This window comes from Choloepus didactylus, chromosome 9 (assembly GCF_015220235.1).
Source record: "Choloepus didactylus isolate mChoDid1 chromosome 9, mChoDid1.pri, whole genome shotgun sequence".
Lineage (NCBI taxonomy): Eukaryota > Metazoa > Chordata > Mammalia > Pilosa > Megalonychidae > Choloepus > Choloepus didactylus.
The window spans coordinates 120784741-120856829 of record NC_051315.1 but is presented as its reverse complement, the minus strand read 5'-3'; the positions used below and the strand labels follow the sequence as shown (position 1 = coordinate 120856829).

The 72089-nt window shown below is 40.6% G+C and overlaps 1 protein-coding gene and 2 pseudogenes across 2 annotated transcripts; 2 read left to right on the top strand and 1 right to left on the bottom strand.

The window, feature by feature from the left end:
* Positions 1-31981: 31981 nt before the first annotated feature.
* On the top strand, positions 31982-40676 carry LOC119543851 (annotated as a pseudogene).
* Positions 40677-45161: 4485 nt separating this feature from the next.
* On the top strand, positions 45162-58576 carry LOC119544312 (thiamine transporter 2-like). Of its 2 annotated transcripts, XM_037849688.1 has the most exons (7): positions 45162-45797; positions 47510-47662; positions 51745-51896; positions 53466-54294; positions 55426-55618; positions 56921-57062; positions 57854-58576. In XM_037849688.1, exons 3-7 carry the CDS (start codon positions 51747-51749, stop codon positions 58019-58021), a joined length of 1482 nt encoding a protein of 493 aa, XP_037705616.1. In that variant the 5' UTR covers positions 45162-45797; positions 47510-47662; positions 51745-51746; the 3' UTR covers positions 58022-58576. The 2 variants fall into 2 exon arrangements, with proteins under 2 accessions (XP_037705616.1, XP_037705617.1); XM_037849689.1 differs by lacking the exon at positions 47510-47662.
* Positions 58577-65165: 6589 nt separating this feature from the next.
* Positions 65166-71504, bottom strand: LOC119543850 (annotated as a pseudogene).
* Positions 71505-72089: the final 585 nt, after the last annotated feature.

Sequence of the window (72089 nt, the reverse complement as noted above, 5' to 3'; positions counted from 1 at the left end):
TTGCTAGTAACTGGTCTTTGGGAAGAAAGCATCACCTGTTGATGCCTTGATTTGGACATTTTCATGGCCTCAGCACTGTAAACGTGTAAGTTAATAAATCCCCATTGTAAAAGCTAACCCATTTCTGGTATATTGCATTTCAGCAGCTTTCGCAAATGGAAACACTTTGTAACCTCAGGCTGCTAAGAAATTTAGAGATTGAATGTGTTCTTATCTGATGCTTTTGTGGTATGACTTGCGATTAAGATATCATCTACATACTGTAATAATAATACTTCTTGTAAGTGTAATTCTCTAGCTGAAGCGTCTTCAAATATTGTGGAAATATTTTTAAATCCTTATGGAAGAACAGTCCAACAATATTGTTTTGAATGGGGTCTTCCCATTCAAAAGCAAAAAGTTCTTGAGATTCTGAATCAAGGGGTAGGCAGTAAAAGGAATCTTTCAAATCTAAGATTGTGAAACCAACAGAGATCTCTAGATACTGTAGTGAATAAAGAATATGGATTTGTAACTACAGTGTGGATGGCTTCCCCGATTTGATTAATAGCTCAGAGATCTTGCACAAACTGGTATTCATTTAGGGTGCTTGATTTTCATACCAGCAATATTGGGGTGTTATATGGGGACTGACAGGGTCATGTTAGTTGATAACTTCAAAAATGTCTCTATGAATGGAGTCATTCCTTCTCTGGAATCTAGTATAAGGGGATGTTGTTCAACATGATGTACCGTACCCGGCTTTTGGAGTTTCTCTTGAACCGTTCTTACTGTTTTTGCACCTTTGGGTTTTCCATCAGCCTACACGTCCCGTTTTACAGCTTTGAAAATTTCTTCTGGGATGAGGGAATCTCCTTATCTCCCTAATGAACAGCACCGTAGCCTGAAATACACAAGCTTGTCCTGGAGGCACTTCTACTGACAAACAATCTGAATAAAAGGTTATCTGGGGATTTAACTTGGTAACAGGTGTCTTCCCAGCAAGGGAACTGGACATTCTGGTACATACGGAAAACTATGCTTTGCATTTTTTGTCCCAGTCAGGCCGTCTAGCAACTGCAGAAATGTTTTATTTGCTCTTTTACCAGATACTCCCACATAGTAACTGGTTGAAAATCATGGTAGGTTTTTTCATGTAATACTGAGTATGTGGCTTCTGTATCAACAAGAAAGTCAATGAATGGTTTTCCCATCAGTATTGTCACTTGAGGCTCCTGGTGGGAGGTTGGGAGAAGTGGTATTTCTTCTAACAGAGCCCTGAGCCCCTTTATTCCAAGTCACTGTTGGTTGCATTATCTAGCTGGGGCATCTGGAATTTGGGTTGCCCAGCTTCCCTCGGGGTTTTTCCCTGGGGGCAACTGGGGCAATCCCTCTTCCAGTGCCCGTCTTCCGTGCAGCAGGAACATTGGTTGGTTCTTAATTTCCTAGAAATTTCTCCCAACTCTGGAGGGGGTTCAGGGGTGTCACCTTCCTGCTGTTGTCTTGTCCTGAGGTTCATTAGAGCCCCAAAAAGTGCCACTTGCTCTTAAGGTAGATCCTCAAGTGCTGCTTGCTTTTGGAAGAACCAGCCTTCTTTAACTTGGTCCTTGTTATGAATTTTAAAAGCAATTTCAGCTGACCTTGATATAGGCCATTCTAGTCCTGCATAAATTTTCTCCATAAATTTTCTCCTCATATCAGGGAACTCTGAATAAAAAAGGTCATGTTTAAATTTCTGGCATTCTCTGAACTTTCCAGATCTATATTTGTTTCCTGCTGGTAGGTAGTATAAATTCTCTCAAGGAAAGCTGAGGCACTTTCCTTTGGTCCCGTTTTACTTCATTTATCTTTTGTAATTTTTTAGATTCAGACCCACAATGATACACTCATTATAATGATCTAATTTTGCCTGGTCACCTGCATCATTTGGATTCCATTCTGATTCCATTACTGGTGCTGCTAAATTTGCTCCAGCATACACTGGGTTGCCAGGATTTTCTTCTTGTTTCTTATCTCCTCCCTGCTTTGCCTTTTCTATTACTGTTCTCCCTTCTTCTTTTACCGTGGCATTTAACAAGGCCTGAATATCAGCCTAATTTGGGTTATAGGTTGTAAATAACAAAAGCAACTAAGCTTTCCCATTTTCTTTGGGTCCGATCTATTGAGTGGGGTATTATTTTTGCAGTTATCTGAATCTGATGTGGGGAGTGGAGCCTGCACATACACAAATCCTCTTGGGTCCCCCTGTTCGTCTATTCCTATTGAAGAAGGGGCATTTCCCAAATATGGGTCCATTGCTCGCTGCAACTAATAGAAATTACACTGAACCCGGCTGAAGAGGAAAAGATGGTTTAATTTATGCTGGCAGGAAAACAGGGGAAACTTTCCTAAATCTGCCTCCCCAAAGTGTCTCCCCAATTCAGTTTTATACCCAGGTTCAGAGACAAAGAGAGATAATCATTCAATTAACATGCAACAAGAGTGATAGACAAAAGGCCCATCTATATCTAGGAGGATTGGGGCAATCTCCCAATGATTCTTTAATTGGCTAAACCCATTAGAGACAAAGGGAGTCAATTATTTTAGTTAACATGTAACAAGTGTGGAGAACTTCATTGATTTGTTATCTCCTGTTCCCCTGTTTTCTTCAGGAGTTTGGTGACACCTTGAAAAGGGCAAACTTTATATTTACATATGTTTGCAGACCTTACATTTACAAATTGCTCCTTTGTGAGAATAAGAGCTGCCATTATAGCCTGTTTCCAGCTTTGGAGGTTATATTTTAAGGTTACTTTACAATTTCCTGCTTGTTTACAGTTTTAAAATTATATTTAAAAAAGTCACCGTGTCTAAAGTTGTATGTAATGGCGCCTAAGAGTCTCCCCCTGAGTACCTCTTTGTTACTCAGATGTGGCCCTCTCTCTCTCTAACTGAGCCATCTCGACAGGTGAACTCGCTGCCCTCCCCGCTACATGGGACCCGACTCCCAGGGGTGTAAATCTCCCTGGCAACGCAGAGTATGACTCCCGGGGATGAATGTGGACCCGGCATCGTGGGACTGAGAGTATCTTCTTGACCAAAAGGGGGATGCAAAATGAGACGAAATGGTTTCAGTGGCTGAGAGATTCCAAATGGAGTCGAGAGGTCACTCTGGTGGACATTCTTATGTACTATATAGATAACACCTCTTAGGCTTTAATGTATTGGAATAGCTAGAAGTAAATACCTGAAAGTACCAAACTCCAACCCAGCAGTCTGAACTCCTGAAGACAATTATATAATAATGTAGATTACAAGGGGTGACAGTGTGATTGTGAAGACCTTGTGGATCACACCCCCTTTATCTAGTGTATGGATGAGTGGAGGAATGGGGATAAAAACTAAAGGACAAATGGGGTGGGATGGGGGGATGATTTGGGTGTTCTTTTTTCACTTTTATTTTTTATTCTTGTTCTGGTTCTTTCTAATGTAAGGAAAATGTTCAGAGATAGATTGTGGTGATGAACGCATAACTATGTTATCATACTGTGGACAGTGGATTTATATCATGGATGATTGTATGGTGTGTGAATGTATTTCAATAAAACTGAATTTAATAAAAAAAATGATAGAAAATAATCTAAACAGCATCAAACACTCAAAAGTATTTTCCCCTTCAAAAGTTGTTGGATACATAATCAGAAGTCAAGTGTGCTTTCTGACAGTAATAAAATCCCCCTTTACTGGGAAAAAAAAAAAAAAAAGTCACCGTTACACTATAAGCACTTGCCTGAGGGGTACAAGTCTTGCCGATGCTTCAGCTGCTGGTTTTAGGGACCCTGAGGGGTAAGGGAGGGGGAGACCATTTCTATCTCAGGCACTTTACCACCAGAAAAGGGGGATACAGAGAGGAGGAGAGGGAGAAGATGGAGGAGATTCCTCCTTCCCCAATCTACTGGCCCCTCACTTATAAGGTTGAGATGGAGCAGATGAAGGAGTTAGTAAAAGCTCTATTGGATCCTCCACATTTGAGTCAGGGAGGACATTTTTATTTTCTCTGCCAGTCTTTACAGGTGACATTTTACATTTTCTTATCAACGTTGATTACTAAGAGAGACAAAGAAAGAATTGAACCTACATCATCTCATCCCATTTCTGCTCTTTTGCAGAACAGCTGTAATGGTTAATACACTGTTCTCTTCTATCGAGCCCCTCTCAGGCCATTTCTCTCCCAATTCTAAATCATATCAAGCCAGACTGTGTTACAGAAATAAACTATGTTTTTGTTTTTTCATAGGCTCATAGCAAAAATCTTACCAATTTTTCAAAATACAGCCCAAAGGCTACATTCAGGAATACTATGAGAATTAGAATTTTCCATTTTAAAGAATTTCAGTAATCAGTAACCAATCAGGAGCACTTAAATATAAACGCAGTAACACCAACTAACAATTTAAACAGGCACTTACGAATTGCTATATATTTAAGGAATACACCAATTAATAATTAAACAGACATTAGACACTTTATGTAACATACCAATTAACAATTAAAAAGACATTAAACTTTCACTTAATTTTATTAAATACCAATAAATAGCTGAATTACTTATTTTTCAGGAGAATACTCAACAGACTAACTCAGGTCAGGGCCTTGAACCCTGCACAGAATGGTAAATTAGAAAGGTGTAGAGGTCAGAGCAAGGGGGAACGTTCTGGAAGTGGGACCCAGGGTCTCCAACCCAGATCCAGGGGACTTGAACACCCATACGAGCTTCCCAATCCACTTCTACCTTTTTGACCTACTCACCTAACAGATGTCCGGACCTGGAATTCTGGAACTGTTGTCTTCCTTTGAAGCTTTATAGCACCGAGGAGCCTGGGGCACCCGCAGGGCAGAAGGAAACCTGGTTGCCAAGCCTCTAGACTAAAAGGTTCTTGCAGCTGCAAAAGACTCATTTACCGTGTTCATCTGTCCTGCAGCGGCTCTGGAACTTCAGGCAGTCAGACTCCTTACTCTTTATGGACATCCATGTCCCACCAGAGTCACCAAATTGATAACCAATCAAATGCGGAATTTTCTGCTGGATATACGTAACAGCCAATCTAGGGCACTGGAATTTCAAAAGGAGAAAGAGTTGATTGCAATAAGGCAAGGAGAACAGATATGGCCTACCAGGCTAAAATCTGTTGCTCAGAGTTTAATGAATTTTAGGGTTTTTCTAGATTCAGACAAGGGGAGATGGAGTTGTTACCATTACAATAACAAATATAAAGGACTACAATTTATAAATGTAGAGAAGCAGAGCTAAGCCAGAACTAAGCTGGCATAGCCATTACAATAAAAAGTAACTACAATTTACAAATGTAAAGAAGCAGAACTAAACTAGAATTAAGCCGGAAAACCATTATAATAACAATACTGAAGCCAGTGGTTAGTTCTGGGCTGTGAACTCAGCTTCCTTCATTAATATCAGAGGGTTGTCTTTGTGATTATAAGACTTTAAAGTAGGATAAGAGGGTACAAGCAGGGCCAGTCACAAGGTTTTTACAATTTGCAATTCAATGAGTTTCAGTAATTTCAGGTATTTCCTTTTGGCTATTCTACAATATACTAGAAAGTAAGAATAAGGCATCTATATTCAGTCATCATAATAATTTTTTAAATCTCAATTTCTAAGTTACATAAGGGTGAAGTCAGGAGTGGGTTTCATACAGAAAAAGGATGCTGGGAAGTTGTGAAGAGGGATCTCAAATTTAGTGTGAAATCTCCAGCAGCAATGCCGGCACAAACAAGCACAAAAACACCATGGAGCTGTGATTTGGATTTCTGAGGAAGATCATTACATGGGAAAGTGAAGCGATAGACAGTTAAACCACAGACAAAATCTCAGAACAAGGGATTGTAGTATGTCTTGGGAATTCAGCCAAACCATACTTCTCCACTAACTGAGTGGACCATAATCAAATCTTTTGTTAGCAAATAAGGCCCTTAAGGATGGTAAGGTGGAGCAAGAGGAGGATTCTAAAATATATGGAAAACATGTTTACAATGAAGAGGAATAATTTACATGGATCATCTAAAGCATTACTGTTCTGCATTTCACAAACAACTTGTGACTGATTGATCTACCTCTGGATGGGGGAAGGCTGGTAATTTATTACAGTGCCAATCTTTTCCTATCTAACCTACTTCTCTTGAGTATTGTGCACAATTTACCACTTTGAGGAATTATTTGGTCCATTTTTCACTGTGTGTCAAATTAGACGTGGGAGTTTGCAGAGAAATGGGCATAGAAAGAAAGGTTTTTCAAAAAGGTAGCCACTTGCTTTTCTCCTCCAGAAAGAAAACTGTTCAGGTGGATCAATAGGAACCAGTCAGAGAAGCTGAACTCTGATAAGCTCTAGCAAAGAAAAGTAATTACCCACATTTTTCTTAACTGAAGTACAGATCACTTTGTTTAATTATTTGCTTGCTTGCTTAATTATATTCCACCTCATTTCACAAAGGATTTCAAAAATTGGCTTTCAAAAAATATACAGAAAAGCTAGAGTTGAAAAAGTAATGGCCAAGAGAAATATTAAATAAAATAAAAGATGAGGAAAGAGTGATACAGAGACATATAAACCATGCAGTCCTATTCACCATCAGAGTGGACAGAAACTCTAAGCTTCTTCAAAATCAAAATTCAAGTGGGGAAAGTTATTAGACCCAATTGACATTGTATCCAAAGTCCACATGCAGAAAGTTTGTTCAGAAGATGACTTTAGCAGGAGGCACTAGGTTTTGCTCCCTTCCCAATAAACAGCCATCAATTGATTCCTTCCCAGACTGAAAGAAACGATGACAAAACTGGATGTCTTTTTCATTTTAAATATAAAATATCCATATCGATGTATAGTAATATATAGGAAGGTTCTGTATATTATTACAACTTACATAAATAGCATAATTCTCCCTCTTGCTTTGTTCACTTATTGTTTCTGAAATCTATATCCATGTTGATTCAGTGGGATCTAGTTCATTTAACTACTTCACTGCTGTAAAGTATTCCATCACATGAAAATACTACCATTTATTTAAGAACATTTTGCTATTCAAATTTTGCCATTGTAAACAATGTTGCAGTAAACATCCTTGTACATCTTTTATCTTTTCTTGTACAAATTAAAAAGTTACTCTGTATTATGAGTCTAAAAATATGCTTGCTGAGTTGGACTGCATGCACAAATGAAAAGATATTGCCAAATTGCTTTCCAAAGTGATTGTGCTAATTTATACTCCCAATAAAAGTTTATGATAGTAGCTTTTCCCTGAATCTATATGCTAACTCCTGGTATTCTCTCTCTCTATATATGTATATTTATCTCTGGGTCTAGCTCTAGCTCTGGCTCTATCACATACAGACACACACACACACACACACACACACACACACACACACACACACATCCCTTAATCTCTAATCTGAGAGGTAAAATATGGTATAACATTATAGCCCTACTTTTCATTTCCCTAAAATTGGACATTTTTAATACTTGGATTTCTGTTTTGTAAATGGCCTGTATGTATACTTTGCCCATTTTTCTGTTAAATTTTAGGCATTTTTATTGTTATTATTATTTTGGGGTGGTTTGTATATATTGTAGATAATACTATTTTGTTTTACATATCACAGATTTTTCTTCAATTTTTTGTTTGTCTTTTGACTTTATGGCTTTTTCTTATCAAAGTTTTTAATTATTATGAAATAAAATTTATCATTTACTTTAGGTTGGTGTTTGTGTCTAGTTAAGAAATATTCTCCAATCTTGACATCATAAAGATACTAGGTATTTTATAGTGTTTGAAGAGCATTTAAGTTTGCTAGTCACAGTTAAGTCTTTAATCATCTGGAATCCATTTTTATGGATAGTATAATGCAGGGATATTTTCATAAGTCAGAATAACCTGTAATTTTTTCTAGTGCCATCTTTGTCCAGTGTTGGAATCATGGTTATACCAGTCTTACATTCTGTCCTTCAAGTTCCTTAATTTCTCATTTGTGTTTGACATCTCTTCTTCTCTCTGTCCTGCATTCTGAATATTTTTCTGAGATTTATATCTTAATTCACTTTTGTTCTTCTCAGCCCTGTAAGTGTAATATATAGTATCTGTTCATTAATTTTTTTTTAATTTTAAGAACTCTATGGCTCACCTCTGTTTGATTATTTTTTTTTAACAATCTACTCACTCTTTTTCTTACTTTCCTTTTTTGCTTTATAATCACCATTTCTTCAATTATTTAAACAAATTTAATTAAAAGTCTCAGTTTTTTCGGTTAACTATTTCTCGGTTTTTCTATTCGTTGCTTCTCATTATACTTCTTCATGGTGATTTATTTCCTCCTTTTTTTTTTTTTTAATTATTATGAACCCATCTCAGTTGTGTGCCTGGCATTGTGGAAGCATCATTAGAGGATGGTTTTATGTTTATTTGGAGCCTACAGATTTCACTGGCTTCAGACCAGAATTTTTGTTCATTTCTTAGCTTGGATTCATACATCCTTTAGGTGTTTATAGATTTGGACTCTACAATCAAGTCACAGTTCGAATTACAGGTCATAGGATATAATTTCTAATGGGTAACTCTTTTTTTTTCTTTCCCTACCCAAGGTCCTGGGAGGACAGCAAGTTCCTTGCCACTTCTCCAGGCCTATATGCAGAGTTTTGCTTAATCAGGATAAACAAGGAAGTCCCTCTTGGCTCCTGGGATATGCAGGCACCTCATTCCAGCTTCCTTTCTTAGTAGACATCAAAGCTTGTCTCTGCTGGGAAATTAAGCACCAGCTTCCAGGCATTAAGGCCCATATTCAGTTTCCTTACTCCTCTGACTCTTTCATCTTCAGGTCACCAATCCCCTCCCTGACATTGTGTTTTTCTTTTGCTTCCAGAACTTGAGAATTTCTCTTTCTTGGTTTCAAGCCTGCTATATATTTAACAAAGTATTTGCTAATATTTCTGGATTCTTCATGTGCGTTTGTAGGAAATAGGAATCTATGTGCAATTTGCTCAAAAAATAAAATATTATTTATGGCCTTAAAAACTAAAAAGTCAAATGAGTTAACTGAGGCTTTGAGATCACATGACTTACTCAAGGTTATATGTCTTCTTTAAGGTCACACGGTCATCCATCGTCAGAGCTTGTACTAGTCCTTTGGACTGTAAGCCTAGCACTTTTTGCAGGACAACTTGCCATTTAGCTCTTTTCTGATGGGAGTTCTGCATGCCCCTCTCAGGGAAAGGACACGACCTACCCCTTCGTCCTTTTCAGTAGTTAAAAAGGGCAGCCCACTGGGAGACTGGAGAACTCTGTGTGAAGTGCCTTCTATGTGTTTATACTGTTGGGCTCTTTGCTTTGGCTGCCTAACATGAGAAAGACTGGAATCTCCCCATTTTGCAGGTGAAAAACTGCAATGCCAAGAAATTAACTCTTGTTGAGAAATCTTGCCCAAACTTAAAAATTGGCCATCAAGAGCGAGGATTTCAATCCAGGAATTCCTGACTCTAAGGGTGAAGTTCTTCCATTTGTCAGGGGATTTCAAACTTTGTTTTTACTGGAATATACCCAGGGGAAAATTGATGTTGACAAACTCCCATCACTAACAGATCTCTTTTCACTGGTCCAGTTCTTTACAGTGGCAGTGGTGGTGGAGTCAGGCTTCCAAGGGTGGGTGATGGGAGAATCCCTGAAGCAAGAGGGTGTCTGAGAATCTTAGGTGGGACCTGAATGTGTCATATGAAAAGTTTCTGGGTGACTTGATACATTATCCTCCATCCCATTTGAGAATTATAGCTAAACCCAGTTTCTTTCTCTGTGTTCTTGTTTGCTAATGCTGCCATAATACAAAACACCAGAGATGGATTGGCTTTTATGCAAAGGGGGGTTATTTGGTTACACAGTTACAGTCTTAAGGCCATAAAGTGTCCAAGGTAACACATCAGTAATCGGGTACCTTCACTGGAGGATGGCCAATGGTGTCCGGAAAACCTCTGTTAGCTGGGAAGGCACATGGCTGGCGTCTGCTCCAAAGTTCTGGTTTCAAAATGGCTTTCTCCCAGGACGTTCCTCTCTAGGCTGCAGTTCCTCAAAAATGTCACTCTTAGTTGCACTTGGGGTATTTGTCCTCTCAGCTTCTCTGGAGCAAGGGTCTGCTTCCAACAGCCATCTTCAAATGTCTCTCATCTGCAGCTCCCATGCTTTCTTCAAAGTGTCCCTCTTGGCTGTAGCAAGCTCACTCCTTCTGTCTGATCTTATATAGTGCTCCAGTAATTTAATTCAGACCTACTCAATGGGCAGGCCAACACCTCCATGGAAATTATCCAATCAGAGTCATCACCCACAGTTGGGTGGGGTGCATCTCCATGGAAACACTCAAAGAATTTCAATCTAATTAACACTGATAGGTCTGCCCGCACAAGATTACATCAAAGATAATGACATTTGGGGGACATAATACATTCAAACTGGCACACCCTGGAACCTGTGTTATGTTAGTAAGAGTGACATACATTTGTGTAGTACTTCTGCCTTTTACAAGTAGAATAGTCTACTTAATCCTCACAGGAAATTTTTAGGTGGAAAATCACTTAAATTTTACAAATGACAAAATGACACTGATCCCATAGACTTGAGAAGAAAATCGGTAAAAGTGCCCCTTAAAGCATTTATATATTATATAGCGATTCTGATCACTGCAGAATAAACATCCTAAGAGAATCATTTAGGCAAATAACATGGTACTATAAAAACAGAAAAGGACATGATGTTGAGGATGAAGCTAAATTCTGGACCCAAATCTCAATTCTGCCATTTATTAAGAGTCCTTTATACTCTCTGAGCCTGGTTTCTCAACCATGAAGTGGAGATATTAATAAATATTTAGCAGGATTTTTATTGACTTAAGGTGAAATATATATATATATATATATATATATATATATATATATGTTTTCCAAAATTGTTCCTCACACAATGACTGGCATATTCTTAATGACACATAGTAATATTCACAATTTCAAAGAAAACCATTCTTTTCGGCTGCTGGGAGAATCACAGTCCTTCTCTCTCCTTTGTGATGTGTCCACTATCTAGATATCTTTGCAAAGTTTGGATCAAGAAATTAGGAAGTACTCACCATTGCCCTGGATGTTATGACCAGATGAATATTTTTTTCAAACAACTACCTGATACGTGACTACCCAGAATTATCCTGAATCGAGACTTTCACTTCCACACTATCAGAACTCTAAGGTGAGCTCCTGGCTCCTTCATCCTGGATCCTTAAGAGCAGATGTTCCAGACTTCTTAATCACCTTCCCCAAACACCCCCCCCCACACACCCCCGCAAAGAAGCTGGTGAGCACATGGGAATGGGTGGGGTGGGGGGGGTAGGGTGAAAAGAGGGGCCAGCACTCATCTGAATGACCCTCCTTGGGTCCTCCCAGTGGAACAGTTCACCTTTGGTTAAGCAAAGTATTTAGCACATCTGAAGCCAGTTTCCTGGATGGTTCTGCTCTCTGGCTTCATTTATATAGTCCTGACACCAATCTGTACATCCCACTGCCTCTCCCACCAGTGTGCCTTGAACTTCTTTCTTAATGAACCAGAAGCTATGGAGGGTTTATAGACGACAAATCCACAATGAACACAGATGAGCTAAATACATATTTGTGACTATCTAATAAAAGCAGGTTTACCCTATTTTGATGGGGGCTATCCTGATAGGTTTTGATTAGGAGTGTTAAAAAATTAAAAGTTTAAAAGAGGAGAGCCAGATTTGCTTCTGTAGCAGCCAGCACACCCAAACACAGGCACTAAACTGCAGATGGCAGCATTTTGAAAGGGGCCCAGCCCACCCAGCTTTCCCACCATAATCCTGAACCCTAACCTCACAAGTTGGAACACCCCCTCCAGATATCTCTTTAAGGCAGTGCTCGGCGGTGTCCTTACGCTGAATTGAGAAGGGCTGATCCCACACTGGGAGCTGAGCCCCTTACTGCACTTACATTGTGCTTGGCTCTTCTCAGTACCTGCTGGGCACCGGGTGCTTTGCTCGGTGTTGTCCAGCTTCCTTCCCTAATAAGAGCCCTGGAGAAACTTTAGGAGCCAGAGAGTAACTCTCTGATTGGAAGAATTAAGGAAAACATGGGGAAACCTGAGGGGTTGCCTAGAGGCCTTTTGGAAGGTGATACTGTAGCCTGTGATACCCTGAGTTGTGGACGCCGCACAGGGTAAAATTAACACAAGCAGTGATGTCCCAGGAATCACAGATCAAGACAGGACAAGCACGAGGAGATGGAGACAAGGCTTAACAACAGAAACAATTGCTTTTGAGAACACAGTACCACACATGACTGTATTTTACAAATGAATGGAAGAAAAATATCATGTGTTGAGTCATAAATATCAGACTCTGGGCAGATACACATATGTACACACACATATGGACACATAGGTGTGCATGTACACACGTATGCAGGTGTGTGCATAGACTATATAACATATAACACACATATACATATAGGTGCATACGTACACAGATAGGTATGTGTGTATATATAGTATATAACATAACACACATATAACCTATGTATATATGTATATAAGAATAACATGCATATCCCATATATGTGAATGACATAAATATAAATAATATGAATAATATGTATAAACATACATAGCTTATATAGCTATATATATGAGGTTTTATGTATATTGTGTTTCTGTGTATGTATAGAGTGTGTGTATATATAGTGTATATATATATAGTGAGTATATAGTGTCCACTCATTCTACCAGTATTTATTGGCAAACTATAATTGGTGCCAAGCCCTGTTATCCATAAAGAATGTGTTTTTGGTCTACAATCTACAACAAAATACTCCTCTTAGAAATGAAAGTAAAAGATCAAGATTGGATAAACAGACCAAAAATGCAATTTTTTTGAGCCTAGATCTTCTTAGTTCAGGCCAACATAGCAAAAGAGCCATGCCAGGCTCATCTGCAATAGAATAAATACAGCATGAATAGGATCGGAGAGATTAATGAGGAAATTTAACTTGTACATTTATCTAGCACCTTTTATCAGTTATTGAATCCCCTTGCCTCTACACCTTATGGAATAAACAAACAACATTAGAGGAAATGGTCAGTTCCTCACCTGATTGTGAAACTGATCATATTTACAACTGTAGAATTTGCCATATCTAATATAAATAAAAACGGGGTAGCTTACACTGTATTCCAAATCTCCTGGAAAAGAAGAGGAGGCATCACGTGTCAGACCATCAATGTCATCATGCCCATTTTGTGGTCGCAGTTTGTTCTCACTGTTTGCCTTTTGAATTTTTCTTTTAACTCCCCCAAATGCACTTGCCATTGCTGCTGTGTCGTGTTTCAGGCCCTCATTGCACATCATTGGTATTCTGACCAGTTTAGTTCTCCCCATGAACCAATGAGTCCTACGTGTGGCTGCACAGTTCAGGGCCCGCTGGCAAAACCGTCACCAGCCCAGAGACGCATGTATCCCATATGTGCCCTGAGCTTTCCCATCCCTCAAATTTTTGTCCTTCTTCTTGGAATGTCTATCTGCTGCCATCATCTCCACTTGTCAAAACCTTACCTACTCTTTAAAATACACCCTAAAATACCACTGCCTTCACCAAGCTATTCCAGTTCTTTGTACCCATTCCCCTCCCCACGTCATGCTACAACCTTGTGCACCTTTTGATCTGTTTGATATTGTTGTACCTCATGTTCATGGTTATTTGTGTACGATTGGATTGTAAATCAAGCAGCACATAATTATTTGTGTATCCTTGATGGCCCCATCCCATGGAAGACTATAATTAATGCTTGTTAAATGAAAATAACTACAAGGATATAACTAAAGGAAACTCTTCAGAGTTTATTTTGGCATTTTATTAAGATATTTTTAGGAGAGTACCTGAAAATATTCCATAGCCATAGGAAAGTCAGAAGTATGAGAACCAAGGAGGAAAACACCATAGAGCCCAGGAGATGAGGGGACAGCAGAGAGCAGACAGAATGGGAGGCAGAAAAGCCTTAGCAGCAGAAACAAGCAGGCTCTCCAGCAGCACCTACAAGGCCAGGCCTACCTAGCAACAGCATTGCTTCTTGCAGCAGCACTTCTGCTGGCAGCTGCACTTCTGCTGGCAACAGCCCTTCCCGCAGCCACAGCCACACGAGCCACAGCCACATGAGCCGCAGCGGCGGGAGCGGCAGCAGCAGACGACCATGGGGGTGCTGCAGCAGCCCCCGCAGCAGCCGCAGCAGCAGGGGCAGCAGGCAGAGCAGCAGCCCACCCGGTAGCACCTGTAGGTGGTGCAGCTGCCGCAGCCACCACAGCCACCACCGCAGCCACCGCCGCAGGCACCACCGCAGCCACTGCCGCAGCCACCACCGCAGCCACCACTGCAGCCACTGCAGCCACTACAACTTCCACAGCCACAGCAACCCATGATGTCAGTAGAGAGGACTCAGGTGAGTGAGGGGAGAGGAGTCAGGAGGTGAGGGGGGTCTGATGCCTCCTTCTGCCGAGAGGCCCTTACGTAACTTGCTGGGTCCAGAATTCGCACCCAGTTCCTTGTTGTTTACCCAACATCCATAAAAGGTCTCATGAGGGTCTTGAGTCTTTCTTCCATGAGGACTTGACCAGTTAATATTGCTAATTTTAACCTTGACTTGTCTCTTAAATCTTTATTTGGATGAGAGCCCACTTCTAAAAGGTTTGTGTCCATGAGAACTTAAATGTGTCTATATACGTCTTGCAGAAGGGCCTAAGAATAGTGCCTGATGTGTTGTAAATATTCAACAGATATCTGTAGAGTTAAATGATGGCTTAAAATATTTATGAATAATCATGGACTATATTTAATAGCACATTTTTCTAAATGTGCATTTATCAATTGTAACAAATGTTCCACACCAACACAAGGTGTTACTAATAGGGTGGTATACAGGAATCCTGTATCTTATGCACGATTGTTCCCTAAACAACTTCTCTATTAAAAAATATTTATGAAGGGTCACTTTTTATTACCACGAGAGTCTGAGTCTAGAGCTGTGTAAAATTTTTGTGTTTCCTTTTATACTTCTTAGTCATCACAGGTTAGGAAAATGATTGTTCCTTTCTCTATAGCAATTCATCACACCCCTAAGTTATTAAAAAACCTCCTTAAATATTAAACAAAAAAACAGAATCAAAAGGGAAAGAGTAGGCATTCCTAAATGTATCACATTTCATGTTATATCTCACCTTAAACACAGATGTTCTTTTTAAGTTCCCTAGGAGCTTAATTCCTCACAAGAAGAATTGCTTTATGATTTAAGAATTACGAAAAATAACTGTGTGATGTCAGACACTAAAAGATACAATTTTGTACAGTCTATTCCTAAGTCATCTGCCCAGGGTGAGATTTCTGCTTCTTGTTTGTCAGATAATTGGGAAAATATAGTCAGAAGTTATGCTGGTTTGAATCTATTATGTACCCAGAAAAGCCTATGTTCTCCTAATCCATCCCTGTGGGAGCAGGCATACTGTGGGTGGGAACTTTTGATTAGATTGTTTCCATGGAGATGTGACCCAGCCCATTCAAGGTGGGTCTTAATTCCCTTGCTGGAGTTCTCTATGAGAGGATAAAAGACAGATGAAACTCAGAGAGCTGAGAGAAGCTGAGAAAGAAAATGCCCCAGGAGAAGCAAGAATGACCCACAGGAGCAGAGACACATTTTGGAGACAGCCATTGAAAGCAGAACCCAGAAGAGTAGGACCAGCAGACATCGCCATGTGCCTTCCCATGTGACAGAGGATCCCCAGATGCCAGCAGCCTTTCCTCAGAGAAGGTATCCTCTTGTTGATGCCTTAATTTGGACATTTTCATGGCCTTAGAATTGTACCTTGTAACTTAATAAATCCCCATTGTTAAAAGCCCATTTCTGGTATATTGCATTCTGGTAGCTTTAGCACATTGAAACAGAAGGTGTTTTCATTTCATAAGCTACTCAAAGCAAATACCATGAAATGGATTGAGATAAACAATGGGAAGTTATTCACTCACGCTTTTGCGGCCGAGACAATGTCCAAATCAAAGCATCATCCAGGCGATACTTTCTTCCCGAAATCTGGCTGCTCTGCCACATGACAAGGCACATGGCGGCATCTTTTGGTCCCTCCTTTCTCTTCCAGGTTTCATTGATGTTCAGCTTCTTGCTTCCATGGCTTCCTATCTCTCTGTCTGAATTCATTCTCTTATAAAGCACAGTAAGAGAATTAAGACCTATCCTGATAGAGGAGTGTCATGCCTTAACCAAAGTATCCTCATCAAAGATCCTACTTGCAACAGGGCCACACCGACAGGAATGGATTAGATTTAAGGACATGTTTTTCCAGGGCCAACACAGCTTCACACTGCCACGGAAGGGTTGCCTCGGTTGGCAGGCTTTTTTAAATCTCTCTCGTGTGAAGGCTTTGTGGCCGAGCCACCTCTCGGCCTGACCACGCGCCAGTAGAAAGTTTGCTTGAAATCATGTGTCTCAGTCCCCCTGTCTCTGCCTGCCAGGCCTCAACTTCCTGCCGCAGGTAGACTGTGGGTGTGATTAATAACTGTAGGGTTATGTTCTTGCTTGACAATCCTCAGAATTTCAGGCCTGCCCAGCAAATCCAGGTATCTCCAGACAAAGCAGAGAAGAAGCGTGTCTAGTTGCTGTGAAAATCCCTCCAACAAGCTCACCCTGAAGTTTCTGGATCAATACTACTTGGCTTCTGTGGGCTCAGCACTTGCCCCAGAATGTCGGGCTGTGTTTACAAGTGGAGCTGTTTTCATAAGCTTATCCTTTAAAAGCAGGAATAGCAAGTCTTCCTCGATGCACACTCCTTTGATATGCTCTTAGCAACCAGAAGGCTCTCAGGTCAGGATCCTTTTAGCTCTACATGTTGGCTGCCCAGAACCGGGGGAAGTTCTGCTGCATGCATAGGGCACTCAGGAAACTTCGATGATGGCCCATGTCTGAGATAAAAGCCTAGTTTTGAGGCCCTAGGACTACACCTTCCTACATTTGGCAATTGTTTTCCCTCTTCTGGACTAAAGATACAACACGTAATTACTGTATTCATAATAGAAAACTCAAAGGTTTTCTAAGGAGGCTGCTGGGCTAAAAATAGCAATTTTATCATGTCAGGGGTACCAGAAAGGAAGTAAATAAAAGGTCTTGTGCATTTCTTCCATGGAAATTGGGCCTAAAATAAGGAGGCAGGGGCAGTACATAAGGGCCTCCCTGCAGAAGGAGGCATCAGATCTCCCTCACCTCCTGACTCCTCTCCCCTCACTCACTCGAGTCCTCTCTACTCACACCATGGGTTGCTGTGGCTATGGAAGTTGTGGTGGCTGCAGCAGTGGCTGCGGTGGTGGCTGCGGCAGCTGCACCACCTGCAGGTGCTACCGGGTGGGCTGCTGCTCTGCCTGCTGCCCCTGCTGCTGCGGCTGCTGCGGGGGCTGCTGCAGCACCCCCATGGTCGCCTGCTGCCGCCACTCCCGTAGCTAGTGGCTCCTGTGGCTGCGGCTCATGTGGCTGCGGCTGCGGGAAGGGCTATTGCCAGCAGAAGGACTGCTGTAAGCAGCAATGCTGCTGCTAGGCGGGCCTGGCCCTGCAGGTGCTGCTGGGGACTTTGCTTGCTCCCATTGCTTACTTATCTTCCAACCCATCCTGATGCCTCCCTGCTGTCTCCCTGTCACCTGGATTTCTTGGGAATGTTCTCTTTGGTTATGTATCTTAAACTCTGATTCTTCACATGAGTAGTGTGGTAGGATGAGCATCTTGTACAAGGTCATCCATATAAAAAGACAGAGCATTTTGAGTATTGATCTGTGGCATGGTGAGTCTGGGGGCTAGAGCCCCTGCAGGTGCTGCTCATTCGTGCACAGCTGGAGGAGCCAGGCCCAGCCTCTCCCCCTGGGTAGCAGTGTTGGTAGGGGGGTCACACCCGCTCTGTCCATTGTTGTCTGCGGCTCCCTGACCTACCTGCTTCTGCTGTCTGATTGATCTCTTCCGGCCCTGTTTCAGGATCTGGATTTTGTGCTCTACTCTTTCTGCTCTGGGAGACTCAAGCCTTCAGGAATAATTAAATACAACATCAGCATCAGTCCAGGTGAGGAAGTCCAACACTTCCACATTTGCCCCCAGCTCCTCAGGGGGCTCTGCATATATATTTTTATTCTCTGCCCAAATTACTTTGGGATGTGTTGCTATTTCACTCTAATCTATACAAACCTACCATATCTCACTTCTTATTCAAAGTTGCATGTAATTATGGTATTTGAACAAACTGACTATAGAAGTTATATTGTTTAGAAAATATAGATTTTGCACCAAATAAATCTTTATTCCTTTGGTCTCACAGGGAAATTGAAGTTTTAAAACACAGTCAGTTTTGACCTTTACCTTTTGGCCTGATTTGCCCTAGTCTTAGCCAGATCTGCTTCACTTATGTCTCTAATTGAAGTCTGGGATCTTTCTCAGATTTTTTTTTTTTTTAACAATTGCTGTATGCATTAATACTGCCATTCATATCTGCTGAGCTCTAGCTCTGAGTTTCAGGTATCACACAGATACCCAATGTTCCAGAGACCAATCAGGTTATACACAAAGGGATCAGCATCTCCGAGTTTGGAGATAGGCATTACAATTCAGGAATAAATTTGACTGCTATAAGAGTTTACAATCTAGGGACCATTACAATAATCATTTCCCCTGATAGGCTGTGCTCTAAAATTCAATTCTGAGTTTCCACATTGTAGTTAGTCCACATTGTAGTCAGTCCATTAGTGTTTGCCTTTGTTTCTGGCATAGTTCACTCAAAATGCTGTCTACAGGATCCATTTACCTCATTGCGTGTCTCACCATTCTGTTCCTCAGTAAATGCACCCTTAGACCACCTCCACTCATTGCAAATCATGACTACTGCCTCCATAAATACCAGTGTGCAAATGTCCATTCATGTCACTGCTCTCAGATCATCTAAGCACATATCCCATAATGAGGTTGCAGGACCTTATGACCCCCACATACTTACTTTCTTGTGGAACCACCACACTGACCTCCTGAAAGGCACACCATTCTACTTCTCCACCAACAGTGAATAGGTACATCCCTCTCTCCATGTTTTCTCTACCACTTTTGCCCCTATTGATATTTTTCCTACAATTTTATAGAGATATATTCACATACCATACAATTATCCACAGTGTACAATCAGTTGTTCTAAATGTTCAATCTGTTTTGAATCTGTTCTGTGATCTGAAATATTTCCATTATTCTCCAAGCACACACACACACACGCTCACATACAAAACTTGACAAAATCTACCTTATGTGCCAGAATTTCTACCAATGTCATCCATGGAAAGTCCATTTTAGGCAAAATAATTTCACAAAAATATGGATTTCATATAGCACCTGTTCTGGTTTGCTAATGCTGGCATTATGCAAAATATGAGGAATGGATTGGCTTTTATAAAAGGGGTTTATTTGGTTACAAAGTTACAGTCTTAAGGCTGTGAAAATGTCCAAATGAAGGCATCGACACGTGCATACCTTCACCGAAGAAAGGACAATGGCATCCAGAAAAACTTTGTTAGCTGGGAAGGGACATGGCTGGTGTCTGCTGATCCCAGATTGTGTTACAGCTCCACTCTCAGCTCCTGGGCATTCCTCAAAGTGTTTCTCTTGGCTCAAGCACCTTCTTCTGTCTGTAAACTTTTTATAGGACTCCAGTGATTCAATTAAGACTACCCTGAGTGGGTGGGGAAACACCTCCATAGAAATTATCCAATCAAAGTTTTCACCCAGTTGACTGAGTCACATCTCCATGGAAATGCTCAATCAAAGGATTTCAACCTAATCAACACTAATACATCTGCACCCACAAGACTGCCTAAAAGAACACGGTGTTTGGGGAGATATAATACATCCAAAACGACACACTATCTAAATTTAATTTGGGGATGGTGTCTTTCTGAAAAGAAGATTCATTCAATTGAATTTAAAATTCAAGTTTAGTCACAAATGATTAATCCCACAGCTCTTATCATTGTTTTTCAAACTAACCCTCACTATGTACTTTTGTGATTGTTTCCTCATGATTAGATTCAAGTTAAGCATTTTTACATCAAGCAGTGAGTGGTGCCCTGTTCTAGTTTTCTAGTTTACTAATGCTGCTGGAATGCAAAACTCCAGAAATGGATCAGCTTTTATAAAGAGGGTTAATTTGGTTACACAGTTACAGTCTTAAGGCCATAAAGTGTCCAAGGTAATGCATCAACAATTGGTTACCTTCACTGGAGGATGGCCAATGGCATCTGGAAAACCTCTGTTAGCTGGGAAGGCACGTGGTTGGTGTCTGCTCCAAGTTCTGGTTTCAAAATGGCTTTCTCCCAGGATGTTCCTCTGTAGGTCACAGCTGCTCTTCAAAATGTCACTCTCAGTTGCTCTTGGGGTGTTTGTCCTCTCTTAGCTTCTCTGGAGCAAGAGTCTGCTTTCAACGGCTATCTTCAAACTTTCTCTAATCTGCAGCTCCTGTGCTTTCTTCAAAGTGTCCCTCTTGGCTGTAGCTCCTCTTCAAAACATCACTCACAGCTGCACTGAGTTCCCTCTGCCTGTCAGCTCATTTATATGGCTCCACTGATCAAGGCCCACCCTGAATGGGTGGGGCCATGCCTCCATGGAAATATCTCATCAATGTTATCACCTACAATTGGATGAGGCATATTTCCATGCAAACAACCTAATCCAAATGTTCCAATTTAATCCCCACTAATATGTCTGCCCCACAAGATTGCATCAAAGAATATAGCTTTTTCTGGGGGACATAATACATTCAAACCAGCACAGGTACTGTAGATGATTGTATGGTTTGTGAACATATCTCAATAAAATTGAAATTTAAAAAAGAGTAAAAAAAAAATATATGGGAGAATAGTTTTACATTCCTTGGATGTGGGACTCCTGACCTAAAATTACCCCAAGACCAAAAATTATAAAGGAAAAATTGATGGATATGATTTATCAAATGTTAAACTTCTGCCAAAAATGACATGAACATTTCAAACTTTTAAAAACTGTGAACAATTATATGCTCCTAGAATAGGTGAAAGATTAATGTCTTTGTATGTAAAGATCTCTTACAAATCCACATGGGAAAAAAAAATGGGCAAACAATGGAATAAGTGTTTTTAAAAAGAAGTATCAACCAGAGCCCCTTGAGAAATGAATGATTCCAGGTTTGGGATATAAACTGTTCAAGATGAACCTTGAACATCTCGTCACACCTGGTAACAGAGTAACAGGGTCATAATGAGAGGAGTTGGGAGGGGTGTTCCTGCTTGCCAAAGTTGAGACAGTTTCAACTTTAATAATAAGAATAATTGCAATGAACTGAAACACAAAATATTTAAAAATCCATAAATTCCCAATAATACCAAAAAACAAACCTCATTAATCATCTTTGGAAGATGCTAGGAAATCCACAGATTATTTTGAAAACTGCTGTAAAATGGAGCGGTTTGGAGTGAAATAGCAGGCCTCGATCCTGCCTTTCCTAAATGAGCTCGACTGCAGAGTAACCAACATTGCTCTTGAGGGGACGTTTCCCTCCATAAAAGTGTTAAAGCCAACAAATAAAGAAGGAAAATAGACTATCACCCTTTTGCAACTCTAGTGAATTAATGAATGTAGGCAATGGCTCACAGTAGAGGCCAATATCACACACAGAGGGACAAACAGAATCATGTCCCTCCCGGTGGAAACCCCCAACACCACCTGCCAGGAGGTCTTGCCAAAACATAGAAACTGAATCATAACAGGTGTGGTGGATTGAATTCCGTACTTCCTCCAAAGACATGTTCTTAATCCGCATTCCTGTGGGTGTGAGCCCATTTGTAAATAGGACCTTTGGGAGATGTTATTTTTAGTTAAGGTGTGGCCCAACTGAATCAAGGTGAGCCCTAATCTGTATTCCTGGAGTCCTTTATATGCAGAAGTCAGACAGGGTCCGAAGATCAGAGACAAGCCAGAAAGCAGTGGAAACCGGAAGAGCAGACACGAGGAGAAAGAGGTCGCCATGTGTGGGAGGCAGAGCAGCCAGCCAAGGAGCCCCAAGGACTGTGGGAGCCCACACCAGATGGCTGCAGACTCTCAGGGGAAGGCACAGCCCTGGCGACCCCTTGCTTTTGGGCTTCTAGCCCTCCACATCGTGAACCAGTAAGTTCCTGTTGTTTAAGCCAACACCTTATGTGATATTTGTCTGACAAAGTGAGGTCTCAAGATCTGATTACCAACTCATAGAAATACAAGGCAACCATCAAAATCCAAACTTCAGCTGTAAAGAACTCTACAGGAAAAACAAATACTTTTCAAGGAGAGAAAGAGAGAGAAATGGATGCAAGGGAAATAGATGAGATGAGACTTGAAGAGACTCTTCAACTAATTACAATCATATCTGCAACTATATATGCAATTTTATATGCAATCATATATTGCAATGATACATGCAATTATGTATGGTTATATAAGAATCCTAACTCAAATAAGACAACTGCTTTTTAAAAAGAAACTAGTTAAGAAAATTTGAACTTAAATGATATGTGAAAGATATTAAAAAATTATTAATTTTTTAAGGCATGACAGTGGTATTGTGGTTATATTTTAATTCCTTATCTTTTTATATACATACTAAAATATCAATGCTTGAAATGCTATCTTAGAAATGTGCTTCAAAGTAATTGGCCATAAATTAATACATGAGAATTTTTACATATATTTGAAATTTTCTACAATAAACAGATTTTAAAATATAAAAGATTAATGAATACTGTTTAATTAGAAATCAATACTCAATGCCCACTATAATTAAAAATACTATTTTTTTCACCTGATATATAAAGCGAAAATATTTTTTAATCTCATCTAGTGTTGCAGAGGGTGAAGCAAGCATTCTAACCTGGGTGGGAATAACTGATGTCATTTTATAGATGGTGACTTTGTAACCTTTATCGCAATTCAAAGTGTGGATATCCTTTGATCTAGCAACTCCACCTCTAGGAATTTGTCCAGAGGAAATAATCAGAAGAGAGCTAAGTTGTAATCTATAGGTAATATTTATTGCGCTTCTGCTATGTGACTCATTAGCACTTCACTATGCTATGATCTCGGTCTCATTTTTACTATTTTTCCCACTTGAGAGGGTGGGTAAGCATTATAGCTGCCCTATGCACCCTCTGACCTCTCCTTGTCCTGAGGGGCTCCTAGGGTGCAAGGTCACATTCCCAGGCAGAGTTCCCCCTACACCCCGCATTCCTTCGCTTCTGGCCTTGTCACTGGGGAGCCCATCTCCTGCCTCTGCTGCCAGCGATTCTTGGGATCCCAGGCTCTGCTGGGTTGAGCTGACTCTCTCGGCATCCACTGCTCCTCTTTTCCTTCTTCCACCCCAAGTATGGAGCAGGGTCTTCCTTTCATACCCTGCAACCTTGCAGACCCCAGATAGTAACTGTTGGCAAATCTCTACTATTCATTCAAGAACAACAGCAAGTCATTCAAAATCATAGCCAAACATGGCTGTGCTCTTAGCCCTTGGATGTCTCCCTCCTTCTACTTGGGGCATTGGTCAGCCCCAGCCATCCCCTCTCCCCCCGTGGGAATGCCTTCAGCCATCATTGCTCCCCCTGGAGTCCAGACAACTAAACTCCAACCCAAGGAGGAAGATTTGCCCACATCCCTGGCAGGGCCTTACCCTGTATCCTGCTCTCAGATCTGTCTCAGCTCAAGGTTATGGGCAGTGGGAAATCTGCTGCCTTCAGGGTAAATCTGACCTACTGTCACCCACACAAAGGTGGTCTTATGCCACCCCACCCCATCCCACCCCCAGACTCACAACAGGTCAATGACATCAGAGCTCAACTGACCAGCCAAGGAACCTCCAGGCGCCTGGAGTATTTAATTTCAAGTGTCACATGTGTGAGATATTCACATGACACCTTTATTGAAATGTACCAGGCAGTCCTATTGGTTTTGGTGGCTCCTTCTTCAGCTGGGAGGTTATAATCAGGCTGGGGCATCTTTTCCAGAAATTTGATGTCAGTGCTCCAAGCCATTTGTGAGCAAGGGACTTGTGCAAGAGCAAACACATCCTACTCCCCCAGGCAAGGAGGCGAGGAAATCTATGCAAATAAAAGAAATGTGCCTCCCCAGACAGCTCCAGATGATTCGACAAAGCACAACTTAAATATGTGCCAAACTGACATGGCCAAATGGAGCCCTCCAACTGCCTCTGCTCCTCCCCATGAGCAAGGGGTGAATGCTTGTCTACCTGTGTGTGCCCAAATGAAAGGAGCAGTCTACCCCAAAGGTGGTTTCCACATCTAAAGACAGAACACTGCTTTAAACTTTTATCTGAAACCTTTGCTCTCACTGAAACCACTCAGGCAGTTCTAGCCCAATGCACAGAGAAGTCAATTCAGTGACACCAGGATTTCAAGAAAAGAGTATATTAGCAAAGTTTAGCCCAGCAGATACAGGTGGGAAGTGCTTAGATCTGTCTCTTTCAGTGATTTTTATTAGATTACACAAAGGGAGGTGGAAATAAAAATATTAGGGATGTTGGCACATGGTGATTGGCTAGTGACATTTAAAATAAGGATTGCAAGTTGGCTATTGCCACTGGCTGTTTAAACATTCAAATTAGGGATGGCAAGTTGACTATTACTGCTGATTGGTCCTCTGTTTTGATGAGTGGGCTTGTGATGTTGCTGGAACTTCTAATGGACCTCTCTCTCTTCCTTTTTGGGTCCAGTGTTTCTCTTTCCTGTTGTTTCTGCTCACCTTTGATTCTGCTCGGAGGGTATTTTTATGTTCTGGGAGACTAAGTTCAGGCTTCTTCTTTCAGTCACACCTCATTAGTTTTAGCCAGTTCTGTAGGGAAAGAAGGAAATAGGAACTTGTCCTGGAATTAGGCAAGTCCTTCATCAATCTTAAAAGAGGGAAGTGAAAGCTTTAATAAGTTAATAAGGGAGGGGCTATTCCAGTGAGCTAGTGTGTGGCAGTTTCATCACCATGCTTCTGTAGGGGACACACGTGGAGGAGGGAAGACGGTAGAAGAGTTAAGCTTTCCATATTTGAAACTGAAATCTTGTTCTGTCCCTCATCCCCACCTCCCAGAAAGTGCTTTTCCAGCAGATGCACCCTTCTCAGTTAACCTGTTAACAGCACAGGCTAAAATGACCTTTGTAATATCTTGACTCATATTTTCCTTTCACACCCTTGTTTCCAAGTGTTTGCCATTTTTGACAGTGCTGCTACGAGCAGTCTTGTATGTGGCTGCTGGAACACATTTGCAAGAATTTCTCTTAGGGCTATGCACTTTGGAGTGGAATGCCTATGATATACTTAGATATCAGCTTATTTTCCATCTCTCCCAACTAGAATATTAGCCCCATGAGGACAGGAGTTTTTGTCTGTTTGGCTCATTGAAGTATTCTCAGCACCTAGAACACTGCCTAACATATTGTAGGCACTCCTTAAATATTTATAAAATGAGTAAACATAACTCACCTAAAAAAAGATTATGCTACTGATACATATTTTTGATTTTGCTGGTTTTTTCCCAGAAGTTAAAACTGTATCACACTGGTCTGAACCCCGTGTGGGCATCGCCCCAGCCCTTACTTAATTTTGCACATCCTGCCATGATCAGCCCGGCTTCTAAGCCAGAGGTGGTGATCACCAGGTACATGCTGAAGCAAATTCTTCTCTTTCATATTATCATCTGGTTTCTTCTTTGAACCTATCAATGTAGTGGGCAGCAGGACGTTAAAAGGAACCCCCCACCCCACCCCAGCAAACACTAACTCCTCATCTCCTAGGGATGTCTGAAAACTGACTTGGACCAGGCGGCAGGAGCGCCCATTTCCCCCTGGGCCTTGTGAAACCCTCACCCTGGCCTTTCTTGGGAAGCATCCTGGTGTTGTTTGGTGTGTGTGTTTTCTAACTTGCCGCTGTACCAGCCCCTTCTTCACCTCTCTTCAGTGCAGCATTCCTGGAGCACCTGCTTTGCCTGCTTGCTGCTGGCAGGGGAGGGCGGAGGGCGCCGAGGTTCCGGGGCAGGAACCAGCTTCCTCCTCAGGAAACGGTGCGTGACTCACCTTCCTCAGCCCCCGCCCCCGGGAGCTCTTCTGTCCCCTTTCCCACCTCTCACTCTCAACAGGGAACAGAATAAGGCACAAAATTCAGAAACTGGGTTTATCAACTCCCCCCCACATTGCGTGTGCTTTCGCCTTCGGGGGATTCTGAGAGACAGTGTATGAAACCACCCGGCTGTGACTGCTCTATTGGTATGTTCTCATAATCTTTTTACATATAATAGGATATAGTATTTATGCCACTAGTATTTTGTGACCATAATCTGCCGGAGATCAGTAAAGAGTACTGATGATGAAATTAACAATCTTGTTAGACTATACTAGGATTTTAGTTTGGTAATAGGACCAAACTAAAATAACCATGACCCCAAAATAGATACACATTGCTTTAGGTGTAGAATTTTAGAAACTGAGATCAAAATCTGTTAGAAAAGTTGAATCTAGGGATAGAGCAAAAATAAGTCCATCAATACTGGGGCCCCAGAATCCTTTTTCTGACTTATATCAGAGGACAGCTGAAGCCACCAAATCTTTACCATCCAGTGAAAACTTATTAGGGATCGATTACCATTAATTACTCTAAATCCATCTCAAGCACATATCAGGGATCTTACTGGATTTAATTGTGTCTTTTGGTTAGATGCATTAAAATAAGGAAAGAGATGTTGATGAGTCTTTGATGCCAATTTGGTGCGGTTTATTAGGAAAAAAAAAATTGCCTTAGGCTTACAGAAACATAAAATAGTAGCAGAGACATAGAATGTAGAAGCTATGGTAAGAGGGAAGAAGGAATAGAAACAAACATGTCAACAGTAAAATTTCAAGAAAGCATAACATGGAAAATCATCACTTTGTTTTGTTGGGTTCATACTTTGGTGATGGATGAAGAAGGTTTGTGTTGCCATTTTTCATTTGGAAGCAGGATCTCAGAAACCAGGGGATGTGGATTAAACTTAGCCTTGGTACCAATCTCTCATTAGCCTCGGGACTTTCAAATCAGGGAGAACTGCCCAGGGGCCGGGCAGCTGCCTAGCAGCAGCATTGCTTCTTGCAGCAGTACTTCTGCTGGCAGCTGCACTTCTGCTGGCAACAGCCCTTCCCACAGCCATAGCCACACGAGCCACAGCCACACGAGCCACAGCCGCAGGAGCCACAGCGCCTGGAGCGGCGGCAGCAGACGACCACGGGGGTGCTGCAGCAGCCCCCACAGCAGCCGCGGCAGCAGGGGCAGCAGGCAGAGCAGCAGCCCACCCGGTAGCACCTGCAGGTGGTGGAGCTGCCGCAGCCACCACCGCAGCTGCCACTGCAGCCACCACCACTGCTGCCACCACCACAGCCACCACCACAGCCACCACCGCATCCACCACCGCAGCCGCTGCCGCAGCCACCACAACTTCCACAGCCACAGCAACCCATGGTGTCAGTAGAGAGGACTCGAGTGACTGAGGCGAGAGGAGTCAGGAGGTGAGAGTGAAGTTTGATGCCTCCTTCTGCGGGGAGGCCCTTATATACCATCTTTGGGGACAGGAGAGGTTGACCACATGACCCCTTCCTCGTTGCTATTTGGCTCTGTTGTCATGGGAGAATCTCATAATAACTTCCTTTTGGGGTGCTGGCTGGATTTAATAGACTACCTGTTTTATTTTTCTAAATCAAATGCCCTAAAAATTCCAGCACATCCCCCTGGGAGCCATGGAAATGGGGGTTTCAGACCAGGAAGTCAGGGGAAGACTAGGAAGGGATGCCTAAACATCACCAGGAGGCTAGTCCAGTGAAGAGCGCAGAAGTCCTCTCATTAAAGCCTGGAGAAATGAAAGGGGCATTAGGTACAAATGCCAGTGCCAACTGAGCCTGTTCAACAGTAGATGGAAGGTTTTTAATCCCTGCCACATAGTGGCAAAGCCTGTTACTGTATTTGATTAGTTGGTGTATTAGTTAGGATTCTCTAGGGAAACAGAATCAAGAGATATCTAAGTAAAAGATTTTATAAAAGTGTCTCACACAACTGTGGGCATGCACAAGTCCAAATTCCATAGGGCACACAGCAAACTGGCAACTCCAATGAACTCCTCAGAAAATGCTTCACTGGCTAGCCAAAGAAGAAGTGAAGGTCCTCTATCTGTTTCACTTAAATGTCTTCAACTGATTGGATTAAATCTAGCTGATTGCATTCTCTCATTGCGGAGGACAAGACCTTCATTGATGTAATCAGTCATAGCTGCAGCCAATTGACTGATGATTTAATAAACCAGCTTTCTGGTTTATTAACCAGCCACAAATGTCCTCACAGTAATGGTTAGGCCAGTGCTTCCTTGACCAGACACCTGGGTACCATCACCTGGCCAAGTTGACACATGAACCTAAGCATCACAGTTGGTATATCTAACATTGTTGATTGTTCAGAAAGCACAAGTAAACCTTTGCAATAGTCCATCTTCTGACACAATTTCTATTGCATTTAAAATAAGAAAGCATTTTGTAATTAGAATGAGAAATGAATTGGATGTTGGGAAAGTTTTAATCAATTGATCTCTAAAAGAAAAATCTACGTGCAAAATAATGTGGTCCTTCAACAGATGAATGGAAAAACCAAATGTGTTTTATGCATACAATGGAATATTATTCAGACATAAAAAGGAATGAAGTTCTGATATATGCTGCTACATGATCCCTAAAGACATCATGTTGAGCAAAATAAGCCAGACACAAACGGACAAATATTGTACCATCTTGCTGATTATATGCAACACTTAGAATAAGCAAATTCATAGAGACAGATAATAGTTTATAGGTTACTGGGGGCTGGGAACAGGGCAGGGGGGAAGAATGGAGAATTACTGCTTAAGAGGTGCAGAGGTTCTGTTTGAGGGGATGAGAAGGTTTGGGTAGTGAATATTCATGACAGTTGTACAATATTGTGACTATAAGTAATAACACTGAATTGTACACTGGAAAATGGTTTAAATGGGACATTTTGAGTTGCATATAAATATATATTACTGCAATAAAAAGTTAAAAATAATGTGGCCTATCATGGAGGATAGATCAAGAGAACTAAAATCAGAATGAGAGAGGGAGAAAAGGAGAGAACGAGAGAAATAAACCAGATACTCCAGAAAAGTAAAGGTTTGTATATGAAGGAAATACAATCACAGTAGAGTATTTGACTCTATAGTAAGCAATACTAATATTGTTAAAATTAAGCAACCAATAATTATGGATGTTACCCAAAAAAATGATGTAAATATATTGGGAGTGGTACAGGAGAACTAATTCCTATCTCATCAGAAATTAGCATTGGCAATCAAGAAATAGCTATGTAAAGGAATTAAAGAGAAATATGGAAGCAGCTACCAGCAGAAAGAGTAGCAGGGTGACAGTTGTCCCTGCAGAGCAGACTGGAGGGTGAGTTCGGATGGGAGAGGGAACCAGGAAATTATTTTAACCATGTACATTTAGTACATCAGTAAACGTTCAAGTCATGTGGGAAAACAACTGACATCACCCACATCACACAGTGTCATGTGGCCTGATAAAGTCGGCCCTACCACACAGCCTTACCTTCTGCTCTAACTCACAGGGCAAAGAATGGCACAAGATGTTCAGTTATGAAAGCTTCCCAGCACAAAATCTTGTGCATCCCAGGGGCTTCATAAATCTTTGTTAAATTAATTGAGGAATAATTTTCTTTAGGTGAGCTGAGACAACTATATTGTTATGAAATAAAAGGTGAGAAAATGCTTTGGAAAGATAGAACACTCTGGCTGGGTTTCTCACCGAGTTCACCACTATTGACACCTGGGGCTGGATGATTCTTTGTTGGGGGTGGGGGAGGGAGGTTGTCTTGTACATCCTGGGAGGTTTAGCAGCATCCCTGGCTCTACCCATGAGATGTCAGGATACCCCTCCCCAGAGATGTGCCACAAAAGTTTCTCCAGATACTGCAAAATGCTCCCTGGAGGGCCAAATCACCCTCAGTTTAAAACCACTGCTCTACAGAATGTAAAGAGGGAATATTCTGAACTACAACACCCTAGAAAAATAGGCAAGTTTAAGAACAGTCTCTTGAAGTCTGCAAAAGGATTTTGCAAGAAATTCTTTTTCCCTTTTAAAATACTGAGACAGAATCCCTAAGGCATATGATTCTCAAGGGGTTTAGTACACAGGGTGGTTTGTGCAAGAGGATGGGGTGGGAGGATGGAAGGAACTGCCCTATCTCATTTACCCCTGGCACCATATTTACCTGCTGTAGGTGCTCAAAACATGTTTGTTGGAATAAATCAATTTGTGCTCTCAACTAGTTTCTTTAGTGTCATATACGATGGGCAGGCAGACAGGTGGGCAGTCATAAGAACATCACAGGAAATGCTAGTGCTGCCAACACAACAAAATGCTCCCCCTTTTTAAAAGTGGGGTAGAAAGAGCAAAGCACAAAAAGACATGTTAAGTCCATGCTACTTTGCTACTCAACATAGTCCAGCATTCCATCTTTCTCCCACAGGAAGGGGAGAAGGGAATTAACATGAAGATGTGCAAGCGATGCCTGGAGGAGAAGGCTCGACTAAACATTTTTCTACACAAAACATAAGACAGGAAAAATTATGGTCACTGCTACTGATGTTTGCTTTCAGGTTACAATTGAAAGGAAAATCTAGTACAGAAATAGCCACAGGGGTTCCTGAGGACACACAGAAAACCTTACACTCTTAAGGAGAAGGTCAACCCTTCATTGTCCTCAGCCCCAGTTGGGCAGAACTGGGTGGGGACCCTGGCTCGGACCCCAGAGATGTGCGAACTTCCGCACGCCCCTTGCCTGTTCTGAACAACAATTGCTAACAATATCCACTTTGCAGTAGAATCTACCTCGCAGAGAATGGAGGCAATTAATTTCTAGCATGAAGTTATGTACGTAAAGTTAGTTCCTTTCTTTTTCGACAGGTAGGAATAGAACATACAGCGGTGTGCATTTTTTTTGTGACACTCGTTAAGTAGCAAAGATAAATGGGTGACCGTTTCAGGCCTGGTACCACAAATCTAGGTAGGATATAAATTATATTTATTTTTAAAATTAGACATCATTTAATCTAAACAGATGGAACTGAGTGACAGAGAGACCATGGCTTTCTCAAGACATGCAGCCAGCCAGTGGTAAAGGCTCTTGGCCCCTTTGTCCAATACCCCATGGATATTCAAGAAGAGGTGGGGACATGAGGTGGTGTGGGAAGCTTGCTTGGAAATGCATCATGACAAGTCTTCCAGCCCTGGAGCTGCCCCTTCCACGTGGCTTTCCCGCATTTTGACCAAGGACAAACATAAATCTAAAAATAAATGAGCAAAACTGTCTTTACAGCCCAATGACATGTGAGAAAAAGCAAATCAGGGTGCTTTGCCTCTCCAGGTGGGATCCAGCTTTCCTTGTATTCAGCAGCGAGGTATCTGCCAACAGAGAAGTTTACGCTGAAACCAAGAGAAAAGAGCTTCACTAATTGATGTGGGATCCCGATGAGAGGGAAAAAGAAGGTACACTTTCATTAGTGACACTTGCACTTGGCGACTGTTAGATTAAAGCAAGGTCAAACATTTTAGAAACGTGGTTTTTATTAGAAACATAACATGGGGAAGAAGTAAATGCTAAAATAAGCAATTTTATGAGGTCAAAGGTGTTCATTAAGGAAATAGACTCAGGGTCTTGTGAAATTCTCCCAAGGAAGTTGATGGAGTCAACATCAAGGAAGTGGCTACATGTCATGAGTTGGTGCCTCCAACAGGATATTATGATGTGTCAGAGTTCACTCTCACCTCCTGATTCTCCTCTCACTTCACCTGAGTCCTCTCTACTGACACCATGGGTTGCTGTGGCTGTGGAAGTTGTGGTGGCTGCAGCGGTGGCTGCGGTGGTGGCTGCGGTGGCTGAGGTGGTGGCTGCGGTGGCTGCGGCAGCTGCACCACCTACAGGTGCTACCGGATGGGCTGCTGGGAAGGGCTGTTGCCAGCAGAAGTGCAGCTACAAGAAGCAATGCTGCTGCTAGGCAGCAGCAAGGCCTCCACTTCTTGCTTCTCCTTCTCCGGTGAGAGGTGCCTGGAGCTTTGCTCTCACCAGTTGGTAAGCCTTTCTGGCTCCTTCTTCTCTGCTTCCTCCCTGCCCTGCATACCTGGAAGTCTTAGAACTGTTCATATTATTTAGTTCCTTTTGCATTGACTTTTCAGGGCTGTTTTTTCCCTTCAGAGTGGTATAAGATTGCATCAATTCTGCTCCCTTTATTTCCCAGGATTTGGTAACTGGGAGGTACAAGTTATCTGTCATCTCTGTAATACTGTCTCCATTTGGAAAAAAAATAAAAGAACCACATATATTATAACTTTGGGGGGTGGAACGCAGCCACCCATGTAAAAATGTATTTATGTTATGAGCTTAACAAAATAAAATCATGATAGCTAATATTTCAGTCTCTTGAAAAAATTATCTATAAGGAACTTTTTGTTCTTTTGTACCATAGATTCATTAACTGCTGTAGTCTTTCTATATCTGTGGAAAGAAAAAAAGCCAATCTTTCTTAATAAAGCTATAAAATTCCTACAAAAATAACCTATCCTTATTCTAAAATGTCTTTCTGTTCTGGAAGATGTGTTCCTTTCCCATGGGTGGGACCAGTGTAGCAGAACACAATGGATGATATTTAGGTAGACTTGGCATGGGATTCATTTAGCGGATGATTGATCCTCTACTGCCCTAACATGGAGTTTACAATAAAGATAGAAATTTGAGGGCAGATTGCCAACCTTTGATTATATCATAGAAAGTAATTCTTGTTCTCTCCTACAGGTTGTGTTATGATGTCTGTCTCTACAATCAAGTTCTGGTTGTAAGGTGTCTGGATAGCCCCAGCATGGTATATCATAACTTGTCTCATTCTCTCGATGTAATTTCTACTCATTTACTCATTCATTCATTCAGCAAATATGAGAGTATCAATATTATGCCAGGCAATCGGCCAGACACTAAATATCTAAAGATAAACAGAATTTGGGAAATAAGCCAGGCACAAAAAGAGACATATTATATGCTGCCACTAATGTGAACATTGCTGGGGGAGAATGCATGGGGTGTTGGGCTTCCCCACCTCGATGGTTGCTAATGTGATCACAGACATAGGGGACTGGCGGTTTGATAGGTTGAGCCCTCTACCACAGGACTTGCCCATGGGAAGACTTGCTGCAAAGGAGAGGCTTCTTTGTTGCTCGGATGTGGCCCTCTCTCTCTAGCTAAGCCAACTTGGCAGGTGAAATCACTGCCCTCCCCACTACATGGGATCTGATACCCAGGGGAGTAAATCTCCCTGACAACATGAAATATGTGTCCTGGGGAGGAATCTAGACCCGGCATCATGGGATGGAGAACATCTTCTTGACCAAAAGGGGGATGTGAAAGGAAATGAAATAAGCTTCAGTGGCTGAGAGATCACTCTGGTGGGCACTCTTACGCACAATATAGACAACCCTTTTTTAGGTTCTAATGAATTGGAATAGGTAGCAGTAAATACCTGAAACTATCAAACTACAACCCAGAACCCTTGAATCTTGAAGACAATTGTATAAAAATGTAGCTTATGAGGGGTGGCAATGTGATTGGGAAAGCCATATGGAACACATTCCCCTTTGTCCAGTGTATGGACAAATGAGTAGAAAAATGGCCAAAAAAAAAAAAAAAAAAGGCACCCAGTGTTCTTTTTTACTTTAATTGTTCTTTTTCACTTTCATTTTTATTCTTATTATTGTTGTGTTTGTGTGATAATGAAAATGTTCAAAAATTAATTTTGTGATGAACACACAACTATATAATGGTACTGTGAACAACTGAATGTATGCTTTGTGTGACTGCATGGTATGTGAATATATCTCAATAAAAATGAATTTAAAAATTGAAAAAATCTAGTAATAAATCTAACTAAGGATGTAAAGGACTTGTACACAGAAAACTACAAACATTGCTAAAAGAAATCAGAGAAGATGTAAATAAATGGAAGGACATTCTGTGTTCATGGATTAGAAGAATAAATATTAAGGTGTCAATTCTACTGAGAATGATTTATATTCTGAACACAATCACTATCAAAATTCCTACAGCCTACTTTGCAGAAATGTAAAAGCCAATTATCAAAATTACTTAGAAGGGTATGGGGCCCCAATAAACAAAGGCATCTTGAAAAAGAAAAATGAAGTTAGAGGACTCTCACTTCCTAAGTTTAAAGCATACCACAAAGCTACAGTGGTCAAAACAGCATGGTACTGGCATAAATATAGATATATGGACCAATGAAATAGAATTGAAAGTTCAGAAATAGACCTTCTTATCTATGGTCAATTGATATTTGGCAATGCTGCCAAGTCTACTTAACTTGGAAAGAATAGTCTCTTCTGCAAATGGTGCTGGGAGAACTGGATATCCTTAAGCAAACAAATGAAAGAGGACTCTTAACTCATACCTTACACAAAAATAAACTTGCAATGGATCAAAGACCTAAATATAAGAGCAAGACCATAAAACTAGAAGAAAATGTAGGGCAGCATGTTCAAGATCTTGTGGTAAGCAATGGTTTCTTAGACTTTACATCTAAAACACAAGTAACAAAAAAATAAAATATATAAATGGAACCTCCTCAAAATCAATAACTTTGGTACATCAAAGGGCTTTGTCAAGAAAGGGAAAAGACAATGGCACTCAATGGGAGAAAATCACTGGAAACCACATGTCCAATAAGGGTTTAATAAGAATATATAAAGGACTCATACAACTCAACAATAAAAGAACCAAAAACGCATTTTAAAAAATGGGCTGAAAACACATCCTAAAGTAATTTGGGTGGAGAGTAAAAATATATGTTCAGGGCCCCTCCTGAAGAGCTGGGGGAGAATGCAGTGTTGGACTTCCTCACCTGGATTGTTGCTGATGTTCTCACAAACATTGGGGACTGATGGCTTGATGTGCTAAGCCCTCTGTCTTGGGATTGGCCCCTAAGAAGCTTGGTGCTGCAAGGAGAGGCTACACCTGCTTATAACTGTGCCTAAGAGTCTCCCCCTGAGTACCTCTTTGTTGCTGAGATGTGGTCCTCTCTCTCTAACTAAGCCACCTTGGCAGGTGATCTCACTACCCTCCCCCATACATGGGACCTGACTCCCAGAGGTGTAAATCTCCCTGGCAACACAGGATATGACTCCTGGGGATGAATCTGGACCTGGTATCATGGGATTGAGAACATCTTCTTGACCAAAAGGGGGATACGAAATGAAATGAAATAAAGCTTCAGTGGCTGAGAGATTTCAAATGGAGTCGAGAGGTCACTCTGGTGGACATTCTTACACACTATATAGATTACACTTTTTAGGTTTTAATATATTGGAATAGATAGAAGTAAATATCTGAAACTACCAAACTCCAACCCAGTAGCCTTGACTCTTGAAGACGATTGTAATAACAATGTAGCTTACAAGGGGTGACAGCGTGATTGTGAAAACCCTGTGGATTGCACTCCCTTTATCCAGAGTATGGATGGATAAGTAGAAAAATAGGGACAAAACCTAAATGAAAAATAGGGTGGGATGGGGATTGATTTGGGTGTTTTTTATTCTTTTATTTTTGTTTTTCATTCTGATTCTGATTTTTTCTGGTATAAGGAAAATGTTCAAAAATAGATTGGGGTGATGAATGCACAACTATAAGATGGTACTGTGAACAGTTGATTGTACACCATGGATGATTGTATGGTATGTGAATATATCTCAATAAAACTGAATTTAAAAAAAAATAGGCTGAAGACTTGAATAGACATTTCTGCAAAAAAGAAATACAAACTGATAAAAAGCACATGGAAAGATGCTCAACATCACTAGCCATTAGGGAAATACAAATCAAAACCATAGTGGAAAATCATTTCACACCTATTATAATAGCCAGTATTAAAAAACGGAAAACTAGTTGGAGAAGATATGGCGAAATAGGAACAGTCAGTCATTGCTGGTGGCAATGTGGAATGGTGCAGCCACTGTGGAATACAGTCTGGTGGTTCCTGAAGAAGCTAAGTATAGAATTGCCATATGATCCAGCAATTGTGCTACTAGGTGTATACCCAGAAGAACTGAAAGCAGGAATCAGACATTTGTACACTGATGTTCATAGAGACATTTTTCACAATTGTCAAAAGATGGAGGCAACCCAAGTGTCATCAACCGATGAATGGAGAAACAAAATGTGGTATATACATTCAATGGAATATTATTCAGCTGTAAGAAGGAATGAAGGCCTAATGCATGTGAGAACATGGATGAACCTTGAGGACATTATGTTGAGAGAAATAAGGCAGACACAGAAGGACAAATATTATATGATCTCATTGTTATGAACTAATAATAATAAGCAAGTTTACAGAGTTAGAATCTAGAACATAGGTTACCAGGAAATAAATTGTGGTTAGAGAATGTAGAGTTGATGCTTAACTATTACAGAATTTCCATTTAGGCTGATAGTAAAGGTTTGGAAATGGATGGTGGTTACTGCAGCATGTTATTATGAGTGTAGTCAATGGCACTAAACTGTAGGGGTGAATGTGGTTAAAAGAGGAAACCTTAGGATATACATATATTAGAATAAAAATTAGAAGATTAAACAGAGAACTTTACAGCACAGTGAGCCCTACTGCAGACAATGGAATATAGGCAATAGTACAAATATAGGAATGTTCTTTCATGATGCTCTAGATCGCTCTAGCAATCTAGATGAAATGTGGATAACATAAAATGGGTTAGCTCTTGAAACAATGGTATTTTATTTTATTTGTTTCCAAGCTTACAGTTCTGAGGACATAGAAATGTCCAAATCAAGGCACCATCAAGGTGACGTTTTCTTCTGAAAGACTGGCTGCCGGCTATCCTGGACTCCTCTGTCACATGGCAAGGCACATGACAGTGTCTGCTGGTCTCTCCCTTCTTTTCTGGGTTTCCTTCTTTCAGCTTCTTGCTTCCCCAGTTTTCTCTCTCTTTATTTGAATTTCATTCTCTTATAAGGGACTCCAGTAAGAGGACTAAGACCCACCCTGAGCCACACCTTAGCTAAAGTAACCTAATCAAAAGTTCCTACTTAGAGTAAGTTTATACCTACCCACATGATATTCTTGACTCCATACAGCTTCAGACCATCACACATGGGTTATAGCAAATATATGACAAGGTGGTAATAATAGATGGGTATATGGGAAAAAATATATACCTAACGTAAATAATGGATGGCAGATACAACTGTTTTACTACTCTTTCCTCAATTGTTTCATTAACTCACAACTTCTCTAATAAAAAGGAAAAAGAAAAAATTGACATTCTTAGAAGAAAACAGATAAATTAGGGTCTATTATACTAACAGCTTCCTAATAGATCTTCTTCAACTGGTCACCTTTCTCCACTCCTCATATAACAATTCAAATAAGTTTTCACATACATTACTGCAGCCACATTGCTGACTATCAACCGAGGAGGCCCTGGATTCATACATAATTTCATGATTAGTTGGCACAATGCACAGCATTTCCACTGGGCCCCCAGCAGCATGACACAAGTGACCACTCCCTCCTCACTCATGAGCTTTCCTCCCCGGCTTCCAGGACACCTTCCTTGCTGATGCTCCTCTTTCTTCCCCTGCTTCTTCTCGGTCTCCTCTGTAGATTCCTTCTCAAAGTTGAAACCCCAGGGCTCAGCCCCTACTCATCTTCTCCAATGTTCTATGCCCCCATCTGGTCTCCACTCACTCTGTCTTTTTATTCCCAAGCACTCACCACTTTGTAACAGACTATAAAATTTCTGAATCTATCCTGTTTCCTGTTTGGTCTTCCCTCTGCTTCTCTCCACCCACAGCTAGAACGTAAAAGTCCTCCAAGGCAGATCTTTAATCCTATTCACTTAGAACAGTAGTTGGCACATAGCAGATGCTCATTAAATAACTTCTTAATGAATAAAGGATTTCTAAAACATTTCTTATTGTGGAAAATGTCAAATTTATACAAAAATGAAAATAGTATAAGAAATTGCTAAGACCCATGACCGAGGTCAACAATCATCAACATATGTCCAGTCTCTGGTCACCTATAACCCCATCCACATCCCTTCTACCACCCCACCAGATTTGAATCAAATCCAGATGTCAAGCCATCTCATCTGCAAATCCTTCTGGTTGTGCTTCTGTGAATGAATGAATTGAATTCCTCTTCATCTCTCTCTAGCTTAGATTATGGCCATGACCTGTCCAAGGAGCAAAGAAGTAAACATCTCCAGGCAAGTCACAAGGTTTTTGCAATCACAAGATAAAGCCTATGTAGTTACGCAACCATCATCAAAGATCAAGACCACTGGGCCCAGTTCAGCAACCTCAGGCATTTCACTTTGGTCATTTTACAACATATGAGGAAGTAAGAAAAGCATCTATACATTGATTCAGTAATCATAATTATTTGTTAACTCTTAACTCTCAGTTACAATATGTCTTAGCTAAAAACTGATCCCAATGCGAATGGATATGTGAGCATAGAATACATCACATGAGCAGTCAAAAGAGAGCAACCCAGACATTACTGGATGTTTTCAAGATTTTGGGTCTGAGGGGAGGTCACTGATTACTGAGGACGGTGGTGCCCAAATTTCAGCCTGTATCACAATTGCCTGTAGAGCTGGTTAAAACACAAATTGCTGAGCCTCACCTCCAGAATATCTGACCCAGGAAGTATGGGATGGCTCCTGAAATTTGCATTCCTAGTGAGAGAAGGAATATATGAATGGACAGTGAATGACAGAGATGGAAAGTCTGGTCCACTAACTGCAAAAAATGGTCCAGGAATCTGGCTACTATCTACGTAAACATTCCATGAAGTCAAACCTCAATTCCTAAATAGCCAGGACTTGATCAAAAATTGACAGCTTCCCTAATTTTTGCCCCCACTTCCAAATTAGGGTCAATGAGAGAAAGCTAAATATGCCCTTCTAACCAATCCCATAGGATGCCCTGATTCTAGTTATCCCATCTCCAGCCTCCCCTTGTCCCCAGCCTCCAATCAGAGTGCACTGGAAGTCTTCCCTTTTATCCATTATAAAGCTTGCCTACTTCTCTGTCTGCCAAATGCAAGTGGTGGTGGCTGCCGAAGGCAAGTAGTGGTGGCTGACCCCCTTGCAATAGCAGGCTCCAAATAAATGGCCCTTGTTCTTATTTGGGTGGTCTCTGTTTATTTCTACACTAGTGATGCTGGTGCAGCCTGTCCAGGGGCTCACTTTAAGAACCACTGGCCTAGAACATAATGGAATCATGATGTGCAAGAAAGGAGGAAGTTTACTGCCTCTCAAAACAGGCATCAGGGTCATTGGGAAATCATGACTCTTGAACCTTTAAGGCAATTTCACAGTTTGTTGGAAATGTTTTGTTTTTTTTATTGTTTGTTTTTTAATTTTTTGATAAAATTAAAAAAACAATGAATGAATGTTAAAAAAAGTAAATGAACAATGGGGGGAGGAGGGGAATGGAATGTTTTGGATGTTCTTTTTTTATTTTAATTTTAATTTTATTTTTTGGAGTAATGAAAATGTACAAAGATTGATTGTGGTTATGAATGCACATCTATATGATGATATTATGAACAACTGAATATACACTTTGAAGGATTGTATGTTATGTGAATACATCTCAATCAAATTGCATTTAAAAAAAAAAAAAGAATTAGTGGGAAATCACCAAATACAAACTACGTATTCGTGGGTGACTATGTTGACAGAGGTTATTATTCCACGGAAACTGTGACTCTTCTTGTGGCATTAAAGGCACGTTATCCAGAACGCTTTACAATATTGAGAGGAAACCATGAAAGCCAAGAAATTACCCAAGTATATGACTTTTATGATGAGTGTCTATGAAAATATGGAAATGTCAATGTTTGGAAATAGTTCACAGATTTGTTTGATTATTTTCCACTTACAGCTTTAGTAGATGGACAGATATTTTGCCTCCATGTTGGCCTCTCTCCATCCATAGATACACTGGATCGTTTATAGGAAGAGCCCTGGATCGTTTATAGGAAGTGCCACATAAGGGCCCAATGTGTGATCTGTTGTGGGCAGACCAGATGACCATGTGGGTGAGGCATTTCTCCACATGGTGCTGGCTACACGTTTGGACAAGACATTTCTGAAACTTTTAATCAGGCCAATGGCCTCACGCTAGTTTCTCATGCTCACCAACTTGTAATGGAGGGATACAACTGGTGTCATGATAGGAATGTGGTTACTATCTTCAGTGCACCCAACTATTGTTACCGTTGAGGTAACGGGCAGCTATCATGGAATTAGATGATGCTTTAAAATATTCCTCCCTTTCTTCAGTTTGATCCAGCGCCTCGCCGTGGAGAGCCTGATGTTACCCAGCGCACCCCAGACTACTTCCTGTAAATTGCTCCTCAGAAAACCTACCTTTGTATGTGGAAGTATACCTGGCTTTTTAAAATATATGTATTTAAAAACAAACAAAAAAGCAACAGTAATCTATGTGTTTCTGCAAACAAATTGGGATCTAGCTTGGCATTAAACCACATCATGGATCAAAAAAAAAAAAAAAGAAAAAAGACAATTTCACAGTGTTCTCTGTCACCAGCAATTTACAAGGGGTACTTTGTGGCACAATGAGTCAGACACTCCCACAGCCCAAGGTGCATGTTGGTAATTTATAGGCAGACTTTTGGCAAATCACAGGAGGGTAAGAATAGAAAATGCAAAGCCCATAGGACTCCTTAGGGACCTCTATCACTGTATCAATTTCATTTCAGCTAACTGGTAATCAACAGCCTTTAGAAAGCAACCAGTGTTTATACATAGGGTGGGCTTTCCATTTCCAACAACAGATTAAAAAAAATATAGTGTTAGTAAAAAAAAAATTCCACTGCTAACAGCTTTAAAATGCTCTTTCTAAAAAGCTTAGATTAGGACAGAGTCTCCAACTCACCACCACCTCCACCCAGACTGCTGAGCCCAGTCCTTCCACCACCAGACACAGAAGATCCAGTCATGGATAAAATGAGCTGGTGGAGAAGGTCAAACTGGCTGAGCAGGCTGAGCAATATGATGACATGGCAGCCTGCATGAAGTCTGGAACTGAGCAAGAAGTTGGATTACCCAATGAGGACAGGAATCTTCTTTCAGTTGCTTACAAAAATGTTGTAGGAGCTATTAGGTCATGGAGCATCCTCTCTAGAATTGAGCAAAGACAGAGGTGCTGAGAGAAAACAGCACAGGGCTCAAGAACACAGAAAATTGAGACAGAGCTGAGATATCTTCTATGATGTACTGCCTCTTTTAAAAAGTTCTTGATTTCCCAGTGCCTCACAAGCAGAGAGCAGTCTTCCATTTGAAAATGAAAGGAGACAACTATCCTTACCTGGCTGAGATTGCTGCTGGTGATGACAAAAAAGGGACTGTGGATTAGTCACAACAGACATACCCAGAAGCATTTGAAATCAGCAAAAAGGAAGTGTAACCAATGCATCCTATCAGATTGGGTCTAGCTAGTAACTTTTCTGTGTTCTATTATGAGATTCTGAACTCCCTGGAGAAAACCAGCTCTCTTGCAAAGACAACTTTTGATGATGCCATTGCTGAACTTGATACATTAAGTGATGATCATACAAAGACAGCAAGCTAATAATGCAAACACTGAGAGACAACTGGACATTGTGGACATGGGATACCCAAGGAGATGAAGTTGAAGCAGGAGAAGAAAGGGAAAATTAACCAGCCGTCCAACTTTCGTCTCCCTCATTCTAAAATTTACACAGTAGACCATCTGTCATCCCACAAATAGTTTCCTGTTTCCGACTTATGACAGGTTTATGTTAAACCTGTTTTAATTTCGGTATTTCCCATGTGATTTTTATGTTTACTATTAGGGGAACAGTATGAATATATTTCAATAAAATTGCATTAAAAATATATGTATATTACAGGATTAGAGTCAGTTAACATTTAGGGAGTTGTGTGTTTTCATCCGAGGTGGTCAATATGGGGATGTGGAATTTTTATACATTATAAATGTTTGGCATAGTACTTTTGGTCCATTGTGGCTTCACAAGGGCCAGTGTTAAAACTGCGTCCAAGTCTAAGCAAAGAAAACTGCCTGCATATTGGTTTGTGCTGGTGGAGGATAAAAGGGATAATTGGCTCCAGCCACAAGGGCAGTTATTGTGGGTACTTTAAGGTTTGGGCAATTTCAAGTGCAGAAATAGATATCCCATGGATATGACACATCAGGCCATGTGTATCTGTGGACTACACAATCACAATCTGCACACCTTTGACTACAGCTGCAGGAGTATTTCTTTAGACAAAATCGTGACCCCATTTGCCGTGAAGGGCAGACACGGTTCACATTCCATTATGTGTAAAGCTACCTGCTGTTTGCTTGCATTCCTTTTGCTACACTAATTTTGCTTGTATTTTAATGTTTTAGGGAACCTAAGAACGATTATACAAGTAACGATGCAGTAAAAATAAGTGCTTGCTACCCATTCCTTCATGAATATCACGCACAGCAGTAAAGCAAAAAAAATGTATTTAGCTTTTTTTAGGTTTTTTGCTTTTGTGGGTTTTTTTTTTTTTTATTTGCCTAACATGAATGTGCTGTAACAATAGTTAGCAGGTAAATAACTTGATGATGGCTAGCTTTGTTTAATGACTTATGAAATTTTCAAGAACAGTCCAAGTATAATTGTTAAGCACATGCGTATTAAGTCGATTTAAGAGGAATAAAAATTTCATGAAAGGACTTTTCAACTACTTACTCTACATCTTTTCATGTAAATTAGTTTTTGGTTCTGAAATTTCTCTAAAAGAAATTGTACATTAGGGGAAATTTATTCCTTATTCCCTTTTGGTAGCTAATGGGCTTTTACCAAGTTTAAATACAAAGTTTATCAGAACAACAAAAATACTACTCATGACTACTGTTTCCAACCATGTCCCATTCTCCTTTCCTTCCCCCTTTCCCTCCAACCCCCCCCCCAACAAAAAAGTTTCTATGTTGGGGAGGGGAGCAGGCTGTCAGTTGGACAAAACTAATATGTTTCATTTATATTTTTGGCATATGGCATTTTCTAACTTAGGAAACCACAATGTCCTTGGCCCTCAGGATGTAAATTTTTTGCTTGCACTTTTAGTTTTTAACAATATTTTGCTACTCTTGCAGCCTGCCTTCAGTTTCTTTCTATTTGTCAAATGCACAGGATTACCTTCCCTTTTTAGCCTTCTTCTTTCTTATCATCAATCATTCCTCTTTGGTAGCTGTATACTTGGAAAAAGGACTTGTGATCTTTCTGACTGCACTCATTTTCGAAGATGGTACTCTACTTCCCTTGCTTACATCCCACAGAGTACTTCCCTTTCTATTTACTGCAGCAAATCTCTTAGTTGAGATTGTGTTTATCTCCTTGTAAGTGCTACCTATCTTGAATGGTCTGTGATTGTCTGCCTTTAAATCTTCCCTTTTCTTCTATTCTCTAAATAATGATGGGGCTAAGTTATACCCAAAGCTCACCCTACAGACTATTTTCTCAGTACTTGCAGAAAACACCAAACAAAAATACCATTTTAAAAGAGGTGTGTTGTTTATATTCTTTTAGCATGTAAGCTCCTCAAGAGCAGGGGCAGTATTTCCTGAATGTTCTATTGTGCCTGTACTTCGTAAGTCCTCCAGAAATAGTGATGATGGGAGGCAATGGGTCTTAACGATAAGGGTGAGAAACTGAACTACCAAATACAGTTTTGCTGATGTTCTATTATGCTTTCAGATTAAATTGGGAAATACTGACCCTTTTGGAAAAGTGTCCCAAATATCACATTCAAATAAAAGTGCAATAGAGGCTTTGGGGTCTTCCTTTCAAGGAGAAAAGGTCTCTCATGTATGCATCTTTTGGGACAACATAATAATGCATCTTCTCTTACACCTCTTTATATTACCTTGTCTACTGATTTCTCCTGACACCCAGGCCAAGGAGGTAAAATAATCTTTTCATAGTCAAGAAAAATTAAGTTACAGGGAGGAGGTGGATCTCATACAATTAAATTATGAATAACATCTGAATTTAAAAAAAGAAAAAAAAGCTTAGCCTAAGAAAAATTTTAAAAACCAACATAGGTCTATACAACACAAAACAGGAAAACTAATGTAAATCACAGACTATAGTTAATAGTAAAATTATAATATTTTTTCATCAATTGTAACAAAGGTAAAACCTTAATGCAAGGGTTTTATAACCAGGGAGATTCTATGGGAACTCTGTATTTTCTGCATGATTTTTCTGTAACCAACTACTTTAATTTAAAAAAAAAAAAAAAAAAAAAAAAAAGGAAAATAAACTCTGCTTAAAAAATTTTACTTTAATATATAAACTATTTGTATTAGAAAATTCCCAAAACCCTAGAAAACTGACCTATCTTTTTGAAAAGCACACAGAGATTATGAGCAATAGTTCTGGAGTCAGGATGCCCAGAATTAAATTCAGACTTATTCATTTACTTATCTTACATCTTTACGCCTCACTTTCTTCATTTGCAGAACGAGGATCATTGCAGTAAGTTTTGGGAGAAATAAATGGATTTATAGGAAAGATATTTGTAAGTAGAATAAATAATCGACATTGGATTTAATTCACCCTGCTTTATTTCCTTGATGTTGACTATAAATTGCTCCTTGTAGGTACCCAGTTTACTGTTTTTACCCAGGAAGAACCGGCCTCCAGCCCTCCATTCCCGCCTCCAACTGGAATCCAGGCTGAAGCCTTAATTAGCATATGCAAACCGCGAGGGCGGGGCTACCGGCCTAACCCTGCAGAGCCGACGCCCCGCCCCTCCCCTACCTTGAGCTCTCGGTTCCCGGACCACCAAGGGCGCTGCTCCTTGGGGCTCATTCATCCGGGGATGTGAGCAAGTTTGCGAACAGAGACCCCTTCCCCCCTCCTAGGTAAGAACACCTCGGCAGGTGAACACTGGAGAAGCTCCGTCACCCTGGGGGCGGCCTCACTCCCTTTCTGCACCCGGCTCCGAGGCTCGGGGCCGAGCGGGGCACTGGCTGCAGCCCGGCCGCCTCCGACGTGGCCCGGGGGAGCTCTGGGGCCCGGGAGGCCCGAGGCCGGTGGCGCTTCCTCGGGGTGGAGGTGGCCGGGCTGCTCCCTGCGCTGCACGCCCTTGCCAGCCACGGCGTGAGATTCGCAGGTAGCACTGGCTGTGATTCTCGTCTCCAGCCATCTGGAAAAGCAGATAAATAAGACCGATTCCTGGTAGGGTGCCAGCACCCACAGCACCCGTGTCCACAGATGTGCACTGAAAAGAAACTTTATCACCAAATTCCAACTCCAGATCCTACGATGGCCAAAAGATCCTCGTGAGAATAAGAAAAGGAACTTTGTCCCCTAATTCAGATATGTAGACAGCAAATAATTGCTGTACATGTGTAGTAGGTTTAAACTTGTGGAGTGCTTGAAGCTTGAAGAAAATGAAGGAAATGTTTTCCGAAAATATTCTATGGTAAGTATTTTGCTCTTATAAATACTGGAACACATTGGTGTCTCCTAAGGCAAAAGGTGTTTCTTTGATGAAGGCACATAATTTCAATGAACCAAAACCTAACTACCTGTCCAAAAATGCTTTTCTTTAAACTATATTCATCTTAGCTGCAATTGACAAAAGTACTAATTTTGTTCTGTCATTGTTGGCTAGAAACCAACAGTGGCTTCTCAAGGCTGAGTAATTGTACATGCTATTCAAGCATAAATATTCAAAGATGAATTTCTTTCGTCTGCTGATCTTAGTGGTTTAGGTGAAATTATCTACTGTGTACCTGTCTGAATTTACTGTCACTGGGCTGCTAGTCTCAAGCTTTAATTCTGAGTGAATTTGCAATGTGTGATGACAATGAGAAGGATGGGAAGGAAGTTGCGTTAAGCACCTCTTATGTGCCAGGGCCAGAATGGGTCCTTCCTAAGACAGCTTTGTGAGGTGGGTGTGATTATGATTATCCCCAATTTAAGAGGAGACTTGGAGAAGATAAGTACATAACCCAGCTGCACAAGCACGCGTGGAACCAGAGGCAGGCAGGGGGCTTCAGACTGCAAAGTCCTGCTCTTTCCACTGGACCACACTGGCCACTGCAAACCCAAACCTGGAGAGAAAGAAAAGAACAGTCCTGAGGCTGGGGGGGCTCGACAACAAGATGTCAAAAGAGTAAAGTTGATTCCGTAATTTAACAACTATTAGCAAATCGTTTAGATTCAGAGGAACAAGCTGGGGGTTATTTAGACAGGGTAGATGAAAGATGAATGGCAACCATTGTTATGAGATAATTTTTGGAAAAAGAAGATAAAAATGAACACACCTTAAAGCTTTTATTTAGCTTATTAATGAGGAAACTGTAAGACTATTACACCCTGATTAAAAGAAGAATCCAAAGAATGGGCACATTTCTACATCAGGAATATTGAAATTGTGCAAGTGCAGGCAAAACTGGTTTTTCCCGTAAGGGGGAGAGGGAAGGGTTGTCCTTTCACAAGATAGAATTCATTTACATGTCTATAGACAACAAGTATTTCCCATTGCTATCTTACCTACTGCTTAAAGAAAATTGCTGAAAAAATGCACAGTTTTTTCTTGAAGTACAAATTTTCCCTGCCCCAGTGCATTTGACCAGTTGCCCACAAAACATTTCTGTGGCTGGCCATGGCCTTGGGTGTCTGACTTGAGTCAGACTTCCTATCTCAGCTCTCCACAGTGTATCCCCTCCTGCTGCACCTAAGACTAGACAGATTGAATCAGAGACATGCAGATTCCATGTGTTTTGGGAGGGGACCAGCAAATGCCTCAAAGGCAAGTAAAAGGAATGATAAAATGGAATCTGAAGCAGGCATCTATTCTTGAGAAAGTTTTGACCAAAAGCCCAACTATTCTGGCCTGTGTATTTAATACCTGGATTTAGCTCACTCCTTTGGGAGTTGTATGGAGTGCTTCACTGCAGAGAAGATTCCCTGAGTGAGAGTTGATATTCTAAACCACTGGTTACAAAATTCCAGGAAAACTACATTAGGTTTCTTTAATGTCTGCAAGAGAAGGTGTTGCTGATTAGGTTACCTCCCCAGTCATTTCGGAGAGGTGTGAATCTAGGTGTCTATTTTTTTAATGGGATTATGAAGAGGGTGAGTGGGAAGGCTGTGATCTTCTGCATATAAAGCCATCACTCTTGCCAGCTCCATTCTGAAAGTGGAGAAGGTCCTGGAGCAGGAAAAGAAGGAGGACACCAGCTGAGTGGAGAGGGCTCTGTGGCTGAGCTTCCCTGTGGCTGCACGCAGGAAGGAGCAGAACTCGGATCTGAAGGCAGGACCGGACCTGGCCCTGGAAAGGTATGGGTGGAAGAGGGAAGCCAGATGTCTGTTCAACTCCCTGACTCCCTGGAGGAGGGAGGGAGATGGAGGCAGTGGGACCGAGTTGGCCTCTGTTCTCCCCAAAGTGGGCACGAAGATTCTGTTATGTAGAAGAATGTAATTTGGGGCGAACTTGCAAGGTTTGCCAGCATATCCTGGTTTTGATTTATGGGCACGGTTACTGTTCTGGATTTTCTGGGACAGACCCTGGTTCAAAGATCCTGTCCTGTTTTCAGATTAAATGAGACAGCTCGCCCTGATTTGGAATTTGGAAAAACCTCAGTCATGGCATTATAGGAAAAGTCCAGGGTTGTGGGAAGGTGTACCTGGTAAAATGTTTTCTGGGACAGTGGTTAGGATTTACTTTCTTTAAATCGAAGCATAATTTTCATATAATATAAAGTATGTATCTTAAGTGAACAGTTTGAGTGTTTTATAATTGTAAACACCACAATCAAATCAATGGAGCAGTTTCATCATCCCCAGAAAGTTCCCTCATGTACCTTTCCGGTCGATTCCTCTCCCCATCTCATCCCCAGTTGAGATCCAGTTTCTAGTCCTGTAGATTAGCTTGGCTCGTATTAGGATTTCACTTGTAAAGGGAATCCTGTGTTTTTGTGTCTGGAGTCTTTGGCACAATGTAATGTTTTTGAAATTCATCTGAGTTGTTACCTATATCAGTAGTTCATTTCTTTTTGTTGCTGATTAGTATTCCATTGCTTCAATTTACAAATGGTAAATTGCCATTTGCCATTTAATGGACATTTCCATTGTAACACTTTGTTCACTATATGAACACAGCTGATAGGAATTTTCTTGTACAGTGTGCTAAGTGGTTTTCTGAAGGGGTTGTAGTGTTTTACATTCCCAGCAGTGATATTGAAATTGCTCTACATACTTACCAGCAGTTGGTATATCAATCTTTTAATGTTAAGGATTTGGGAAGGGCTAGCTCATAGTTGTAATTTGTACTTTCTAATGACTTATGTTGTGGAGTGTCTTTGCATGTGCTTTTTGTGAAGTGTCAGTTCAAATATTTTGCCCATGTCTTTTTATTGTGTTGTAGGTTTTCTTTATATATTTCAGACAAATTTCTTTGTCAGAAATAGATTCTGCAACTGTTTCTCTTAAGTCCATGTATTTCCTTTCTAGTTTTTTCATGGTGTCTTTTGATGAATGGATAGGTTTTTTTTGATGAAGTCCAATTTCTATTTTTTTTTTTTATTTGGAGGTTAGTCCTTGTTGTCATTTCAGTGGAATATTTGCCAATCCCTACATCGTAAAGATCTCCTATGTTTCTAAGAGCTTATGAAACTAGTTAATGCTATGCCATATTAATTTAAATAAGAGGAGGTCAGAGCTAAAATAAAATGACTCCATGGAAATTAATTGGTGAAACCCAAAGTCATATTCTCTCCTATTTTAGTACTAAATATTAGATTAAAAGGTATAAGTGGATGCTATAGTCTGATATCAGTTATAAGCAAATATTCCAATTTTCAGGTTTTTTACTTACTTCTATATGTAGTGAGGGGTTTCTGTCTATGTAGAAAATTTGAAAGGAGGACTTTTCCAAGTAGAAAATTTGAAAGGTGATCTTTCAGATGCTGGCCCAACTTTATTTTTCTAAATTGCATTGAGTTTGATAATGAAATGATTTGCAAATGTCTTCTCTTGCCTGACTCTCCTTTGGAATTTAGAGGCTCTAAGCTTGTGACAGTTTAAATGATCAGATACTGAGTTTCACCTGCAGTAGAGATTCTGAGGGAGTAATGTGAAGATTAGGTCACATCCTCTGACACTGGCATCAGAGTGGATTTGCCAGGCATCCTCTCTGACAGGAGAGTAACCAGTCTGATTACTAGGGAGGAGGACTGGGCAGAAACTGGGTTTAGACTGGGGATTCCAGATATTCTCCTAAATTCCATCCTCTGTTAACTGGGTGGGTGGGTGGATAGAGTGGGGGAAGAAACTGATCCACTAAAGGCCCTCCTTGGCTAGGAATCCACGCAGCCCTCAAGGAGCCAGGATCCCACCTGTGGTCAGTGTTTGTTTTGTGTGCCCGTTTCTACAATTCTACTGGGGTTGTACATGTATTACATATTGTCTTTATCGTCTTGATCTCCCCAACTACCTCTGGTTAGGCAGCAGTCTGAGAACAGTAAAGATATGAGGGATAGATAATCCAGGGGCTGTGAAGATCCCAGGGACCATCAAGACCACTCTCCATAAGTTGACCAACCCTTGGTAGTGGACTATCTAAAACAGCTATTTCAGCAAGAACTTTAATAACAAAGAAAGAAGGCCCAGCAAACCCCAGGGGCTTCTCCTGAAGAAGATAAATCCCCTACTTCCTGGGTTGAGTGAGTGGGTGGAGACAGTCAACCCCAGTTTGCTTTGGCAAACTGTTCTCATTGCCCACATTGCTCACTATTGCTGTCATCTAGTTTCCAAATCCTGATTGCCATTGTCTCAGCTCAGCTTCATCCTGCCCTCTTGATGTAAAGGTAAGCAGTGTTCACTTTAACTTAAGGATAGGGCTGGTGGCAGGCATGGTGTGATTCAGCAGACCCTCCCTACCTACCCAGCCCCTCACAGAGCCCCTCCCCTAGGATCCCTGGAATTCCACCCAGGTCTTCTGGAACAAGAATTATCTGTCCCCTCTCTGATCCTCTTGCAAACCATAATTGCCCCTGGAGGCTCTATACATTGAGCCAGAATCTTTATTATGAGTGTGTTTATAAAAAAAACTTTCTGTCCTCAATGTGGACAGAGGTTGGTGTGAATTATTAATGAATTGTTCTGTGTCCTTTTCTCTGTGTACTCACAGTACATACATTTTAATTCACACTAGCCCTGTGTCTAGTGCTCAGCAGCCTCATGAGGCTACTGGCTATCAAACTATACAGTCCAGATACCTTGCTTGAACCAGAACCATTTTGTACTCAAATATCAGTGCCCATAGGTTACCTAGATAGGTGATCATTCCTGAAGTAGGGGATGTCAATCTCACAAACAGTCCTTGTGAGTTTAGGTATTATTAGTCCCATTTTATAGATGAGGAAACTCAAGATTTAGTAAAATTAAGAATTATCCCCAGGTCAGCCAACTAACAAATGCCATTGAAAGATTTAAACTCAAGCATTCCCAAGTTGATACTTCAGATCCTTTTCATTGCAATTGCTGTTTTCATTGCTTCATACTGTGTAGTGAGAAAGAAAGCATTTGTACAAGTCAAGTGATCTTTGACTCCTGCTAAATAACCAAGGTTTGCTTGATTCGAATGCCTGGAAAATGGGATGTTTGGACTGTTGAACTGGTACTGATTTACCAAAATTAGAAATCCAAGGAACTTACTTTGGTCTAAATAATTTTCACAAGTCAGTACATATTTAGATGCCCATCATGTGCCAAGCACAGTGCTAGGCAAGGGAGAAACTAACTGAGAGATTAATGTGCTATAAACTCCTGCCATTCAGTATGTCAGAAAGAAGTGGGCACACAAATGCAAAGCATTAGAAATAGTGGGTATATGGGAATACTATATTTTCTACATGACTTTTCTATAAACCAACAACTTCTCTAAACAATTTTTTTTTTAAAATGAAGTAGGCAGATAAAAGAAAGTCTGATCAACTCAGTCTGTGTTCAGTATACATTGACTTTCAGCTCCTGGATGAAGTAGTTTTTCCCCAACATGAAAACCAGTAATTCACTAGTCAGTGTTTTATTTTGAGACGCATTTATGAGAACGTTCTACTTTGGCCCTTCGCTTACTGCTTAGTAGTAGCTATCTGTTACATGTTAATGATAGAGAGTACCAAAGTGTGTCTCCGACACCATAATCATGTATAAAGAGTTCATTGACTAAGAAGCATTTGACTGCTCACCTCCAGCACCTTAGGGAACATTTTTCATCACTCACCTTTTCATTGCATCTACAAATGGATGAAATTCTACTTTGCATAAAACATTCAGAAATAATCCATTTTTTCATTACGTTCAAGATGCCAAAAAAAAAAAAAAATCAGTTAATTTTTGTCTTGTTTCTGTTTGCGCAGCCATGGATTGTTTCCAGAGTTCGCTGAGCCATTCCTGGATTTATCCCACTGTGATCCTCTGCTTATTTGGATTTTTCTCCATGATGAGACCCTCAGAACCATTCCTAATCCCATATTTATCTGGACCAAATAAAAACCTGACAAGCGCAGAGGTAGGTTAATAAATATATTTAATGCAACTTCAGATGAATATAGGACTTCATTCAACTTGAAATTGGGTGAACACATTGACTTCAGTGGGTCTCATTGTCATGGGATTTCTCATAAATTAGATCTGCTGTACTCTTTCCTCCTCACATTCACAAATATGCCCAGCTAAAAGCACTCAAAGAGGTTTTTATAGAGTCCTAACATCTCAGGTCTCCATTGATTATATTATACTAATCCTGAATCAAATCTCTGTCAAGCACATAATCAAGTATTTATAGTAGACTTTCAGGCTGCTGAAGTAGAAACAGGATCTGATAAAGAACCGTAGTATTTCCTTAAGACAACAATTTCACGTTCTCAGTTTTGAAAAACTATTTACCCACAGGTGAGACATTAACAACTTTATCTCCTAGCCATTCCCTCTTCCCCCAGAAGGGCAAAATCCCCAAAATGCTCTTACTTGAAAGACCTGCCTCTTTTGCTTATTAAAAATGCAATAAGAATATGCACTGGCCAGCCTGGGGAGTTATTCTGGGCTGGTTTTACAATCTCAGCCATAGCCATGAAAATGTCGAATAGAGTGCTTTCCACTGGAAGACTTACTGGTGTTTTTACAGTGATGAAGTGGCGAAGACAGAAAGGCACATTTCATGGTGCCAGTGACTCTTACGGACAACTCAGTTTTAATGTTTCTTGAACGTTGGCTTGAAGCATGTCACGCTTAAGACAAAACAAGGTCTATAACTACGTTTTGAATCAGTCCATTGAATCCACTGGGGCCTGGGGTTTGCTCCTACACCTGCTGGGGACCTGTTAATGGAACCAACCTTGAAGGGAGGTACAGCTCAGGCCCACGAGCTGTTCTATGTCCTCTTGCTTTCTATAAAAATCTCATGGGTCTGTATGTCATGCGGGAAGTTTCCATGATTGAAAGGCTGCTCCCTCACCCATCATACGCCAAAGATCCAGGAACTTCTTTAGTCCCTTCCATCTAGAAAATTGAGGTCTCTGGATTTCTAACTAAATCCATTAAATGACGCCTCTTAAATTGAGGCCAATATTGAGTAAGCAGAATTGATAAGTAGAATTGGGGGAAAAGGGGTTGGAAGCCCTGTGAGGTTGGCCAGGAAGGAGATGAAAGGCATCAATAACTTTTATTCCAACTTCCCACTGCAAGGTCCTTTACGCTTAGCTTCACCTGCATATTCATCCAGGCGTTGTAAGGGCTCAAATTTTTGACAACATCAGAAGTATCTGCAGAGTTTTTTACTAACATGCTCAAACATAAATACTATTTAAACTTAATAGTTCAGATTGCATTTTAATCAAATAGAGTCTTTTACTGGGGCACACCTATATATGTAAACTGTCTGCCTTTTTGGGGAGTGAGGGACTCTTCTTAGTGGTTTCTTTGAATCCCAGGGTTTTCTATTGTGCTTTTCCATCAGTTGGTCTAAGAATTTGATATTGGTTAAGCCATCTGCCCTCTAGACATGCCCCATTCTCAGACAGGTAACCCTTTTCACTTCCGGGTGCTTTGTGGTCCCATGACTCATTTTTTGCCATTGCAGATCACAAATGAAATCCTCCCCGTTTGGACATACTCTTACCTGGTGCTGCTCTTCCCCGTTTTTATCCTCACCGATTACGTCCGCTACAAGCCAGTAATCATCATACAGGGCATCAGTTACATCGTGACCTGGCTGCTGCTCTTGTTTGGCCAAGGCGTGAAGGCCATGCAGGCTGTCGAGTTCTTCTACGGGCTGGTCACCGCCACTGATGTGGCCTACTATGCCTACATATACAGCGTGGTCAGCCCGGAACACTACCAGAGAGTGAGCAGCTACTGTCGGAGCGTGACGCTGGTGGCCTACACGGCGGCCTCCGTGCTGGCCCAGCTCCTCGTATCCCTGGCTGACATGTCATACTTCTACCTCAATGTCATATCCTTGGCCTCTGTCACGATGGCCTTCCTTTGCTCACTTTTCCTACCCATGCCCAGGAAGAGCATGTTCTTTCATGCAAAACCCAGCAAAGAAGCGCAGACCTCCCCAGGCACAGAGGCAGTGGTCGGTGGATCTCAGGAGGCTGGTGCACCAGGCTGCACAGAGAAGAAACCCACGTCGGAAATACTCACCGTTTCAGGGAGTCTGGATGCTGGACAGTTGAGCAGCCCTCATCCAAGCAATGTGATTGTGAGAGTGTTTGTGCAGTGGTTCCAAGACCTGAGGGAGTGCTACTCCTCAGAGCGCCTTTTTTACTGGTCCCTGTGGTGGGCTTTTTCCACAGCCGGGTTTAACCAGGTTGTGAACTATGTTCAAATCCTGTGGGATTACAAGGCACCATCCCAGAATTCTTCCATCTACAATGGAGCAGTGGAAGCCATTGCAACATTTGGAGGTAAATAACTGTTGTTGATTTATCATCCTATTATCAATGTGTAGATTGTAGGCTATGCCCATTAAGTTAATTCCTAGAGGTGCTCAACTTCTCCATTGTTCTGTTCAATCGGTACTTAAATATTTTTTCAGGAATGGAAGACACTTCTGTTTAATATGTTATAACTGATCACAAGGAGCACATCAAGTGTTCAGGATTAAGCACCAAATTTAAGATTCTACTTCATCATCCAGAAAAGTGTTGTTTTTAATATAAAAAGGAAAAAATGAATCTTATAGATAAGCATGAAATTTTTATTCCTGATTATTTTAATAATGAACTGAATTACTAATAATCTCCCAACAATGTTAAGCTGCCTTTTACCTAAGTTCTACAATAAATATTTATATCCAGGTGATTGGAACTTAAATGAGACTAGAAGACATTTTCTAGGAAGTGAGAGTTTTGCACACTTTCATTTACAAAAAGTTTCAGAAAGCTCATTGTGGCATCTGCTTTCTGATTGCCTCCCTCTGGGAGATTTTAGTATAACTCCTGAAAACCAAGACTCAGCAGGAACTGGTTCACTAAAGTATTCTTCTTACATTCCAATTTTTGGGGAAAATTTTTAAAGTTCAATTTCCTTGATATTCACAGTTCTTTCCTAGGTCATATGTCAAAAAGGTAATTAATCAAATGTCAATAACTTGAAACATAATTACCATCCTTAGTCACTGTCAATTACAAACCTCTTAAAATTAGTATAGGTCCTTACACTCAAAGCTTCAAATAAATTAGTACAGGCTTGAAAACATTAAGATGGAGACTAGAAATAAGATTAAGATTAATAAAAGTAGCAATCCAGTGCACCACATCTGATAGCCATCATTGAAAATTTTCCTGATAGTATAGCATCTGGCCCATAGTCAAGACAATGAAATGAATGACCGAAAGAATAGAAAGTAAAGACACAAGTCAAAAGAAAACAGAATAGAAAAAGGGGTAGATCCACATTTAGATGGAATAAGCTATTTCTGTGAAATTCATATTCATCTCTTAGAATTAACTGAGACCACTGGGTTTTGAAGAAAGCATGTTGGTATTTCCCATGTGCAAATCAATATGTTGGATCTTCATTGATGTTTTTTCCAGGGGCCGTGGCGGCCTTTGCAGTGGGTTACGTGAAAGTCAACTGGGATCTCCTGGGAGAGTTGGCTTTGGCTGTCTTCTCCGTGGTCAATGCGGGAGCCTTACTGCTCATGCATTACACGGACAGCATCTGGGCCTGCTATGCCGGCTACTTGGTCTTCAAGTCAGGCTACATGCTCCTCATCACCATCGCAGTGTGAGTGTCCCCATCCACTCCTTCCACCTCCAAAACCAGCCCAGCATTCCTCTGCTGTGGTTCCTTTGAGGAGGATTTTAGTTTAGTCACTTGGAATTTTAAATGTTGACCACTTCATATTAAATTAGACACAACTTAGCCCTCTTTTCATTTAGCTAATTTCCTCTCAGAATAACATTAAGATTAGTTATCAAGAAAAATAGGTTTCTAAACTGAAAGCAGGAATACATTATTAGGTTTTGATTATTTTAAGCAGTGTTTTCCATAACAAGATGTTATATAATCCAATTTTGAATGAGTAAGTTTTTATTTCATCCCTGATTTCATTTGCTGATTTGTGTAATCCTAGGCGCATACTTTTGTGTGAAACAAAATATTTCCTGAAAAGTCATAAGAAGTTGGATACTAAAACAAAAGGAGGGTTGCAGAAATTTTTTTGAATGATGATGAAAACATTTTGTTCCATATAACTGTGGCCAATGTTGGCTACAGGAAATGAGCTTTAGTACTAACAAAGAAATAAGAAATATATGACTTTCAAATTGCAGGGAAGAAGTATAGACAAAAATTTTATTAAGTTTTGTTTTAATTTGTGAAAAATGTTTTATCTTGATAAGCAATTGAAATATATGCAGCAATAATATATATGCAGGAATATTAGAACTCAGAGAAGGAATCATGAGGCAAAGAAAGGAGGTGAAACTTTAGGGTGTTCTTTTGGTAAGTTTATTTTTGCATTGAAATATCTCAGTCTGAAAAATCAAGTTCATGTGCCCTAACTTCTTTTCTTTAATGTGAGGATTTTGTTAAGAAGGATTATATTTTTTCTTATTGCATCGTTTTAAAAATAGCAGTATCCAAATCCTTTACCTGCATTCCAAGAAAGAGCTCTATATGAATTAATTACAAGATTCACTCAATCATTCAAGCAATCATGTCTGGCTCTTCCGAAGAATAATTCAGACAATTGACAAGAGGATAATGCTGATAAATTCCATTGGTATTAGATAATGCTGCATTTTCATAAAAACGCAATGCTAAAAAGTTTCTAAAATCAGATAGCTCCAATATTTTCAAGTTGTAGGAACTGAGAACATTTAGGTTTAATTTGTGAACGCATATATTGGTTAGTTCAAGGATTTTGCCATGTAATACCTGTAATTATTCAATTTTTAACTATACATTTAAACTCCCTTTCTCTTTTCCTATCTATATACTGGAGGACACTCTTTTCAGATTCTATCTTTAAAGAAAAAACCCATTTACCTCTTGTTAAAATACAGATGGGATGTTTAATGGTAGGTTTCAGATCGCAGTTAACCTGAGTGTGGAACGCTACGCCCTGGTGTTTGGAATCAACACCTTCTTGGCCCTGGTGATCCAGACCATCCTAACTGTGATTGTTGTGGACCAGAGAGGGCTCAACCTGCCAATCAGCATTCAGGTGAGTTCCCCTAGTTCTCTCTTCCTACTGATGGAGTGGGTGGGAGTGTTGAATATTGGGGAACATCTCCAAGATTTCTCAACCTCACAATTGCCAGCATTTAAATTTCTTGAAGAAGTCCCTGGCTAGGCAAATTTGAAAATCAGAGATACCGTAGTTAGCATGTTAACTCACCAAGTAGGACTCAGACAGTCATCACAACTAGGCCAAGATTTGTCTTTGCCTCCTAAAGCCTCATTAGGTCACAGGCTCACCTTTGTACCTGCATGTATTTCCTCTTTCTCTCACCATCCAGTTCTGAGGTTACTGAGGTTTCCACTAGGAAGGGGTGTCTGCCTCAGAAACCAGTACCCTCTACCAGCTACACCAAGGGATGAAAACTGGCCTAATTTCACATTTTCTATGTGGATTGAAAAAGGGGGTAAGGCAGGTAAGAAGTAAGCTCAGTGTCTGAAATTCATTCTTAGAGGTGTGGTATGTAGCATTGCACTATTCTTCAGATATGACGCATAGATCAGTGAGATTTCTGTTTTTCATTGTTGATGACAATAGCTAGGATATGAGCCCAAGCACTCTGCCTCCAAAGTGCACACTTTTAGTCACTGCATTGATAATCTTTCTCACCTATTTTTTCTAAGATGGGAGACGAATATTTTATGCAAATCAAATGACCCATGTTTGAATCCTGGGTCTCAGTTTCCCCATATTCCAAGTAAACCAACAGCATTGTTTATCATCATTGACATAGATGTTCAGTTTCTGTATGTGCTAAATGATTTGTTTTTCTCCAGTTTTTAGTTTATGGGAGCTATTTTGCGGTCATTGCTGGAATTTTCCTGATGAGAAGCATAAGCATTATCTACTCAGCCAAATGTCTAAGGAGCTCTGCGCCGAGTCAGAGTCCAGCCAAGCCACACTCAGAGGAACCAAGTGACGTGACCATTGAGACCAGGCTCTAGGCATGTCCAGCCCTGCAGCCCTGAGCATGGATGCTGAGGTTCCCAAAGGCACTGAATGAAAACGCAAGAGTGTGAGGTGGACAGCATGATGTGCTTTGTCATAAATTCACACACTCTGCAAGTCTGGATTCCAACAGACCTTTTCAAAACCACAACAAACCTCAGCTTTAGAGAGGATGTGTGCCCCGCTGATCTGGATGCAGTTGACAGGACTCATCACGTTGGGGACCCCAGTGGATGGCAGTGACCAAAAAATTCTATTTTCATCTCAGGCAAGGACATGCAAATGGTGAGGAATACCATGAGAAAACAGCAGCCATCTTGGAGTTGGTATTAGCTGTTTGCGAGCAGACATGCTAGCTGGATTGTCCTGTTGCTGGGTTCAGATACTTGCTTGATCTCACTCAAGTTGGCAATACATAGGACATTTTTTGGTCGTATGAACTATTGTCTATCATCTTCCAATAAGTATATTTTTATATAACTTACAGTTCTCTGAGAGAATTACAAAGTTTGGTCCCATTTCTAAGGACTTCTCTTCAACTCCCAATAATAAAGCAGTATTCACAAGCTATTATTTGATAATATCATCCTTTGACGTTTTCATGACTTTTTTTTCATTTTGTGGTCTGTTGAGTTGTTGAAAACTCTACCTCAGGAATAGTTCCAGACTCTCCTGAATGTCTGCAGGATGACATTCACACGGGTTCCCAGGGGCCATGGGAGAGGCAAATGACTCCTCTCCAGACCGTGACCACAAATAACTTTTAATCCAATGTTAGAGTGCTGTGTAGGGTTTCTAGAAGTAATTTTAAATAAGAGAATGGATGGGGAAAAAGACAAACAAACACATAATCTTTACAGCAGACATTGTATAAGTCATTCTGGCAGTCTTTTAAAAAACTAGTTTGCAACCACCATGATCCCAAAATTGCATTCCTAGACATATATGCTGGAATAATGAAACTTTTATTCACACAAAGAGAACTGTACATGAATCCTTTATTTGTAATAACCCCAAACTGGTAACAATACAGATGTCCATTAATGGGTACATGGTTAAACAAATTGTGGTACATCCATGCCATCGAATACTACTCGATGGTAAAAAGGAACAACCTATTGATAACATACACACACACATCCACACCCAAGTCAGTGCAGGTAGAGAAAAGAAGACATAGTCCCTCTTTTAAGCAACTCAGACACTAGCAGTAAGATTAATAAGGTTGGTAGATAAACACAAGCCATGCAGAAAGAGAGGTGTTACAGACTAGAAGAAAATAGTTAGCAGATTCACAAAAGAGGACCAGTCAACTCAACTTGCTCAGGTCAAGGAATGCATTACAAGAAATTACTGTTGGCTGAGCCAATTCCTAGTTGTGAAACTTCTGAAAACCCTTAGAGAACATAAGATTATCAGGATACTTATCTACCCTAGAAGTGGACAAGATACAGTGGAGCAATTCATTAACCATTGTGATTTATCCTCTGAACATCAACCCTCCCTTAGTAATATGATTATAAATGTAGAAGGTTTAAAAATGCTGATGTATCTTAAACCTGAAAAAAAAGTTTTTGTTGATAATTTTCAATTCATTGTTAATATGGTCATTTTTAGTTGTTATGTTCCTTTTCTGGAATTAAGAATGAAAACAGTCAGGTCCTCTGAACAGAAGAGTTCAGTTCATGGTCCATCCATATTTACTCTGATGCTCTAGAAGAAAGATTTTATAACATTTGTATTTCATTGTTTTCTCCCTCAAAGGTAATTTTACCGACTTTAAAACATGTTTTTAAGAACATACATTTCTAACCACCATTTCCAATTTGTTAATAGCGACTTGTTTAATTGTTCATGATTTGGTGGACTAAAGTGTCCACTCTATTGATAAGAATGGAAAGTCTCCTTAAGGACTTAGGATACCTCATGCCTATTTCATCTCTTTCTCTTTCTAGCAAAACTCTATGGACTCTATGTCATATTTCACTTCTGCCCTAGTAGACTATCACAGAAGCATTGTGCAAAAGATTAAAGGGGAATTAGACTACATCCCCTAACAGATGTTTGTGGTTATTTTTCAGTAACCTTTCCATTCCAGCTAAGGTTGGACAAAACTTACTTTTAAAGTATATGTTTAAACTAATCATTGTTAGTTTGCTGGGCTATTTTTATTTTTGTTTTTTTATATTTTAGAAGGGTTTTAGTGACATTGAGAGTGCAATGAAAACCTTTCAAACTTAGAAAGCAAAATAGGATCTTTCATTAGCTCCTTGCTTCTATATGTTCAAATAGAAACAGGATAACATCTCAATAGGAGCTTATTTTCAAAACTAAGATAAGCTGTTTATCATGAAAAGCTTGTACCCAACAAGCTGTCTTCGTTCTCTGCTCTGCTGTGTCCTAACGTGTGTGGGCTCAACTTTAATGAAGACTGTGCTTTGCAACTCCTGAACTGCAGAGAAACAAGAAATGGATTAACAAAAGTAAGTCTAAGATGTCACAGGGTTCTGGAAGCCTCTAGCTGGTCATGGACACAATGTTTCAGTACAGAAGATCAAAAAGTTTTGGGAAAAAGAATCATCTTGACTACCAGGGTCTTCAAAGGCCATCAGATAGACAGCTATTAATCAGACCATTAGCATAAAGCTCTTGGGTAATGATTTAAAAAAGAAAAAAGAAAGAAAACTTTACTTTTCCTATTGAAGCCTTTTATTCGGTTGCTGTTGTTACTTAAAAAGAACAGTTTTTCCCATAGCTGACAGTATTCTGGACTTAGATACTAACTTCTATGTGGCCAATTACAAACTAGGCCAAAATGCATTCTTAGTTCTATTTGTTTGATAAATGGCATTTAACTAATGCATTCTTTCATAGAACCTTTAACTAGAACTCATAAGTTGCATTAAGTTATGAGGTACCAATGGAAATTGAGATGGGCAACTCTGAAAACGTCTGTCAGTTTTCTGTCATATTCTAGCCTGATTTTTTCGGAAAACTTTGGGGAAAGATTGGAACGCCCCACAAATCTGAGACTGCATAAGAGTTTTTACAACATTAAATGGAAAAAACAAGAATCCCAACATAGTGCTCCACAGATAAAATCATTGACCAAATGAGCACTGTGAGTCACTATCATAGGCAAATATTCCTTAATGGGACATCAAAAGCCAAAAAAAAAAAAAAAAAGACATAGCTGAAACCATTACAGAAAAGAATGAACACCAAGTCTTGAGAATATGCTCCAATTCCATGGGATTTCAGTGCTCTGAAAGCTTGATAAGTATTTGTAAATTTTTCATAATGTTTGTGGTCTTCAAGAAATGTTTGAACTCTTTCAAATAGAGTGGAAATTGCTTCTGTTGTCCCTGCAAGTACTGTCACCACACCATGAGTTACAAACTCTGGGGTACTGACATGCTTATGGGGAAGGCAAATAAAATCCCTCATAGAGACCAAACACAAAGGCCAGTGTAGTTATCTTCTGCATTAATGGGGGAAGTATTCTGTAATACAAGGGGAATTATACTATGGGAATGGACGTATGAGTGTAGTATACATCACATGAGGCGTCAAAAGAGAGCAGCCCAGACATTACTGGGTGTTTTCAAGATTTCGGGTTTGATGGGAGGTCACTGATTACTTAGAACAATGGCTCCCAAATATCAGGGTGCATCAAAGTTGCCTGGAGATCGAGACTGACTGTGCTTTAAAACTTCAACTTCCATGTGAGACCAAGGGAAGAGATGTCTATTTGGTGCAGGATCTACATTTTCTAAACAGCATAACTCTACAGTCGGTTTGTTCAAACACCACAATTACATGGAACTTTGAATAGGAAGTGAGATAAGGTAGGTTAGTATAGGTTAGAGTGAAATAGTGACACATCCCAAAGTAATTTGGGCAGAGAATAAAAAACATATTTACAGCCCCTTCCCCCCCCCCCCCCCCCCCGCCCCGAGGAGCTGGGGGAAGGTGCAGAAGTGTTGGACTTCCTCACCTGGACTGGTGTTGTTGTCACAAACATTGAGACTGGCGGTTTGATGTGCTGAGCCCTCGATTGTGGGACTTGCCCTTATGAAGCTCGTTACTGCAAAGGAGAGGCTAAACTTGCATATAATTGTGCCTAAGAGTCTCCTCCTGAGTACCTCTTTGTTGCTCAGATGTGGCCCTCTCTCTCTAACTAAGCCACCTTGGCAGGTGAACTCACTCCCCTCCCCCCTATATGGGACCCGACTCCCAGGGGTGTAAATCTCCCTGGCAACGCAGGACATGACTCCTGGGGATGAATCTGGACCTGGCATCATGGGATTGAGAATATCCTCTTGACCAAAATGGGGATGCAAAATGAGACGAAATACTTTCAGTGGCTGAGAGATTTCAAATGGAGTCGAGAGGTCACTCTGGTGGACATTCTTATGCACTATATAGATAACACCTCTTAGGTTTTAATGTATTGTAATAGCTAGAAATAAATACCTGAAACTACCAAACTGCAACCCAGTAGTCTGGACTCCTGGAGACGGTTATATAATAATGTAGATTACAATGGGTGATAGTGTGATTGTGAAAACTTTGTGGATCACACTCCCTTTATCTAGTGCGTGGATGGATGAGTAGAAAAATGGAGATAAAAATGGAATGGGGGGGATGGTTTGGGTGTTCTTTTTTTACTTTTATTTTTTATTCTCATTCTGATTCTTTCTGACGTAAGGAAAATGTTCAGAAACAGATTGTGGTGATGAATGCATAACTCTATGATCGTACTGTGAACAGTTGCTTGTATACCATGGATGATTGTAAGGTATGTGAATATATTTCAATAAAACTGAATTAAAAAAAAAAAAAGTTGCCTGGCGAACTCCAGAGTGTCTGAGCCAGTAAGTATGGGATGGGGCCTGAAATTTGCAATCCTAGTGAGAGATGGAATATGCCAATATTCAGTGAATGAACAGAGCAGGAAAGTCTGGTCCACTCACTGCAACATTGGGTCCAGGAAACTGGCCACTGTCTACAGTAAACATTTTGGGAAGTCAAACCACAATTCCTGTAACAACCTACCCTAAATAGCCAGGACTTGCTCAATAACTTACAGCTTCCCTAATTTTTTGCCACCACTTCCAAATTAGGACCAAGCAGAGAAAGCTAAATGTGTCCCCCTATCCAATCACATAGATTGCCCTGATTCTAGTTATCCCGTCTCCAGTCCCCCCATGCCCACAGCCTCCAATCAGGGTACACTTGAAGCCTTCCCTTTTATCCACTATGAAAGCTTGCCCACTCCCCTGTCTGCCTTTGAGTTTCTGCCAAATGCAAGTGATGGTGGCTGACTCCCTTGCTATATAGTAAGTGCTAAATAAATGACCCTTGTCTCATTTGGGTGCTCTTTCCACACTAGTGATGCTGGTGCAGCCTGTCCAGGGACTCACTTTAAGAACCACTGACCTAGAACATAATGGAATCTTGATGTGCAAGAAAGGAGGAAGTTTACTGCCTTTCAAAACAGACATCACAGTTGCTGGGAAATCATAACAACTGAACTTTTTTTTCTTTTTGAGATTCCAGCTTATTTTTCTCCTTTTACACAACACAAAGTAGAAGAAATAATACAGGATTAAATCTGCAAAAGTAGTTAATCATAGAACACACACTCAAAAAAGATCCAGATAGGCTTATTTACAATGAGGAAACATGTAAAATTAAGGTAGTTTCCACGGGAAACATTAAAAAGAAAAATCAAACATATGCTACATGTGCGCCAGTGTCTACAGAAACAATGAAGTGGGGAAACAGCACTTATTTAGGGACAGATATACCACAAGGTCAAGGTTTCACAGTGTCAGTGCAATCAATTCACAAAACTATATTACAGCTAGTTAATCTGAGTTTAAGAATTGTTCCCAAATATGTCACAATATTTTTGGCCCTCAGAGGTTCACTCCTACAGATTTCAACTACTCAAAATTTCTAGCTACTAAAAGGGAGAGAACAATTGTAAGAAGCTTTTGAAGGAGTTACAAAACCTTTCTAGATCAGAGGCCAAACTACCATCAGTACAAGTCTGTTCCAACAACAGTCCTTACAGTCTTCAGAGAAATATCTAGGAAAAAAGTCAGAAGTCTCTGTCTCTACCTCCTTTTCAAACCTGCGGGGACCTTACAATGAGAATTTTGAGGTTTATTCTTAAAGGTTTATTCTGGTCTTGAAAATTTAGGATGATGTTATTTTTGACTGAAATGCATCTTGACTAACACAGGAAGACTTTTTCTTTTATTGTTTGCTTTTGGAGTGAAGGACATAGACATAAGTCTGAACTTGCTATATACTCTAGTTTCAGTCAGCTGAAAATCTGAAATTAAAACTAAGTTAAAATCTAAGATGCAATCTTTCAGAAGTCTGCTACTAAAGAGCCTCTAAGGATTTACTAAATAGAATTCTAAGTGCAAGGAGACAAGAGCTCTAAGCTGTTAGATTCCCTGTTTGGGAGAAAGGGGTCAATGTTTCCTAAAAATCACTAAGTTTTGCACCAGGGGAGAAACCAACACATACTAGGGCGTGGAATTAGTTAGATTTTGTTCCATGGGGATTCTTCCCTCACAGTAAGGAAACAGAATGAGGAACGAATCTTAATTGCTCTCTTCATCAATAGTGGTAAAATTGGTCCCTAAATTCATGAAGCCAGACAGTTTTGGTAAGCAGACTGCGGAAGCAGACAAAAGAACCAGCTTCCTGTAGCCACAGGGCACTACCTTGCATCTAGCTAAAGCAAAGATTAACTCAAACAATTATCAAAAGTCACCACTAACTGACTAAAGGGTAAAGTTCACCACTATATTATTTTAAAGGAAGTTGCCTAAAAATAAGAATTCAATTAACCCTGGGTAAGAAAAATCGAAGCAGGTCAGAGCTTACTAAGGAGTTGTCTATGTCAGATCAATGGATAAGAATGCACCCCGTTATTCTTGATGTGAAGACACTATGCATAAAGCCCTACTTGACAAAACTGAATTTCTACAAATTAAGGTAAGAATAAGGGAGAGCAGAGAGCTACATCTGTATGTAACATTTTACTATACAGACAGCATAATGGAAACTGTTTCCAGGGACAATGTCTATTCCATTAATCATATTGAACAGGATGCATTATTCATTTTTCTTTTCTTTTTGTTTAAGAAGCTTGTTATCTCCCTTTTGGCCATTCCAATGAAATTTGAAATGATTCCATGTTGGTTGAGTCCAGGAAGCAACAGTAAGAAAGTCACTATCAGGTAGGTAAGAAAAAGGATGTGGACTTGCTCTCCCACCCAAGCAACTGCAGCAAAAGAAATGATCATGGCCATGAAGTACATTTTTGGCTTTTCTTCCTTTAGTGTAAACAGACATTTCCACCAGCCCACAGCTCTGCATCGAGTTTTTATTAGATTGTTGCAAATTTCATGGAATTTTTGCTGTTGCTCAGTGGTTCATTTATTGGAGCCAAAAATTCTAGGTGCCAGAATGGGCGCAAAGTAATCAGTCAAGCACAAAAACATTACAAAACAGGAAACACCAGACAGAAGAGATGGATCCAGATAATAGAGAGTTAGAAACACCAAAGAAACTGCGCCCGTGATGACAGGTGGAAACCAGGCTCTTTCCCATCGGAGGACTTGATCGGCAGCTGTATCACTTCTCCCCATCCTCACAGCTGCTCCTCCAGGCCTGCAACCTCTGCAGCCAGCAGCTTGGTGCTGCGATTATCTCCCTCATCATCGTCCTGGATGTGCAGCCTGAGCCAGCGCAAGTCTCCCTGCAGTCTGTGCTTACCCCGCAGCCCTCATGGCGTCTCCAGCTTCACTCCTGAAATTTGAAGGCAATTTCACAGTATTCTCTATCACCAGCAATTTACAAGGGATACTTAGTGGCACAGCCCAAGGTGAATGTTGATAACTTATAGGGAGACTTTTGGCAAATCACAGGAGGATAGAATAGAAAATGCAAAACCCACAGGACTCCTTGGGGAACTTGAATCAATTTCATTGCTGCTGATTGGTAGTCAATAACTTTTGGAAACCAAGCAGTGTCTAACTTTGGGGAAGGCTTTACATTTCCAACAATAGATAAAAGAAAGTGTTAGTTAAAAAAAAAAAAGTCCCTTTTAACTGACAAGTGCTTTAAAATACTCTTTTAAAAAAGCTCAGCTTAGGACAGAGTCTCAGGCTCACTACTGCTGCTGCCTAGAGACGGCTGAGTCCCACCAGGACAATGCCACCTGCTCAAGACACAAACAACCAGTCATGGATAAAATGAGCAAGTGCAGGAGGCCAGACTGGCTGAGCAGGCTGAGCGATATGATGACATGGCAGCCTGCATGAAGTCTGGAACTGAGCAAGGAGCTGGATTATCCAATGACAAGAGGAATCTTCTTTCAGTTGCTTATAAAAGCTCATAGGTCATCTCAGAGTGTCCTCTCTGGCACTGAGCAAAGAAGGAAAAAACAGCAGACAGCTCAAAATACAGAGAGAAAATTGAGACTGAGCTAAGAAACATTTCTATGATGTACTGTCTCTTTTGAAAAGTTCTTGATCCCCAGTGCCTCACAAGCAGAGAGCAAAGTTTTCTATTTGAAAATGAAAGGAGACAACTATCCTTACCTGGCTGAGATTGCTACTGGTAATAAAAGAAAGGAATTGTGGATCAGTCACAACAAGCATACCAAAAAGCATTTGAAATCAGCAAAAGGGAATTGCAACCAGCACATCCTATCACATTGGGTCTAGCCCTTAACTTTTCTGTTTTCTCTTATGAGATTCTGAATTTCCTGGAGAAATCCTGCTCTCTTGCAAAGACAGCTTTCAATGATGCCATTGCTGAACTTGAAACATTAAGTGAACTTTACAAAGACCACAAGCTAATAATGCAATTACTAAGAGACAACTTGACAATGTAAACATGGGATATACAAAGAGATGAAGTTGAAGCAGGAAAAGAAGGGGAAAATTAACCCGACTTCCAACTTTTGTCTGCCTCATTCTAAAATTTACACAGTAGACCATGTGTCATCCATGCTGTCCCACAAGTAGTTTTTGTTTCCTATTTATGACAGGTTATGTTACACCTATTTTAATTTCCCATGCGATTTTTATGTTTAATATTAGGGGAGTAGAGCCAGTTAACATTTAAGGAGTTAGCTGTTTTCATCTCGAGGTGACCAACATGGGGATATGGAATTTTTATACATGTTATGAATGTTTGGCATAGTACTTCTGGTACATTGTGGCTTCACAAGGGCCAGTGTTAATACTGCTTCCATGTCTAAGCAAAGCAAATTGCCTACATATTGGTTTGTGCTGGAGGGGGATAAAAGGGATAATTGGTTCCAGTCACAAGGGCAGTTTTTGTGGGTACTTTAAGGTTTGGGCACTTTCAAGGCTGTGGCAGAAATAGATATCCCATGGATATTACATGTCAAACCATGTGTATCTGTGGAATACACAATCACAATCTGCACACCTTTGATTACAGCTGCAGAAGTGTTGCTTTAGACAAAAATGTGACCCAATTTGCTCTGAAGAAGGGCAGCCATGGTTCACGTTCCATTATTTGTAAAGTTATCTGCTGTTTGTTTTCATTATTTTTGCTACATCGTTTTATTTGCATTTAAATGCTTTAGGCAACCTACGAACAAATGTACAAACAACAATGCAGTAAAAATGAGTTGCTCAATATCTATTACTTCATAGATACTGTGCCAGTTTGAATGTATTATGTCCCCCAGAAAAAGCCATATTTTTGAGGCAATCTTGTGGGGCAGACATAATAGTGGGGATCAAGTTGGAACATTTGAATTAGGTTGTTTGCATGGAGATGAGCCCCACCCAACTGTGGATGATAACTGATGGGATATTCCCATGGAGGCGTGGCCCCGCCCATTCGGGGTGGGCCTAGATCAGTGGAGCCATATAAATGTGCTGACTCAGACTGGATGGAGTGCAGCTGTGAGTGACCTTTTGAAGAGGAGCAAGCTTGCTAGAGAGGAACGTCCTGGAAGAAAGCCATTTTGAAACCAGAACTTTGGAGCAGACGCCAGCCACGTGCCTTCCCAGCTAACAGAGGTTTTCCGGATGCCATTGGCCATCCTCCAGTGAAGGTACCCAATTACTGATGTGTTACTTTGGATACTTTATGGCCTTAAGACTGTAACTGTATAGCCAAATAAAACCTCTGGTGTTTTGTATTCCGCAGCATTAGCAAACTAGAACAGATACCAAGCACAGCAGAAAAACAAAAACCCCTGTATTTAACTTTTTTTAGGAATTTTGCTTTTATGCTTTTTTTTTGATACTTGACTGAGATGCATGTGCTGTAAGAATAATTAACTCAGGAATAACTTGTTCATGGCTAGCCTTGTTTAATGTCTTATGAAATTTTCATGAAAATCAGGCTAATTGTTAAGTATGCATGTATTAAGTTGATGAAGTAGAATAAAAGTTTAATGAATGGGCTTTTCAACTACTTTCTCTACAGCTTTTCATGTAAATTAGTCTTTTGGTTCTGAAAGTCTCTAAAAGGAATTGTACATTTGGGGAAATTTACTCCTTATTCCCTTTTGGTAGCTAATGCACTTTTACCAAGTTTAAATACAAGGTTTGTCATAACAACAAAAATACTGTTTATGACTACTGTACCCAACCATAGCCCATTCTCTTTTCCCTCCCTCTTTCTCTCCCCCCAACAAAAAATAAATAAATAAATAAAATAAATCAGTTTCATTGGTGGGGGGGGGGCGGAGCAGGCTGTAAATCAAATAAAAGTAATGTGCTTCATTTAAATTGTTGGCATATGGCATTTTCTAACTAACCACAAACCACAATGTTCTTGGCCCATCATGACTTTGGGCAGCATTAACTGTAAGTTTTGTGCTTCCACTTTTGGTTTTTAAGAATTTCTTGATACTCTTGAAGCTTGCCTTCAATTTTGATCCTTTATTCATCTATTTGTCAAGAGCACAGGATTACCTTCCCTTTTTAGCCTTCTTCTTTCTCATCACCAACCATTCCTACTTGGTGGCTGTGTGCTTGGAAAAAGCCTCGTGATCTTACTGGCTCCATTCAGCATCTAAGATACTACCCCACCTCCTTTGCCTGGATCCCACAAAGTATTTCCCTCATCTTATTTACTGTAGCAAATCTCTCCTTAGTTGATGAGATTATATTTATCTCTCCATAAACCCCAACTATCTTGAATGGTCTGTGATTGCTGCCTTTAAATCCCTCCTCTTCCTCTATTCTCTAAGGAATGATGGGTCTAAGTTTACCCAAATCTCACCCTACAGACTGTTTCCTCAGTACCCTACAGAAAACACCAAACAAAAAATACCAGTTTAAGAAAGGTATATATTTTTTTCTTTTAGAATGTCATGCCTTCAACAGCTCGGACAGTATTTTCTCTATGTTCTATTATTGTCTGTATACTGTAAGTGCTGAATAAATATTGATGATGGGATGGAAGTGAGTCTTAATGATAAGGGTGAGAAATTGAAATGTCAGTACTGTTTTGTTGATGTTCTATCATGACCTCAGATTAAACTGGGAATTATTGGCCCTTTTGGAAAATTCTGACAAATATTATATTCAAATAAAAGTGCATTGGAGACCTCGGGGTCTGTCTTTCAAGGAGAAAAGAGATTCCATGTATATATTTGGTATGTGATAATGCATTTCCACTTACAGCTCTTATTTTGTCTTTTTTTATTGATGTCCCTTGAACCTCAGGCCAAGGAGGTGAAATAGTCATTTCATAGGTCAGGAAAATTAAGCTAGACTGAGGAGATGGAACTCCAATTAATTTATAAATAAAATCTGGAACTAAAAAAAATAAAAAAATAAATTTAAAAAGCTTAGCTCATGCAAGGAGAGGCTAAACCTGGTTATAATTGTGCCTAAGAGTCTCCCCTTGAGTGTCTCTGTTGCTCAGATGTGGCCCTCTCTCTCTAACTAAGCCACCTTGGGGGGTGATCTCGCTGCCCTCCCCCCTACGTGGGACCTGACTTCCAGGGGTGTAAATCTCCCTGGAAACGCAGGATATGACTTCCAGGGATGAATCTGGACCTGGCATCATGGGATCGAGAACATCCTCTTGACCAAAAGGGGGATGCAAAAAGAAATGAAATAAAGCTTCAGTGGCTGAGAGATTTCAAATGGAGTCGAGGGGTCACTCTGGTGGACATTCTTACGCACTACATAGATTACACTTCTTAGGTTTTAATGTATTGGAATAGCTAGAAGTAAGTACCTGAAACTACCAAACTCCAACCCAGTAGCCTTGACTCTTGAAGACAATTGTATAACAACGTAGCTTATAAGGGATGACAGTGTGATTGTGAAAACCCTGTGGATCACACTCCTTTTCTCCAGTGTATGGATGGATGAGTAGAAAAATGGGGACAAAAACTAAATGAAAAATAAGGTGGGATGGGGGTGGGGGTGATTTGGGTGTTCTCTATTTTTTTCTTTTATTCTGATTCTGATTCTTTCTGGTATAAGGAAAATGTTCAAAAATAGATTGGGGTGATGAATGCACAACTATAAGATGGTACTGTGAACAACTAATTGTACACCATGGATGATTGCATGGTATGTGACTATATCTCAATAAAACTGAATTAAAAAAAAAAAGCTTACCTTAATAAAAACTGAAAAACAAACATGAGACTATACAACTCAGACAGGGAACCCTAATGAAAACCATGGACTACAGGTAATAGTTCATTATTAATAGTTTATTATTAATATTATATTATTAATATTCTTTCATAAATTGTAACAAATGCCCCACACTAATGCAAGGGGTTAATAATCTGGATGTGGAGGTAGTATCTGGGAGCTCTGTATTTTCTGCATGATTTTTCTGTAAACAAATTCGCTAATTTAAAAAAAGTGGCAAGTGAAAAAAAAGCCCCGCTTAAAAAAATATTACTTTATATATAGACTATTTGTATTAGGAGATTCTCTAAATGCTAGAAAACTGCCCCCTTCCCCATCTTTTTGAAAAACACACAAGGATTATAAGCAAGGGTTCTGGAGTCAGGATGCCCAGATTTAAATTCAGTCTCCTTTATTACTTATCTTACATCTTTATGCCTCACTTTCTTCATTTGCAGAACGGGGATCATGGCAGTAGCATTCCCCTAAGTTTTTGGAAGAAATAAATGGATTTATAGGAAAGATGTATTTATAAATAGAATAAACAATCGATATTGGATTTATGTTGAGTATCACCATATGACTTATTGCTCCTGGTGGGTACCGTGTTTTTGCCCAGGAAGAACCGGCCCCCAGCCCTCCATTCACGCCTCCAGCTTGAAGGCTGATGCCTTAATAAGCATATGCAAAATGAGAGGGCGGGGCCACTGGCCTAATCCGGGGGTCCGGCGCCCCGCCCCTCCCCTACCTTGAGCTCCCGGTTCCCGGACCACCAAGGGCGCTGCTCCTTGGGGCTCATTCATCCGGGGATGTGAGCAAGTTTGCGAACAGAGACCCCTTCCCCCCTCCTAGGTAAGAACACCTCGGCAGGTGAACACTGGAGAAGCTCCGTCACCCTGGGGGCGGCCTCACTCCCTTTCTGCACCCGGCTCCGAGGCTCGGGGCCGAGCGGGGCACTGGCTGCAGCCCGGCCGCCTCCGACGTGGCCCGGGGGAGCTCTGGGGCCCGGGAGGCCCGAGGCCGGTGGCGCTTCCTCGGGGTGGAGGTGGCCGGGCTGCTCCCTGCGCTGCACGCCCTTGCCAGCCACGGCGTGAGATTCGCAGGTAGCACTGGCTGTGATTCTCGTCTCCAGCCATCTGGAAAAGCAGATAAATAAGACCGACTCCTGGTAGGGTGCCAGCACCCAACCCGTGTCCACAGATGTGCACTGAAAAGAAAGAAACTTTATCACCGAATTCCAACTCCAGATCCAAGGATGGCCATAAAGTCCTCGTGAAGAAAGGAAAGGGACTTTGTCCACTACTAATTTACCAGATAACTTGTAGACAGGAAATCAGCGCTGCAGCTCTAAGTTTGCAGTAGATTTAAACTTCTGAAATGTTGA

Bases quoted from the DNA above. Each gene is read 5' to 3' on its own strand.
- LOC119544312 (XM_037849689.1), top strand. From the start codon at position 51,747: ATGGATTGTTTCCAGAGTTCGCTGAGCCATTCCTGGATTTATCCCACT. The intron at 51,897-53,465 runs GTAGGTTAATAA...TTGCCATTGCAG, and splicing joins AAAACCTGACAAGCGCAGAG to ATCACAAATGAAATCCTCCC. The intron at 57,063-57,853 runs GTGAGTTCCCCT...GTTTTTCTCCAG, and splicing joins ACCTGCCAATCAGCATTCAG to TTTTTAGTTTATGGGAGCTA.